At 37.4% G+C, this 71,484-nt stretch overlaps 10 protein-coding genes and 1 pseudogene across 10 annotated transcripts; 3 read left to right on the forward strand and 8 right to left on the reverse strand.

Moving 5' to 3' along the window:
* The first annotated feature begins 522 nt into the window (after window positions 1–522).
* Window positions 523–1,069, forward strand: LOC135077515 (uncharacterized; annotated as a pseudogene).
* Window positions 1,070–3,453: 2,384 nt separating this feature from the next.
* On the reverse strand, window positions 3,454–4,005 carry LOC135077514 (uncharacterized). Its single transcript, XM_063972069.1, has one exon. The coding sequence runs from the start codon at window positions 3,951–3,953 to the stop codon at window positions 3,513–3,515; it is 441 nt and encodes a 146-aa protein (XP_063828139.1). The 5' UTR covers window positions 3,954–4,005; the 3' UTR covers window positions 3,454–3,512.
* A 5,632-nt stretch (window positions 4,006–9,637) lies between these two features.
* Window positions 9,638–10,312, forward strand: LOC135077293 (uncharacterized). The gene has a single exon (XM_063971828.1). The coding sequence runs from the start codon at window positions 9,638–9,640 to the stop codon at window positions 10,310–10,312; it is 675 nt and encodes a 224-aa protein (XP_063827898.1).
* A 3,946-nt stretch (window positions 10,313–14,258) lies between these two features.
* Window positions 14,259–15,093, reverse strand: LOC135077510 (cuticle protein 16.5-like). Its single transcript, XM_063972065.1, has one exon. It carries the CDS (start codon window positions 15,032–15,034, stop codon window positions 14,342–14,344), a length of 693 nt encoding a protein of 230 aa, XP_063828135.1. The 5' UTR covers window positions 15,035–15,093; the 3' UTR covers window positions 14,259–14,341.
* A 3,278-nt stretch (window positions 15,094–18,371) lies between these two features.
* On the reverse strand, window positions 18,372–19,383 carry LOC135077152 (cuticle protein 16.5-like). Its single transcript, XM_063971705.1, has one exon. It carries the CDS (start codon window positions 19,325–19,327, stop codon window positions 18,470–18,472), a length of 858 nt encoding a protein of 285 aa, XP_063827775.1. The 5' UTR covers window positions 19,328–19,383; the 3' UTR covers window positions 18,372–18,469.
* Window positions 19,384–25,640: 6,257 nt separating this feature from the next.
* LOC135077154 (uncharacterized) lies at window positions 25,641–26,776 on the reverse strand. Its single transcript, XM_063971707.1, has one exon. The coding sequence runs from the start codon at window positions 26,716–26,718 to the stop codon at window positions 25,741–25,743; it is 978 nt and encodes a 325-aa protein (XP_063827777.1). The 5' UTR covers window positions 26,719–26,776; the 3' UTR covers window positions 25,641–25,740.
* Window positions 26,777–31,728: 4,952 nt separating this feature from the next.
* On the reverse strand, window positions 31,729–38,385 carry LOC135077155 (neuropeptide-like 3). The gene is made up of 3 exons (XM_063971708.1): window positions 38,317–38,385; window positions 32,775–32,972; window positions 31,729–32,041 (listed from the first exon to the last, which is right to left on the reverse strand). Exons 1-3 carry the CDS (start codon window positions 38,326–38,328, stop codon window positions 31,952–31,954), a joined length of 300 nt encoding a protein of 99 aa, XP_063827778.1. The 5' UTR covers window positions 38,329–38,385; the 3' UTR covers window positions 31,729–31,951.
* Window positions 38,386–44,078: 5,693 nt separating this feature from the next.
* LOC135077518 (vitelline membrane protein Vm26Ab-like) lies at window positions 44,079–44,657 on the reverse strand. The gene is made up of 2 exons (XM_063972071.1): window positions 44,547–44,657; window positions 44,079–44,457 (listed from the first exon to the last, which is right to left on the reverse strand). The coding sequence occupies exons 1-2, from the start codon at window positions 44,562–44,564 to the stop codon at window positions 44,149–44,151; spliced, it is 327 nt and encodes a 108-aa protein (XP_063828141.1). The 5' UTR covers window positions 44,565–44,657; the 3' UTR covers window positions 44,079–44,148.
* Window positions 44,658–45,730: 1,073 nt separating this feature from the next.
* LOC135077517 (cuticle protein 38-like) lies at window positions 45,731–46,683 on the forward strand. The gene is made up of 2 exons (XM_063972070.1): window positions 45,731–45,828; window positions 46,115–46,683. The coding sequence occupies exons 1-2, from the start codon at window positions 45,811–45,813 to the stop codon at window positions 46,577–46,579; spliced, it is 483 nt and encodes a 160-aa protein (XP_063828140.1). The 5' UTR covers window positions 45,731–45,810; the 3' UTR covers window positions 46,580–46,683.
* An 852-nt stretch (window positions 46,684–47,535) lies between these two features.
* Window positions 47,536–50,978, reverse strand: LOC135077295 (skin secretory protein xP2-like). Its single transcript, XM_063971829.1, has 3 exons — window positions 50,878–50,978; window positions 50,367–50,783; window positions 47,536–48,300 (listed from the first exon to the last, which is right to left on the reverse strand). Exons 1-3 carry the CDS (start codon window positions 50,887–50,889, stop codon window positions 47,647–47,649), a joined length of 1,083 nt encoding a protein of 360 aa, XP_063827899.1. The 5' UTR covers window positions 50,890–50,978; the 3' UTR covers window positions 47,536–47,646.
* Window positions 50,979–54,762: 3,784 nt separating this feature from the next.
* Window positions 54,763–59,330, reverse strand: LOC135077296 (uncharacterized). Its single transcript, XM_063971830.1, has 3 exons — window positions 59,270–59,330; window positions 58,649–58,906; window positions 54,763–55,787 (listed from the first exon to the last, which is right to left on the reverse strand). The coding sequence occupies exons 1-3, from the start codon at window positions 59,279–59,281 to the stop codon at window positions 54,876–54,878; spliced, it is 1,182 nt and encodes a 393-aa protein (XP_063827900.1). The 5' UTR covers window positions 59,282–59,330; the 3' UTR covers window positions 54,763–54,875.
* Between the last annotated feature and the right edge of the window lie 12,154 nt (window positions 59,331–71,484).

A 71,484-nucleotide genomic window follows, 5' to 3' on the forward strand; every position in this document is an offset into this window, starting at 1 on the left:
TCAAAGAAAGTACATAAATAAATCTACTTATCCAGAGATAACATCTAGAAAAAATGTAGGTAATATAACGTCTAGAGAAAAAGATCTACGCATTATTTCATTTTTGAAACTTACTGCAATTGTGATCTGCGAGATGCCGCGCTACCTTGCATCGCTTGACGATAACTAATTGTTTAGGATTGCAAGGAAGGAAAAAAGCTTAACAAAACAGGTTTTTGCAGACTTCATAACAAAGTTCATCCTCTTAGAAATTATTGTGCTCGGTGCTTTGCATACGGTTTGGGGTCCGGGATTTGTTTGACCAATTGACCAAAAGTTAATTAAGGCCATTTTCTATTAGAAACTACTTAGCTACTTTAAAACTGGCACGGGTGCACTTAACGGAGTGGTTCACGCATAAAAAAGCGGTCGAGTAAATAAGAGACAATAACATCTCGGGCAAAAGTAGTCCTTTCAGGGCCAATTATTTCTTCCGGCGACGCCCAATGCAACTAAATGATGCTAGTATATAAACCGATTGCAACATCGCAATAGCATCAGTTCTTCTGAGTACAGAAAGCAACACAGACCACTTACAAAATGATGAAGCTGGTGGTGTTGTCCTGCCTGATGGCCGCCGCGTCTGCTGGCATTATCTCTGCTTACTCCCCCTACGCTGCCTACGGCGCCATCGCCTACAGTGCGCCCGTCATCGCGCCCAGCAACTACCGCGGACCCCTCTCCCTGGCCCCCGGACAGCCCGCCAACATCCTGGCCGCTGACGGCAGGCCCCTGGACACCTTGGACGTCACCTCACTGCCAAGGCCTTGGACGGTGGAGTCCACCTTCTGAAGAAGCGCTCCGCTCCTCTGATCGCCGCCGTCGCTCCCGTGGCCCGCGTCGCTCACAGCTCCCTGGTCGCTCCCGGAGCCATTGCCTACTCTGCCCCCATCGCCACCGCCTACGGCGCCCCCATCGCCACCGCCTACGGCGCTCCCCTCGCCTACGGTGCCCCCCTCATCCACTACTAAGCTGTACTAAAGAGACCTGATGTAAATATGAAATGCAATTAAACTAAGGTTTACAAAAATGTTGTCTTCTTCATTTACCTAAACTATACAATGAATTCATACTATAAATATGCAAGCTAAAGTCGAATTAGCTTAGTTCATCGTACTCGTACTTTAGAATTAGATTCACATCAGGAACAATTGAGCTTAGCGAACTATCCACTCTCTATTTATAGCAAAACTGACAACACCGTGGTGCTAGGCAACAGGTTTTATAATTTAATCTGCGTTATAAAATTAAATAAGCTTCAATAGTCCATGGTGTCAGGTGTCACCTACACCTACCTGTTAACTGATATTACTATAAGTTCTCCGTAGTTAAACCTAGAACAAACCTACAGTTACAAATATTCTTATTCTTAAAAAATATTCTTATTCTTTTCCACAACTCTATAATCTTAGAGGAATTTGAACTTTCAATACAATTTCATCATTTTTTTTATTGCTTTGATTTTCATACAACATTAATTTATTTTTCAATGGTCAAATGGTCATTATTATTATGGTGAATTATTAGAATAAATAAAAAAAAATGTACCCAAGTATTAAAACCAACCTGACGTCATGCTGTCACCGAAATCCATATTAAAGGATTTTATGAAAAAAAGTGCAAGTTAAAAAAAATTCTTCAGCTCAGTCCAAACAAGTGTTCAGAGCTGATTTAGCTATTAAAAAAAAACTTTCTTAAGATTTAGGGTACACTGAGTACGGTTGTAACAACTCGAATGTTATCGAAACTATGCACGATAGATGAGGGATACAAGGGGAAGGGCAAGCGGGTGACAGAAGTACATGCAGCCTGTATGATAAAAGAATCGTCAACAAAGGACTGTCATTCCCAGACTCGTCAATATCTTGCGTACTAAGTTGGGCTGTAATGTCATCATCATCAGTTTGACTGACAAAGAAAGCAAGTGGGATACCCGGCAGTTATCTATTGTGGAATTCTCATACACTCATTATACTCTCATATTGTATACAGGGTGTTAGGTAAATGGGTATATTATGAGCCGACACTAGCCCATGTTAACATATGCATAAAAATGGTATGATGAAGTCAGAAAATTGATATCATCATTTTAATTATTTTAATTTTCATACAAATCTGATTTTATATACATATATTATTTTGTATGAACATTTAAAAAATTAAAATGATGATATCAAATTTCTGACTTCACCATACCATTTATATGCGTAAGTTAACATGGGCTAGTGTCGGCTCATATACCCATTTACCTAACACGCTGTATAGAGATGAGAGAGTTTTTATCTTAAAACATAAAAGGTTCCTAATTCCGTTCCGTTCTTCCTTTCTTTTACAAATATCTAGAAACCCTCAATTTCGTCCCTGACACACTTTTGACCATCAAAATTCATAGGGTACTTCTTGAAGTCCTAGAAAGCTGAATTAAGCTAGTATTAGTACAAAAACAGCAAAAAATTTTGGAACTTGGAGCTTTTTTACTCCCTACCGGAATAGGAAATGGAAAGTATGAGATTTCTGCGATTCTAGAGGTCTAAAAGGATAGCTTGTTATAAATTAAACATATTTACATTAAGAAATAGAAGTTGGTATGAGTTTTCTACAAAAAGAAGTGAAACACATTTTCATGTAAAGTGTTGCTACTACGAATCGTATGATCCGTACTGTGAAAAACTTATCATGTAGAGCCAAGGTTCGAACTCTACTACGAGTAGGTTGTTTTTAATACAATGAATATCAGTCTTGTTCTAATAATTCACAATTAATAAAATAAATAATTGATGTAGAATGGAAATCGAAGCGGTTTTCTCAATGAAAAATTAATTAAATTGTATCGAAAGTTGAAATCCTTCTAAGATAATAGAGTTGTAGCTTATATTAGATTCATTAAATGCGTTCACTGAATATCTAATTGTCGCGTTAGAAATAAACCTGGAAGTAGTTTCCTTTGAGAGTTTGAATATTTTAGTTAGATATGTACCAATTTAGTATAATTAAGAATTGAGTAGGTAATTAAACTTCGTCTAGGTACACTATTTAGTACCTAGAGCAATATCACTCGTAACACAAGCATATTTAGCTTACCACGAGGGGTTAGTGGGATTATTACTAATTATTGCTAATTTTATTTTGTTAAAAAAATCAGTTATAACACCTGCAGGTGAAACTAAAGGCCATTTAAAAAGTTAATTTAAGTTGAATTGTTAACACAAAACTGCGTTATTTGATAAACATAAGGTTCAAAGTAGCCTGGATGCCACAGTTTGCGTAGGACAACTGGTGTTGTCATATGGTAAGTTCGCAAAGCTTAGCTCAATTAGTTCCTGGTGTGAATCTAATTCTAAAGTTACTTTAGCTTGCGTAGTTTAAGTATAGTATGGCTACACTGCATAGTTTAGGTAAATGAAGAAGACAACATTTTTGTAAACCTTAGTTTAATTGCATTTCATATTTACATCAGGTCTCTTTAGTACAGCTTAGTAGTGGATGAGGGGGGCGCCGTAGGCGAGGGGAGCGCCGTAGGCGGTGGCGATGGGGGCAGAGTAGGCGATGGCTCCGGGAGCAACCAGGGAGCTGTGGGTCAGCGCGACGCGGGCCACGGGGGCCACGGGAGCGACGGCGGCGATCAGAGGAGCGGAGCGCTTCTTCAGAAGGTGGACTCCACCGTCCAAGGCCTTGGCAGTGAGGTGAGCAGCGCGGTCCAGGTTGACGTCCAAGGTGTCCAGGGGCCTGCCGTCAGCGGCCAGGATGTTGGCGGGCTGACCGGGGGCCAGGGAGAGGGGTCCTCGGTAGTTGCTGGGGGCGATGATGGGCGCACTGTAGGCGATAGCGCCGTATGCAGCGTAGGGAGAGTAAGCAGAGATAACGCCGGCAGACGCGGCGGCCAACAGGCAGGACAACACCACCAGCTTCATCATTTTGTAAGTGGTCTGTGTTGCTTTCTGTACTCAGAAGAACTGATGCCATTGCGATGTTGCAATCGGTTTATATACTAGCATCATTTAGTTGCATTGGGCGTCGCCGGAAGAAATCGCTGGCCCTGAAAGGACTACTTTTGCCCGAGATGTTAACGATCGTTTATTTACTCGACCGCTCTTTTTCTTTGTGCGTGAAGTTTTAATTAAGTGCGTTCCTATTTTAGAGTGTAACATACGATATGTGCGAGGTGTCAGTGCCAGCCTGCAATTTCATGGTTCGTTGCGAATCGCGATATGCCACCGAGTGACATCTCGATGCTCTCTCTGTTTATAGACTGAGATATTTAAAGCGATAATAAGAGCACTGAGAATTATCAAACCTCAAATTAGTTAACAACTAAGTACCTACTTTATATTGGTTTTAAGTATTATTTTACACAAACAAGCCTCTAGGATCAATATACAATTTATTTTTTTAAATCCCGAGCCAAAAAAGTGGTGTTAATTTTTATGTTGAACAGATAGTAGGTGCAGATGCAGATTTCTATTGAAACAAATATACATTTCTTGGAAAAATTATAAATCTCTGAAGAATTTGAAATAATTTAACTGAAGGTTGGTTTATTCTTACTAGCATTATGCAACGATTACATCAGCTAAACTTCCAGGTAAGCAGCTTATCATAAGTATGAGTGCCTACATAATCCATTCACTTTGTCGTAAGGACCTACTTGACATTAAAAAAGGACAAAGACATGATCTAATTGTTGTTTTATCTACTTCGTTGGAAAGGCTTTTAAGAGGTCATTTACTCGTATTGTACTACGAGCCAATCTGTAAATCATCTGACAAAATTAATCATAGGTGTAAAATTGACTAGCTTCAGATTCTGGGTCCGTCACAGTAGTCTTTATATTATTTCACTATCAAAGCCTACCTATGATCTTCATCAAGTTCTAACCTATCTGTATACTAATTCTTATATTCTACGAGTATTTCTACGTGACGTTACAAATGGACATGGATAATAACATTAATAACTATATTTGGTATCGAACTGTGTTACATTTGGCACGCGACGATGACTTGCACTTATTAAAATCATAATAGCTGTACCTACATTGTATCTGTCACTGTTTATGTTTGTATATCTATTAATTAATACAATAGATTAAATTGAAGGTAAGATTGTCAATTGACATTGATGCATTAATGTTTTCTGCGACAAAGTTGCAAGTTGACATTCTTCCCACATTGTATTCGAAGATACAGTTAGGAACGAAAATACTTTTGTTTAAAGTTATTTAGTTAGTCTTGTGATTAAAAAAATACACTGCCTTAGGTGGGAACTGAACCCACCACTTACCGGGCAATTACTAGGTACAAAGTACTGGTACTGACGACAGCCTCTGTCTATAACCGATTGCATTTTTTCAAGTTTTGGTTAATTTAATTTTGATTTTAACTTGATACATAAATTAACTACACTTAGTATAAGTCAAACCGATAAGGATCAACTAATAAAATGTTGCCTGCCATTTTGTAGTTAAATCATGCTTATTATTTCTCTGTATATAATTTCCAATAATCGATCTGGTATAATTATAATTAAAGCTGCTAATGACTGGGCTACTGGCCGATTGCGACCGGATAAGTGTAATTGCAAACTCCTAGTCCCCGATTTTATTTATTTATTTATTTATTGAAAAAGATACACCAACGACATATAACTTTACATATAACAATAATACAGTGTTGAGTAGGTACAATATTAAAATATATGCCTTTACAGGTGGATACATCATTTCCTATTATCGAACGTTGACTCGAGTTTAAAGTAGGACATTAATTAAAGACAAAATTAAGAAAAGAAACAATAAATATTAGGTACATAACATTAATTCCACACACTTCCTCTTGAAGCGGCGCTCCGATTCATCAAAGATATCGATGTCAGCAGTATTAATATTATTGTAAGTGCGTATACACCGGTACAGCGGAGCACAACTACCCAGGTTGGTTCTAGAATGGGGCATGTTGAATATGCTAGACATATGATGTCTAGGGATGTGGTATGGGACAATAAGACCAATCTGTTGTAGTAAACTTGGACAGATTAAATTACCGTGAATCAGCTTGTGTAAAGTCATAACATCTAAGAGTTTACGTCGGTTCTCAAGAGAAGACATTTTAAAATATTTTAGTCTGGTGTCATAGTCAGCTCCACGGGGACAATCTCGACATTTATATACAAGATAGCGAGTAAAGCTCTTTTGTATGCGCTCAATTCTTTGAGAGTGAGTACTGTAAATGGGATTCCATACATTTGAAGCGTATTCCAAGTTACTGCGGACAAGAGCGTTGAAGATTATTATGAGGGTGTTAATGTTTTTAAAGTTTTTGGTGGTCCGCTTGACATAGCCCAATATTTTCCAAGACCTTGTTATTATATTGTCTAAATGCTCAACAAAGGTCAGTTTGCTGTCTAATGAAACACCAAGGTCTCGAACAGTATTTGATTCTTTTAGGGTCTGTCTGACAATTGAATAATGAGATGGTAAGACATTCTTCTTTTTCGTAAATTTTATATGTGTGCACTTTTGCGGATTGAGAATCGACTCGACAGCATATTTGACTTAATTCAACAGCAAAATCGCACTTATTAAGTACTGATGTGTCGTTGTCTTGTACGGCTTAAAGCTTTTTTAAAGCTTTTACAATAACTCTCCTAAAAGTACTTATTCGCATTATCTATTAAGAAAAACATAGCTTTAATTAAAACATAAGTAACAAACATTAATCCTTGTTATTAAGTGATTAGGTGTGAAATGTAAATGACATCAAGTACTATCGCATACTTGATTAGCTATTGGTATAAGTTGAAACAAGGATTGTAGATAGAATGCAATATCGACACTCAATAAGTTACTTAATACTTTTTGATGACGCCAATTTGTTGTTTCTAGTTTTCCACTTAACCTGGATATGATGAAGGTTGAATGTCTTTCGAAGGACGAGGCTTGGGAAAAGGAAAGGTTTTTGTGGTAGGTACCTACTTAAAGGTCGCTCCCAAATAAGATAAATCCATTGTAGGATGCTAGTTACAATCATAATCTGCAATATAAAGTATACATAAAAATAACAATTAAGGAGTATTGTGTTGCTAAGCACAAAGGTCGAGAAAAAAGCTGGACTAATCCAGCTTTTTTTTCGGGAAAATAGAATGTTTCTTTTTTCTATAGGATGTATGTGTGAGGGATGGATTTATACGAGTATGTCGATTTGTTCTATCTCAAGACGATGTTTATCGAATCATTAGTTAGGAATAAAACCAGCAGGGTTTCATTCTGAGATGTATGAGCAGCACAAATGTGTATAGAAGATAATCCCAATACCCGGGAAAAAGTATTTTTGGACATAGAAAACCTTGAATACCAGTAATTCTTCAAGGAGAGAGTGAATAGGCACTTACAGGGCAGGTATGTACCATCCTAGACTGCATCCCACTTAACATCAGGTGCGATTGTGGTCAAATACCTGCCTTGTCATGCATAAAAAAAAATTCTTCTATAGATGGAAGATACGTAATGCTAAAGTATGGTTAAATTCATTCATCTAATATTAATATAGTACTGTCACTTCATATTAGATTCCAGCTATTTGGCAGAGGCTTAAGACTATTAATCAATGCTTTAGTTTCACAGCTTGTTATCTGCCCGCGCGCAGCGTGACGTATCGAAGGGCGCCCACTGTTCTTTGCATCTTGATTCGAAGGCATTCACAAATTGATCAGATGTCATACGGCTAGCCGTGCGTAAATAACAGTGCGAATTTAAAAGAAAGCTGCCAATGGCATACCAGTTTAAGATTACCATTTAAATTATATCGGTGTCATTAAACTTTCCATTGTCTTTCAAGCCCAATTTACGACACGACGCTGAAAATTCCTATAAAGCTCGGTCACATGTAGATTCAAGAATGCAATCAGTTAAACAATATTTGGACTAATCCACAGGCTCATATTCTGTTCTTGATTGTAAAGATAAATGAATGAAATTCGAGGAAAAGCTCTATCTTCTTACTAAGCTGAGGTTGTGACTGTAGCTGTTAAATCAACATACTAAACATACCCACACTCTCGATTAATTTGAACCTTTACTCAAAAAATAAACTCTTTATTTACCTAAACATGATTTTAAACATGATTAGGATATGTTTACCCTAACGATGAAAACCCGTTACCCGCTGGCTTTTAATCCGGTACGCGATAAAGCGACCCACGAGCAAGGCGGTCCTCTAGTTTTGATCGTAAGTTTACTTTTAAATACGGAACCCATTAATTGAAAATACGAATGGCCAGTTCAATAAAAGTAAACAGTAAGAACCAATGAAATTTATTGGCCCATTCACATTTATTTATGAGTTGTTAAGAGAATGTGTTAAAATGGTTTCAAGATATGGCCAAATTAATCTCTTTACACGTCTTGTCCCATTACTGAGCCTCTTTATAGAAGTAAATTATTCATTTATGTTTTTAAACCATAATTGCAGACATGGAATAATAAAATAGTCATGAAGGAGTTTTAAACATAATGTCGATTGGACGAAAAGTATGTGCTTAAAGGTAAAAATAAATGATAGGTATGCAATTGAATATTTTCTGAGGTAAGAATTTAATGAGACAAGTACCTATATACCTAATGTAATTAAATAGAAAACGAAAAAATTCCCCAGTTTTACAACAAACACTATAATAACTAACCAAATAATATTAAATTATGGTTCATTCACACTTATTTCAATTGAAGTCTTCTAAATATTGTAGGTAATTTGAAATTTCACAATGATTTACTATATTAGTTAAGTAACAATCGAATGTTTTTCTTTTGATAATTTTCATAAAGCCGTCCAGTAAAAAATAAAGGTAATAAACTAAGCTGTGTTGGCAACTGATATTTGTCCTTGTACAGCAATGATCCTTGTGGGTTCGTAAATTTTCCTAAGCTTTTCTTTTGTACACTCGCAAAATTTTCCCAATTTTAGGACAACAAATAAGTATTATTATGTTGTCGGTTAGCAACAAAATTAAACATTTTGTAAATGGTAATGAGATTTAAATACATTATTCAGGTGCGATCTGATGTACGTCATTGACACAATTGGGACGACCAGAATCTGGGTAACGTTTTGGGTAACAACCGTTTTGCCTGACAACAACGCTGTCTCATTATCATACAACACATGATAGAATAACTTTCGGTAACATTTTAAATAAGGAAAGTAAATATAGTTTAAAGTTTTGCATATAAGATATCTCGTAGGTTGAAGTAAGTAAAAGAAAAAAGTTTGATAAGTTGAGAGCGAGCGCTCGTGCCTCAGTTTAAAATCAACGTTGATACTAATATACACAAAGTCGGCTTTTGCTTACCAATGAGTGTGCATTGCCCTATAAAGGGGCGTTTGTTTTCTTTTTCTTAGTAATCCTGTGAAAAAGTCACGATGGTGATGAACTGACTAGTTCAAGCTTCTGGTCGGCCTCGGTGTTTGTAAATACCAGCTTCCTGGACGAGCGCATTGCACCGGTTCTTGAAACGAGATCGCCCTTAGCTTTAGTGATTACTTTCTATAAATACGATACTTTGCATTGTCAGGCATCAGTCGTTCATCGAACAACACAGACCACAATGTTCAAGCTGGTGGTGTTGAGTGCTATCTTCGCAGCGGCCGCGGCCGAGCCCGGGTTGATCGCGAAAGCGTTCGGTGTGCCTCTAGCTTACTCCTCGGTGTACACGCCAGGCGTCACCAGCATCTCGCAGCAGGCCAGCAGTGTCGTGCACCCCTCACCACCCCTAGTCTACTCGGCTCCGGTCGCCTACTCCCACTTCATCAAGAAACGGTCAGCGCCTCTCGCCTATGTCGCCCCGACGACCTACCTCGCTAACACGCACCTCGCCGCCGCACCCCTGGCGACCACCTACAGCGCTCCTGCCCTGCTCCACAGCGCGCCAATTGTACCAGCAGCACAACTGAGCTACGCCACGCACTTCATTAAGAAGAGGTCTGCTCCCTTCGTGCCAACTACCTACATCGCGCCGACCACATACGCTGCTGCCACGCCTCTTCTGACGTCGACCTACGCCGCCACACCCTTAGTGCACTCCGATCCTCTGATCTCTCAGCCCATCACCTACTCTCACTTCATCAAGAAGCGTTCGGCGCCTCTGCTCAACGCCTTCGTCGCCCCTTCCTCCTACTCGACCCAGTCCAGGGTTGACGTCCGCACCAGCCCTCTGATCTCCACCACCTACACTTCCCCGATTGCCTACTCAAGCCCCATTGCTTACACCCACGTGTACTGAAGCGTTTGATTTGGAGGTGTTTGACGTCTGAACACGCATTTTACAGTGAATTCAAAATTTGTCACATGCTCACATAGTGTCTATTGTACATACAACTAAGTTTGATCTTAAAAAACAATGTCAATAAACAGATTTTGAAGATATAATTGCATTATTTACTTACATTACTTTTAACCAAAGCATTACTCTCATGAATCCTACTTACCTACCTAAAGCTAATCAATTCTTATATTAATTTTATATATCCACATTTTAGTTTTACATTACCATGTTCATTTATCTGCAACATAAACATTTTTGAACTAGCTACTCTAATTTTCTGATTGACTTAAAAGTTGACTGGGAGAGAATACTACAAGGCATGTACTCTGTCCAATGTGCAGTTTTAAATAAATAAACATCTGTCGACTCTTAAATAATCAGGTACTACTTAAATCCTAAATACAATATGGAATATAAGTTAGATACCAGATCTAACACCGCTAAGTAACCTTGAATTAGACCCTTCATTTCCATTGACAGACATTTGGAAGAGCGATGTTGACGTGATTACGGCCTGTAGCGATGGATTCGAAGGAATAAATGTTTCACGTCGAATCAGGTTACAGGAGCCAACACATAACCCACTTACCCACTAGGATGAAATGAATCCAATTTTATTACGTCATCATTAAACTATTGATGTGGGGAACGAATCAAAAACAAAACAGTATTAAAAATATAAACTTTATTATTTGTAAAATGTTCTCTAATATAACTTACAAACTATGAGAATCTGATGGGCAGGCTGAATGTTTTATAAACATACTTATTTGTTTTTAATTTTTAACACACACACAATATCATGTCTTCAATAAATATATTCGTATTTAACTAGCAACTAATACAATTATGATTCGTTTTCGATGACGATAATTCTATCTTGAGGCTCGGTTGTCACACTTTCACTATACACTTCAACATTTTGAGAGTCATTATTGTCCGAAATTATGTTATCACTTACTTTTTCTATACTTACTTCCTCTGTGTTTATTTCTGGATCACCTTGGGGTAAATTGTCGACGTTTTCCTCCTCTTGTTTCTTGTAGGTGTCGTCCACTATGTCAATTGATATTGGGTGTTGTAAAGCTCTCGCTAGAGGCAGGTTGTGGTAAAAGCTGAACGCTATAGGTGTGAACACTGTATCCGATGCAAGTACCGGCGTAAATAAGGTTTCGCTTGCAACTCCTTTGGGCTGGCTTGAAAACACTGGGCTGTATATCAGCGGGGTTGATACAACTGCTGGGGAGTGCTTGATGTCAATTCTGGATTGATGTGAAACTGCACTGGGTGCCGCGTATATGAGCGGTGCGACATGACCGTGTACTTTCGAGATGACACTGACGACAAAAAGTGTTCTAAGCATTTTGCTGGATAATGCAGCGGGGTCGGCAGACGGTGTAGTTTTATAGCCGAGTAACGGTAGTGGATGCGGTCGCACTGCAGACGCGCGGTTCAAGTTCTCGGCCGGGTTGCGTAATCGCCGGGGCACTGGCCGGATTGAGATTGCATTATGAATACGTCACTCATCAATATTAATGATTGATGCGCACTGCCGGTTTGTTTTTGAGAGTATGCGATATAGTTATTTATCTTATTATGCAAGATACTTGAGGCATCATCTTTTCTTTAGTTATTGTTTGATACAAAAAAAGTTATATTAGAACTTCATTAGAGTGGTAGACAATAATTGTATTTCATTCATTATTTTACTTGGTCAATAAATCTTCATTTGCTGGTTAAGCACTGCCTGTTTTTAGCGGGTAAACAACAAATAAAAAATATCAAATATTGTAATAATGTTTTGTATTGAAAGTTGTCGGCTTGATTTTTAATTTATTACATTCGGAAAGATAACAAGTCCTTTTAAAAAATCAATATATTTTTTGTTACCAATTTAAATAACTACATAACTGGTTTGCCAGACATTTATTACCTCCTAATATAATTTTCCCAGACTACTTTTGATTGAAGTTAGTTTAATGAATCTATTTATTGCTTAGATATAAAATATTGGCATGGTTTCAAACAAGCTAATTGTCTAGTCGTTAAAAAGTATAATATAACAACGATCTTAGATGATAAGCAGAACCAGTTAGACTTTCAGGGCGGACTTGCCGAAATTACTGTGTTTGGACTTTGGTTATTTTCCTGACAGTGCATAAATGCGAAAATTTGGATGTCTGGATGTTTGTTCACGCAAAAACTACTGAACGGATTTTGATTAAACTGTACAGTATTATTATTTATAACCCAGAATAACATTATAGGCTAAAATTTATGACGATCTGTGACAAACTAAATTTCACGCGGGTGAAGCCGCGGGCAAAAGCTAGTTCTCAGTAACTCTTTAGCATTTCTTTGTAAATTCGTATAGGTACTACCTACTTGATTATCACTTATCAGTATTTTGACAATGATGTATTTTGGTAGATCTTATCGACTCATTTCGAAACAAAGAGAAAGTTGTTGAAATTATTATTACTCACCATTTTCCAATAAATAAATTAGTAAACATTTATGAATTCACATAAATAAATTCGATTGAACTTATTTAAGCCTATTTGAATAAATAACCTATTTTTATGGACGACAAAAACTAAATTTACTTTTTGTCAGCAAGCGTGTTCAATAGCGTAACGAATTCAATAATAGAACTAAATCCTGTCACTCTGATTCATACATAGTATAAGAAGGTGTCTCCCGAGGTGTCAGGCATCAGTCAACTGTGTCACCAGCAAAATGTTCAGATTCGTGCTGTTTCTGTGCTGCGCCGCCCTGTGCCAGAGTCACGCAATATTACCGCTGGTCGCGCCTGTTGCCCATTCGATCCACGTTCCGCTAGTGGCACCGTATGCACACGGTTACGGGCACGGCCTCTGGGGTCACGGCTTCTTGGCGAAACCACTAGGGCATCACATTCTGAAGCGGTCGCCACACATCGTTGAGCCCCTCGCTCACGGTCATTTGGGACATGTAGGTCATGTTGCGCCAGTGGCATATGTGGCCCCGGTGGCTCACGCAGCTCCGGTCGCAGTATCTCACCACTCTCGCCTGGATGTCCACACTGCACCAGTTCCTGTGATCAAGCAAGTCATCGCCCCAGTAGTTGCTGCTCCTCTGCTGCATAAACCAGCTCTTGGCGCCCATGGGCTTGGCCTTGGAGCCTACGCTGGGGGGCTTGGCCACTACGCCGGGGGACTTGGCCACTATGCAGGTGGATTCGGCCACTACGCCGGTGGATTTGGACACTACGGTGGTCTTGGCCACCATGCCGGTGGATTTGGACATGGATACCATGGACATTACTAGTCAAAACAGAACTTATTGTTTAAATAATTGGCGTGTGTCAGATTTGTTTGTGAACTATTTAGAACTTTCTGTACCTAATGAAAATTGTATGTAATAAATTGTTTTAATCGTATGATAATATTTTACTTACATGCTAAATTACAAAGTACGTTTAGGCTTTACTAAAAATTCACTCAGTAGTAATTATTATTATTTCCAATGAAACGTTGCAGCATAATAGGTACTTAAGTTTTTTTTCTGAATTGTAATTTATCCCTGTTGAATTGAATTAATCCCTGTTGCATGGTTCGATTTAAGAAGTGTGAACAAAACAGACGGAGTAGGAAGATTGGAATTCTTCCTGAAATGCGTTTGTAGCATTACTTCCTGCAATACCAATATCTTAGAAATATTTTTGCCTCCTCAAAAGGATAGAAGGTATTGTTTGTTTATTTTATTGTTTGCAATGAAAATACTGTATTATTTTGTAAATAACATAAAACAAACTCTATATATTCTAATATTCATTCTAATTAGATAACTAACTAGCAGACAACTGTTGAACAAATTAGGACTTAGTAGAAGGTACATTCGAAAAGAAAAGAAAGGCAGTAAATATTTATAAATCGTTTATTTTGGCAGTGAATTTAAGTATCTAAAACTGATCAGACATCGTTTGTTTCGTTATCGATTCGTTGATTACCAGGGGTGCACGCTCAGGGCTTTGGGGACCACGGCGGAGTAAGCCACGGGGGAGGCCACCACCGGGGCGGAGTAGGCAGACACCACGGGGGATGAGTAGGGGGACACCACGGGGGATGAGTAGGGGGACACCACTGGGGTTGAGTACGCGGACACAACAGGGGATGAGTACGCGGACACAACGGGGGCAGCGGAGTAGCCGGAGACAACAGGGGCGGAGTAGGACACAGGGGCGGCGACCACGCCGTGGGCTACGGGGACGGCGCTGTAGGACAGAGCACCGACGGAACGCTTGCGGAGGTGGTGGGAGGCCAGAGCCTTAGCCTGGTAGTGGGCGGCGCGGGCGGCGACCACCTCAGGGGTGTCGAGGGGCACACCGTTGACGGCGTCGAGGACGACAGCGGGTGAGTGAGGGGCCTGGGCGAGGGCCACGGCGGGGGCCACTACGGAGGAGCTGTAGACGGCAGGGGCGCTGTAGACGGCGGGAGCGCTGTAGACGGCGGGGGCGCTGTACACGGCGGGCACAACTGGGGATCCGTGGACCACGCTCGAGCTGTACTGGGATACGGAGCTCGTGGCGGGAACAGCCGCGCTGTAGGCCACAGGGGCGCTGTACGCCAAAGGCGCCACCAAACCGGGCTTGGCCGCCGCCAAAGCCACCACGGAGAACAACACCACCAGCTTGTACATTGTGGTCTGTGTTGAGTTGTCTGATCGATGAACGAAGATCGACTGATGCTTGGACAGCGCTTAGGGATCCTTTTATACTGACGCTTATCTAATAAGAATAATTGGCTGCCGAAAAAAATGCCACATAGTCACCTTCAAACTACCAGTATGTACGCCTTGATATTCAAAGTAGCATTATTACGGCGAGTTGCTCAAGCATTTTTTTACACGGAAGCTTCCGCAATTATTTGTTATCGGTATTTATATGAAATCCAAGGTGTGCGATTAATAGTCTATGAAACTCACGAAAGTCTTAAAAATAATGGCGTCTATTATTATGGCAGTTTGTAATTATGCGATAGCTTTTTTTAGACATGGAAATAATAAAATATTAGGCACTTAAGCAATTTTAATACTCGTAGGTAGGGTAGACCGGGTACAATAGTACCACGGGTCAATAGTACCATCGGCGATATTTCTTCATACAAGCGACGTTAGATTGTGTGCATAGCGTCAGAATATGCGCTTTTTGTGTTTCCATCCGCTCACCAGTCGGCGGCGCTTGCGCTGAAAAACGAAGGTGTACAGGAAGGATTTTTGTTTTTTGCCCAGCCGCAGTAAGTTTTTATGTCAAATATATGAGCCCATAAGTTGCCTAATATGCTATTTATTACCAAAGTATTGTTGTCAATAGTTTATCCAGGGTCTAAACTTTGTATCGACAGCGAATTATTGGCATTCACTGTGAAAATGACTGAATTTTAGGTGAAGTTCTCTTGACTACCTACTTGGAACAAATGTACCAGTCTCCATGGGGTCAATTGTAGCGGTACAATCAACCCCGTGGTACAATTAACCCCCGGAACCTTATTTTATACTTAATATTTTAAATTGGTTTTAAAGTACCTATACTTATAATAAAATAAGTTATCATAAAACATTCACGTGGTTATTTTACATTTTTACAATTATATTTTTATAATTATAGGCATACCTACCTACTGAAAAAATAGTTAATGTGTTTTATTAAATAAGTAGGTATATGTCGATAAAAAGGTGATATAAGTACCTAAATGCCTACTTAAAATATTTTAATATATGTTTCTAAAACCCTTCTGAATTTTAGTACATTTTAGCTTAATTCAGTTAGTAACTAAGTATTTGAACGTTTGGTTTTAGATGCCTCGACGTAGAGTCAAAAGTACTGATCACGGATCAACGGATCTATTCCTTTATGAACAGGCTTAGGATTTTTTTTTAAAAGGGCGAAGCATTAGTAGGTATAAATAAATCAGGGTCAATTGTACCAGGGGTCAATTGTACCCTCATACAAAAATAGATTTTTAAGTTTTGATTATTCTATCATTGTTATTATGCTTATTGTTGTTTCAGGAGCAATATCCGAGCCAAATAAATGACATATTATGTAGAAACAGTTAGCTTTTTCGTTTTTATGGAAGAAAAGTTATTGTTTTGTTTTTAAACTTTAGTGTTGATTTTTCATACTTGTTCCTAAATATTTTCGATCTCAATTAATAAAGAATGATGATTGTGGGAGATTAAGAGTACAGAATACCAATAAAGGTGATGATTAGATAAACATAACGACTTTTATAGCCTCATATATTATTGGTACAATTGACCCGTTGTAGGGGTCAATTGTAACATGAGACATCGTACAGTTCAAACTCGTTTTTCATTAAGTATTCGAAAGAATAGTTCAACTCTGCATGCTTAAATTTGTAGCTTAGGAGTCTAGTTTTTACAGCATACTAACAGAATAAGTTATATTTCATTAGATTTCTCAATATTGAACAATTTCCAAAAAATGGTACTATTGTCCCCGGTCTACCCTACTTTTAACGCCATGTACTTAGTGTAGAACTTACAAAATAATAACTTAATAAGTACAAACTTTACCCTCGTTATTTTCAACTTTTCCTAATCAGTATTCCAAAAGTTTCTTCAAATTAGGTCGTTTTATGGTCTGCATACTACTTAGTTTCACAACAAAAGCGTCCAGTGAGCTTGTTGTCATGCTACTTGCACTTCAGAGATGAAGATGAGATCTGTGATTCTCTACAGTCAATGATTTTGTATAGCAACATTATCTGACAAGTACCTACCTATACTCGCTTTACCCACTGAAAACTTTAGTAATAATTGCATAATAAAGTAATTACAATAAAATTAGGCTTGGGAGGGATAGATCTACTTTTGCCGTCAAAAAAAAGCTTAAAGAGATTGAGTACAAAAAAAAGCCGTTTAATTAAAAAACTTGTACTAACATCTTCAAGTAACAATTACTTGTACTCAATCGCATCTAGTAACTTACAAACTTCGCCATAACTTTTCTACGTTATGTAAGTACATACATTAAGCGTTCAATATAAAAAGTAAATAATGAAAGGACTTAATGTACCTACTCAAATAGTTACGCAAATCAGGTATTATGATAAAATTATAAATAATATCCTATTAAATATGGATTTACTTAAATAACCTCGGAGAGTAAATTAACATTTGCTACCAACAGGATTCAAATCCGCAACTGCTACTGTAGGTAGGTGCGGTATGTGAATCACCTAACTAGAATGTTTACGATGTAGTATCATTACGTATTATGGGATAATACGCTATACCATACCTTAAACTTTTTTTGATGATTTGACTATTTACAACTAATCTTCTAGTTAAACTTAGTTTCTGACAGGAAATACATTTTCTCCGTTCAGTAGTTATTGCGTGAAAGAGTAATAAACTTCCATCCAGACATCCAGACATCCTGACATACAGACATCCAAACTTTCGCATTTATAATATTAGTAGGATCAGCTTTTCCTGTTGACACTCATTGACATCTGTTTGGAAAGTGCATCGTAAGATAAATGACGTGTTTGGTCACATGAAAAATTATGCCCTCTCTCGTTCCTACTACAGCATTTTCTATGTAGGCAGCTTCAGCTAGTCGCTCAGCAAAAAATCTCATCCAGTTTAGGTCACGTTTGTGCAACGAAATTAATCGAAAGGTAAAAGTTGTAAAAGTTTGTGACTAAGGACTCCACTTACAGTGCAAAGAATTTCTAATTAGGTGGACTAGGTGGACCGACGATCTGGTAAAGGTCGCGGGAAGAGCCTGGATGCGGGCAGCGCAGGACCGTGCATTGTGGAAAACCTTGGAGGAGGCCTTTGTCCAGCAGTGGACGTCATTTGGCTGAAACGAACGAACGAATAGGAATGTGTTCATTGACTTTTTGTATGCGTCTGCGTCATGAATTACCTATAGAATAGAATAGATATTAGGTACTTGTTGAGAAATCATAATCTAAGGTATCTAAGTAATGAATGAAAAATAATCTTTTTTTAATAAATTTTATTTATTATTTACACGACTGTTTCTCAGTCATTTGTCAGTTCTGAACCGAGGAGCTGAGCTCCTCGCTTCCGTAGTGGCGCTCACCATGGGTGCACGCTGTAAGCCTTCAGGATGGGGGATGAGTAGGTTTGGACAAGGGGAGCCGAGTGCACGACGGGGGCAGCCGAGTAGGTGGTGATCGCGGGAGACGACACGTAGGTGGTCAAAGCTGGAGCAGCGATGAGAGGAGCTGACCGCTTGTGGATGAGGTGAGCACCAGCCAGAGCCTTAGCCTGAAAGTGAGCAGCACGGGCGGCGATGACCTCAGGTGTGTCGAGGGGCACAGAAGGAGCGGCGATCGCAACAGGTGCGGCGATGGCAGCAGGAGCAGGGTAGACGGCTGGAGCAGCGATGGCAGCAGCCGCGATGGGTGCAGACGCGTAAGTGCTCACTACAGCTGGGGAGGATTTGATATCAATGCGGGACTGGTGCGACACAGCGGCAGGAGCGGCGATGGCTGCGGGCGCGGCGTAGGCAACTGTGGCGGCGATGGCGGACTTGATGACAGTAGGTGCGGCCAAAGCCAATCCAGGAGCAGCAATGGCGGCGGTGGCGATCGGAGCAGACGCGTAGGTCGTGATCGCGGGAGATGCCACGTAGCTGGTCAAAGCTGGGGCCGCGATGAGAGGAGCCGACCGCTTGTGGATGAGGTGGGCACCAACCAGGGCGGGAGCGGCGATAGCGGCAGGAGCCGCGTAGAACGCCGGAGTCGCGATGGCAGCGGTGGCGATGGGCGCCGACGCGTAGGTGCTCACTACAGCTGGAGATGATTGGATGTCAATGCGTGACTGGTGCGATACAGCTGCAGGAGCAACGATGGCTGATGGAGCCAACAGAAGGCCAGTCGGCGAGGCTGCGGCCAACGCCACCACGGAAAGCAACACCACCAGCGAGTTCATCGTGGTCTGTGTTAGTTCAGATGCAAACAACGAGCGAATGAGACTGTGCTTTCTTCAAGTTAACGTATGTACTATTTATACCACTCGCGATCCAGTCTGAGAAAAGTCAAGTTCAACGGGTGTCCTTAGTCATCGCGCTGTAAATCTGTTAACATAAAGTGCATGTTGCAATATCACTCTGAAATTTCACTATAAAGTTATCCTTACACACACATCGGTCTGACGTAGGGTCTTGATAATGAAATAAAACTTAATTAACATCATGAATGCGAAAGTTTCTCGTTAAGTTCTACTGATCTTTATGTTTTTATGCCTAAAATGTTCAACCAATGAGTTTTGTTACGAAGATAAAATAGAAGATTTCATGCGTAGATTGAGATAGATAACTTTCAACTATAGGATACATATAAAATATTTCAAAATATTATTATGTACCTAGCTTCGAAATTGGTTACCAAGCAAGTGACTGTTGGGAATAACTATAGAATTAGGAAGTTTGTAACATATTTATTGTTAACTCGATTTGATGTTGTGTGCACTTGTCATTGGAGCTGCAACAAGTCCTAAAATTAAATACTTTGTTCTCTGACTGTTATTTTATGGTACTTATCTCTTGCATCAAATAAATAAATAAATAAAAATATTAAAGAAAAAATCGCTACCTAAAGGTTTGCCTATTTTTTGCCTTAAAACAAAAATGGAGATGATAATTTATTTAAAACTTCTATGCACACAAAACACAGTACACACGACGAATTAAATAAGGCTGGGTTGCACCATCTTACTTTAACTATAACAAATCTGTCAAACTCCATAAAAACACCGGTTATGGTAATAATTACTATTAAAATTAGATGGTACAACTCAGCCTAAAATACCTAACTTATCTCAGATAAAGGAAATAAAAATATACATCACGAACACATGGAGCACGATTATGACTTCTTGAGATTGACCGAAGCAGAGGCTTCGGTCTATCTATCTGTGTATATGTTACGGTTAATGTGATGAATTAATAACATTTAACAGTGATTATTTAATAATTGAAACAAATATCATAAAAGAGAACAACATCTTGTGTACGTGCTCTTGTACAGCCAAAAGTTTTGAACGTTTTGATATCATATATTAATATAATTTGGCATAATGAGTTTGGAATGTTTCTTGCATAATATTACTTTTCCATGATGCCCATAACATAATGTTTTGAATTAAAGTGAAAAATAGGTTAAGGTGCGGCGGGGGTTGCCCTTGGGCCACCCCTAAGCCGCCTATTTAGTTTTATACACACATAAATGACCTCATATTAATCACATTTACCAAATCATGAGGTAATTATTCATAATAACCGGCGATTATTCATAATTTTCACATTTATCACATTGACCGTAACATATATCTATCTATAAAATTACTTTTGTCAGAGGATGCATGATGTAAGCCTATTTCATTTTTACATGGCGTTATGTTTACTAATTACATATTTTCTTCGTATAGTAACTAAGCAAGGTAATGCTTTAACGAATTAATATTATTATGTAGCTAACGTCCAAAAGACTGAACGTCATCCCATCGAATTATTTCTTATTTTGTTATGAAAACAGAGATGTTTGTTCACCAAAAGGAAATCAAGAGTCTTTATTCAGAACAACAAACTAAATTTGTACAGGTAGGTAATTTACAAACTTAAAAACTATACTATATACAAAAATAAATACAATATTTACAAAAAAGGAAAATAAAAGTTAAATTAAAAAAGTATCCCTATCCCCAGATCTGTCGGTGAGGTTAGCGGTGCCCAAAAGGCTGGCAGCGTTTCCGCGTTGGATCGCTAGGCTTAAACGCTGGCCAAGGTAGAACCCGGCCTTCTGGTCACCGGTAACCTCGATGATGCGGGAGGAAAGCTCAGTGAAAAGCTTTTTGGCCTCAGGGCCCCAAGGTCCCAGCGTTTCCACGCCGAAAGGTACAAAACGGTAGCAGCTGTCTAAAGCGGAATATTTGCTTTTTTTCAAAGATTCCGCTGAAGCAGCCGCAGCGCCTGCAGCCCTCGACGTGGAAGGCACATGGGAGGGGGCAAGAGTGTCACAGCAAGTCGCATCCCAGACCAATGCCCGACCCTTAGACCAAGGAATTAATGTCATACCGTCGGGCCTTTTACCATCATCTCGACAGATACCTAAGGGTTCAAGTACTGCCGGGATACGAATTGATGTAAAGGCCCGACGTATGATGTCATTAAGACTTGCATGGCGAGGAATGCGACCTGCACTTTTGACGCAGGAGAGGCCATGATGACCAAAACTATCCACTGAGATCCCGCAAAGACAGAGGTGGGGATGGGTGTAACTAATTCCAAGACGCAAAGAAATTAGCACGGAAAGTGAAGTGTTGTCTAGGACAGTCCCGATGTTGGCTGAAGGAACAACCAAATAAATAAAATAAAACAATAATAATTTAATCGAGCGTTTAGTAGGTTGCAGCAGGGGTTTATTAAGCAATACAACTATTCAGTAAGTAATATAGGGTGTTTTTTTTAGAGGTATAGAACTTTAAAATGAAATAAAATATGTAAAAATATGTTTGATTCACATGGAATTGGTTTTGTTTAAAAGATGTTCTTATGCCATTTATGCTTCTAAATGATTTCGGGCCAAAGGGCGCCACGGTTGGCTCAAATGTAGCGTAATCGAGATGTCCAATTTTCAATTTCTTTTTCGAGCAACTGGGGCCATACATCGGCAATAACGCGACGAATGTTGGCATTGAATTCCGTAGGTTATCTGCGCAGTAGTGGACTTCACATATCCCCAGAGAAAATAATCCATATGTGTGAGATCACCCGATTGTGGAGGCAAATTCAAAGATCCATCGAGTGAAAATATGCGCTCATCGAATGTTTCCCGCAATAAATTGAATGTGTCGCGTGCTGGTTGGATTGTAACACCATCTTGTTGAAACCATAACTCTGACACATTAATATCATTCATCTGAGCAATGAAAAGTTACGAAAATTACGTCGACCGTAATATGGACGTTTGTATGGAAAACTGAACCATAATTTTTAAAATACATTTTTGCACAATTTGCAAACGTTGTTCTGAAGTAATTCTATTTAATTATGAAATGGCAAAACATACTATCCACAAATGTACCACCAACTATCAAATTAAATATCACTAGAAACAGTGTAACCAATTTAAAGTTCTATACCTCTAAAAAAACACCCGTTATATCTGTGGGGCGTGTAAAAACACTTTTGAAATCTTATTTTGCAGAAAATAAATTACCTCTATTAATTTCAGTATTCCTTTTTTAACTCGTTTCGTTGATTTGCATGATATGTGCTGTTGAAATCAGACTACACTAAAAAAATGTTTAGTTACTGCCTACACAAAAATAGTTACTTGCGAACTAACTTCCAGTTCGAAAGTTACTTTTTTCGTGTAAACAGTAACCAAACAATTTTTTTTCAGTATACATATTTTTGTGGTACCTAAAGTAGCGCTTTACTACTTCATAAGATGTGACAGACTTAAGCTTGATGTGCTGCCGTCTATTATTAGTTTCACTAAAAAGAGCTCTAGTACAAATAAAACGGAGAGCTAGTTGTCATTTCTTTTGCATTTTATAATATTATAGAGATGAAATGTAATCAGTCATTATGTATGTATATTCAAAATACCAACTCTACCTACATCGTATAGGTGAATTTAACATCAAAAAGCTATAAGTACTTACACAAAATATGGATAGTATTATGATTCCTGGAGGAATAGTAATCACACCTACATCACTGGTACAAGGTAGGTGTATGGCCTAATAAAATTGTAGAGGTTGCAAAGATACGACCAAACTCCTTGGCCGCTCGTCTGGCCGGCGAGAAACTTCCTCTTAATTTTTTATTCTTTTACGATTGTCACTTTTTTCTTTTCCCCTTGTCTTCCTAAGAGTAGGCTCACACCGTTGATTTTTCGTCGGCCGATAGTTTAGTCGGGCAGTTGATCAGTATGGGCATGTATAGGAGTGCGCACACTACGCCGATTCGATTTGGCCGATTCTTCATACAAATTAAAATCGGGCACAACTATCGGCCAACTAAAAATCAACGGTGTGCGCCTACTCTAACACGAATATTTATTTATTTTTTATTTATTTAAAACTTATATGCACATAGAACGGTGTACATAAGGCGGACTTAATGCCTTTCGGCATTTTCTGCCAGTCAACCTTAGGGCCAAACTGAGAATAAAGTAGGCGGTATAGAATTATTACGAATTTAGAAAAAAAAATTACATAAATAACATATGAATACATACATAGACACATACATAATAATAGGATGGATGACAAAGGGAGAAAAAAAAGAGAAGGAAAAAAAAAGGGAAAAAAAAGGAGGTTGAACAGAAATCATGAAGATGAAACACCAGCGAGAAAATGTTTGCGCACATGAAATTTAAAGGTGGACTTGCTGGGAGCCTGCCTGACGTTTTCAGGGAAACCGTTCCAAAGACGAATGGAATGTAGAAGAAAAGAGTTGGAAAGAAAACCAGTACGATGAGAAGGAGTGGAAAGAAGAAGCGTATTAGAGGAACGTAGTTGACGAGAGTGAGTCGAACTGAGGAGCGTATATTGGGATTTTAGGTAAGAAGGAGAATTTGGATTGTTTAAGATTGAAAAAAGTGTTAAAAGGATTCTGACTTTTCGTCGAAAAGGTATAGGTAACCATTGAAGCTTAGACCGGAATGAGGAAATGTGGTCATATTTGCGCAAGCAGAATATAAACCGGATACAGTTGTTGAGGAGCCGGTCTAGCTTATTGACATGAATTTGGTTTAGGTCAGGATAACATACATCAGCATAATCTATGACCGGAAGAATAAGGGTATGGACAAGGGAGATCTTGGTCTTAATTGGAAGGAAGTATTTCAGTCTGCAAAGGGAACGCAATGTGGCGATGACCCTCCGACTTATCTCAGATACGTGACTTGTCCAGCTGAGGCTAGAATCTAGATAAAGACCGAGATTTTTGACGGACGAGCAGTATGGGATATCAACCCCATCAAAATTGACAGAGGTGACATCATCCACATTTAAGCGGCGAAGTTGATGCTGGCTACCCACAATTATTGCCTGGCATTTGTTGGGATTTACAGCAACCCCGTAACGACTCGACCATTTTCTGATATGTTCCAGATCGTCATTTATGTACTGTACTGCTTGATCAATTTCATCATGGTGACAATGTCGGTACAATTGAAGGTCGTCGGCGTAAAGATGGTGAGATGAGCCAATATTGTCCGTTGTGTAAGTGTCCGTGACTCCGGAAAGCTCACTTATTTGCTTGCGTAGTAGCAATAAGATACCGTGGACGACTTCTTTGAAGGCCTTGAGTTCTTCGTGCAGCTGAACAAGCGATGATGGCTCCGCTGAAGTCTTGAGCTGCGACTCGAACTGGCTCATGCGCTGATGTAGCGATGCCTCGAGAGACGATTGGAGCTGTTGCACGTCAGATAGTGTAGCCATGACGACGATGTGATGACAGTGTGATGGAGAGCCGGTACAGGAGTGCAGTGTTGCGATGGTGTCACACCATAAAAGTTGTGACAAACGATAGTGGGTCTAAATTACCGTATTTTAGACACAGTGGCGTTATAAAAAGGTAATAATAGTGATTATTACTAATTTTAAGCGAATTTTAACTAGGAGCGTCGTGTGTACTTTTTTAACGCCTACCGCCGAAAAAAGGTATAGGAATATGTAATTTGTTTTTTTTTTCATTTAGCCTTTCAATCAATATAATCTCTCGTAGTGTCGGTGACGTATTTCGTTCAGTAGCAGATTTAATTCAGCCAATGAAAAAATCAACTTGTTTGAGGTATTATTTTAGTCATACCATGTGTTTACCAATTTACTGAAGAAAATTACTTTGTGGCATAAATCTTTTTCATAATATGAAAATTCTTAAGTGTAATGTCATACACATCGAACCCGCCGACGCGGCGACGCGGCGTGGCGACTTGAGTCATCGACTTTTGACAAGTTTTTGAAAGTGAACTAAGTAAAAAGGATTCTTTTGACTTAAAGCCGCCGGGTTTGGTATGAGTTCTAACAGTCGGTTAAAAGATTCATAGTTTCTACTTTTCATAAATTACATTTAGAATCTATTTGATGTTATTCCAAAACCAATAATATTTCACTCTTAACTTCTTTGTACAGTTAGGTACTATCAATATCCTTGTAACTCATAAGTTCGAGTTAAAGTTAATATTTTATTTGTAGGTATGTTCATAGGAATGATAAAGTAAAAAAGGTATTTTAAACATTTTTTATTTATTTAATATTTACAAGCCTGTTTCTCAGTCATTTGTCAGTTCTGAACCGAGGAGTTGTACTCCTCGCTTCCGTGGTGGCGCTCACCATGGGTGCACGCTGTAAGCCTTCAGAATGGGGGAAGAGTAGGTTTGGACGAGGGGAGCCGAGTGCACGACGGGGGCAGCCGAGTAGGTGGCGATCGCGGGAGACGACACGTAGGTGGTCAAAGCTGGAGCAGCGATGAAAGGAGCTGACCGCTTATGGATGAGGTGGGCACCAGCCAAAGCTTTAGCCTGGAAGTGAGCAGCACGGGCAGCGATGACCTCAGGTGTGTCGAGGGGGACAGCAGGAGCGGCGATCGCAGCAGGAGCGGCGTAGACAGCTGGAGTAGCGATGGCGGCAGTGGCGATGGGAGCAGACGCGTAAGTGCTCACTACAGCTGGGGAGGACTTGATGTCAATGCGGGACTGGTGCGACACAGCGGCTGGAGCGGCGATGGCTGCGGGCGCGGCGTAGGCTACTGGGGCGGCGATGGCAGCAGCGGCTATGGGAGCAGACGCGTAAGTGCTCACAACAGCTGGGGAGGATTTGATGTCAATGCGAGACTGGTGCGACACAGCGGCAGGAGCGGCGATGGCGGCGGGCGCGGCGTAGGCAACGGGGGCGGCGATGGCCGATTTGATGACAGTAGGTGCGGCCAAAGCCAAACCAGGAGCAGCGATGGCAGCGGTGGCGATCGGAGCAGACGCGTAGGTCGTGATCGCGGGAGATGCCACGTAGCTGGTCACAGCTGGGGCCGCGATAAGAGGAGCCGACCGCTTGTGGATGAGGTGGGCACCAACCAGGGCGGGAGCGGCGATAGCGGCAGGAGCCGCGTAGAACGCCGGAGTCGCGATGGCAGCGGTGGCGATGGGCGCCGACGCGTAGGTGCTCACTACAGCTGGAGATGATTGGATGTCAATGCGTGACTGGTGCGATACAGCTGCAGGAGCAACGATGGCTGATGGAGCCAACAGAAGGCCACTCGGCGAGGCTGCGGCCAACGCCACCACGGAAAGCAACACCACCAGCGAGTTCATCGTGGTCTGTGTTAGTTCAGATGCAAACGACGAGCGAATGAGACTGTGCTTTCTTTAAGTTAACGTATGTATTTATACCGCTCACAAAGTAGTCTGAGAAAAGTCAAGTTCAACGGGTGTCCTTTGACATCGCGCTGTAAATCTGTTAACGTAAGGTGCATGTTGCAATATCACTCTACAATTTCACTACAGATCCTTACACACACGGGGTCTACGCATGTCCTTTTTTTTATATGACATTTAAAATAGTACAAATGTTTGAAATACACGATTAGCTACTTTAACAGAAGTATTTGAAATTTTCCTAAAACCTACCTTTGAAAATAAATCTATTACAGGCTTTTTATTTCGTGCCTAAGTAATAATTACTGGGGCAGTTAAGCCTCCGAGTCGTTGACCCTTCTTAGGTACACTTGCCGAGAATAGATGTGTGCCCGGAGTTATAATATAATTATGATTAATGAGCCCAACTAGGCCCTAAGTCGGGAACGGTCCAAATTGAGTGTCTTTCTTCACATCCAATTTATATTGTTTAATCAGATTAACAAAGAGCAGGTAACTAGTCGTTTATTGAACCTGATTTTAATTGTTTCCTTTATTAAAACAAAACACCTGGGTTCATCATTTCTAATCATTGATAACAATTATTTCACGAACTTAATTTTGGCGAGAGGTGCTAGTATTTATCTGTATCTGTACCTACCTGTGTCATTCACCCATCTCTTAAAAATAAATATGTTTTTTTATCCACAATTTTTTTTTATCAAACTTGGTTCAGTACTTTAGGTGTGATATTTATATTGATGGTATTACTTTTAGATTATATTCAGTTACATTACAGGCAATATTAATTAATCTTTATAGTATTTTTTATCATAAAGTAAAATCGAAATCGATAAATTGTCCGATAAGTCACTTTGTAAAAAAATTGAGTTGCCTAGTAACTTGACGGAAACCGGCTCAAAAAGTACATAAAATAATGTCCGTGTATAAAAAGACATAAAATATGTAAGTAATTCAAGTCGCAGAGCCAGTCATTACATAAAAAAGGTGCCTTTATTTTTTGCTATAGTGCTCGATTAAACGAAATGTTAAGGTTTGAATGGCCTTGGATTCGCTTTCATACAAGTCCACGACGGACAGCTGGGTGTAAATTTACCTTAACATTGTAGAGATGATACAACCACTTTCGTTTGTTTTAATCTCAACTTATATCACACACTAGTTGTGATATAAGTTCAATTTCAAGAACAAAACAAGGCTTTTGATTACAGAAATTGGCTACAGAAATAAGAGCATCTATGTACGTACCTACTATGTAAAATTTATGACAGAGTTGAATCGATATCGTAACAATCTAATCTAAGCATGCATAATATAGGGTAAGTGCGTTAGTTTTCGTCCAATTATCGGAGTTGCCAACTTTGTGATGCGAAATGAATATCTTAAAATACCCTTACTCATATGTATCATATGTCATTTTAGTCCTTACGAGGGCTGCACTAAAAGTATCGGGAATGGAATATTTCCACTGTTCCTGTCATATTAAAATCTATTTAATTGCAAACTCCAGGGTTTTAAAAATCGTATACCATTTATTTATTTAACAAAAGATTCTCGGTCGTATCACAAGGTCTTGTCAAACTTGTTTAGTCGTTGAGAAAATGGAATTGACTCGAGAAAATTCAAGAGCGATGATTTATTATGACTTTTGAAGTGGATTAACATAAAAACAGTGTGTTGACCGGATGATTTCTGCATTTGGTAATGAAGCCCCATCCAAAACCACAATTTATCGCTGGTTTCCTGAATTTCAACGTGGACGTGTCAAGCTCAGTGATGATCCCCGTCAAGGTCGTCCAAAAACTGCAGTCACCTAAGAAAACGTTGATGCTGTGCGTAAGCTGATTGAAGAAGATCGACATGTGATGTACCGCGAAATTCAGGCAACTTTAGACATTGGCATGAGTCAAATACAAATAATCTTGCATGAACAATTAGGTGTAAAAAAGTTGTTTTCCCGATGGATACCGCATTCGCTCTGTGAAGAGCAAAAAGCGGCTCGCGTTACTTGGTGCGTCAGAACTCTCGGGAGATTACATGCAGGATCCTCAAATGCTGTATACAACATCGTATCAGGTGACGAATCCTGGATATACGCGAACGAACCCGAAACAAAAAACCAGTCACGAGTTTGGGTGTTCGAAAATGAGTTAAAGCCAACAAAAATTGTTCGTTCACGGAGTGTTGCAAAAAAAATGGTGGCCACGTTTGTCTCCAAAACCGGCCATGTTGCGACTATTCCTCTTGGGGGACAAAGAACGGTTAATGCAGAATGGTATGCTAGCATTTGTTTTCCACAAGTCGTTTCTGAACTCCGTAAAGAGAACTGCAACCGCCGCATCATCCTCCATCACGACAATGCGAGTTCTCACACCGCGCACTGAACAAAAGAGTTTTTAGAGCAAGAAAACATAGAATTATTAGTCCATCCGCCGTACAGCCCCGACCTAAGCCCTAATGATTTCTATACTTTCCCTAAAATAAAGAATAAATTGCGTGGTCAGAGATTTTCATCACCTGAAGCTGTGGACGCCTACAAAACGGACATTTTGGAGACCCAAACTTCCGAATGCAATGGTTGCTTCAATGATTGGTTTCGTGTATGGAAAAATGTGTAAAAATCGCGGAGAATACTTTAAAAAGCAATAAATACATTTTTAAATAGTAATGTTGTTTCACTTCCTTGATTCCCGAAATTTTCAGTGCCGCCCTCGTATATAGTCTACTTTATGTTAATATTATATGACAATAAGTAAATAACACAGGTTTTTTTATAAAAAATATTTTATGCAAAAGAGGCGATTTCACTAGTTTTCGTCCAAAAAAATCAGTTTTCGTCCTAGTGTACGCTAGTTTTCGACCACTGTGTAGAAAAAAGGGTGCAGTTGAATTATTAACTTAAAACCAATTCTACAATACAGTAGGTAACTATGGATTGTAGTACATCATTTGAAAGGTAATTTTGTTAGCTTTCAAATGATATCAAAAACATTTAAATAAGTTTCTTACCTAAATTTAGGAAAATATTGCAATAGGTCGAAGGATAAATGGACAAAAACTAATCTACAGGAATAGCTAATTTTGGTTTTCGTCCACCCCAGTGCTTGCTCATGACGTCATGGACGAAAACAAAACAACGTTTAAAGCTGTTTTATGTTTTCGTCCACATCTTTTTAACGGTTTTTATGGGTTTATCACTGTTAAAAAGTGGACGTAAACTAAAATGTTTAATGTAATAGCAATAAAGATCATATTGGAAGAAAAAACATTGTATTTTGTAGGTCCATTGAAGTAAAATGATTATTAAAAATATTAACTAGGTGTCAGGGTTTCCGTCCACGTGGACGAAAACCAAAATCTTGCAAAATTTTTATGCTAGTATTAGTCCACTTAATTAATCTAAGATTTCTATACAAAAACTTTAATAAACCCTTAAAATAGTGTTTACTATGCTAATAATTAGACATACGTGCCAAAAACATTACGTAAAGTAGCTAAAACAGTAATTAAACATATCATGAAAGTTCCCTACCAGCACGTTTTTTTTTCTAACTTGACGACGTTTTCCATTCACCTGTGTGCAGCAGCAACTTCCGTAGATTTTTTTGGAGTTATTACTTGTCAAATTACATTTTCATGCAGGCAGAACTGTTACTTAGATATTATAGATTGTAACAAGTCCAAACTTGCACGGAAAGTTAGGTTTGTATTCTAATTTTCCGTATTTGTTTGTGGTAAGTCGGTCAAATGGGCGAAAACAGGAGCTGGACGGAAAACCGGCGCAATTACCCTAAGACCTTGAATATAATACAGGGTATCCCAAAAAGTAGTGTCAAGCCGAAGCCCAGAGGTAGAGCATCACTAGGGATATCCAAATCACCCCCATGTACGTTCCGCGATTTTTGATAGTTTTCGAGTTATGATTATTTTAAAATCTGTGCTTAGGCACTTTTTTGGTCACTGTGGCGCGAATAGTCAACTTACATGCCTGATTTTTTTATTATTATTAGATGAATACTAAGCCTAGCTGATACAGAAGCATTTACATCCATAACACGAATGTAAACCAAAATCCTGTATGTTGTAAAAAAAAATCATAACTCGAAAACTATCAAAAGTCACGGTGATTTGGGTAGCCCTGGTGATGCTCTACCTCTGGGCATCAGCTTGACACTACTTTTTGGGACACGCTGTGTATTAACTACAGTTTCATATGCAAACTTGTGACAATGTAATAATTTAGAACCAAAAAGTAAAATAATACTAGGACTGTTTCCAACCTTAAGTTTCTACCTGTGATCATTACGTTACTTACCTTTCTTTATTCAAACTTTTAAAGCTAATTGTTATACTCTTACGGTTGTATCAGCTCTAGCAATATATGTATCAGAGCACTGAGGTGCTACATAAAGTGGCATGCGGAATCCAGCGGCCCTTAAATGGAGCTGGTCGTATCTACCAACTGTTGTCTCGTACTGGTATTTTAATTCTGGTTGGAGAGCTTAATATAATTATTTATCAGCGACCCTATAGACTTTAAGACAACCCGTTTTCTGTGGGAATATCCGACACCGTAAACAATGCCCATCGATATTTTACGGCTTATATTTTTAGATTGAGACTTGTTTATCTACAATGGGTACGGATATAAATTATGATAATTAGGTCCCGCTAACGCTATGGGCAGTAGGCGTCAATAATTCAATTTGATTTGTATTTGAGCAGCCGCAATGGTAAATATTTTTCACAGCAAATAATAAATACTGAATCTCACTGTTGATCTGGCGGTTGCTAAGCCTGATGGCTTGAGTGCCATGGTTTGATTTAGATAGAGTCGATTTCAGTAGATAGAAAACTGTTAGAGCGTGATGAACATGATTTTACCTGGGCCCATGGGCCAATGATTGTCTACTAAAAAACATTAAGAGAAGGTGCAGAATTAAAACAGTTTATAAAACAATACTATTACATTTATTATCCAAACGCAAGGGCATAACATTCCAACTCGTTACAGTTAGACTTTTGCTCTACTATCATTCCGAATTTCTTATTGCTATATAAATAAATATTTGTTTATTGACTGTTGCACTCGGGTTGGGCCCAGATGGTGTAGGCCTGGGTGGTGGAGGCCTGGGCTGGCCGGGTGGGGCTAGCGGGCCTAGGAGGCAGCTCACCAGGCGTGGCCGTAGGGCGCTGCGATCACGGGAGCGTGGGCAGCCACGGCATATTGGGGCGCCACAGCCACAGCGGGGGAGGCGATCTGGAACAAAAGAGAGAGAAAATAATTTATTTGGTTCAAACACAGTTTATCACAGCGAATGCACCCACTCATCGTGTGTGCGCTATAGAACATGACGCTGGTATTCTGAAGAAACAATTTGTTTTGAGATTATTTAATATTAATGAGTAAAAGACATAAAGTAATTAGTTTAGTATAGTTTAAGTTTATTAGTTTAAGTTTGTAAATTACCTGTACTTTAATTTGTTGTTCTGAATAAAAAATCTATCTGTTAATAATTTATTAACTGTCCATAGATCAGTGTGTTTTAGTATAATTAATTAGTTAGCATTAGTTTGTTAAATGCAAATTATAAATAAGGCCATTTTAGTAGTAGGTTTTAACACTTTTACAGTATATTTTAAACCTACTTTAGCTTCGAGACAACAGGGTGATCCGTCAGATGTCCTGACATCAAAGAATCCTCATAGAAATCCATATTCCATGGAAAAACAGGTCTTCAATTTTCACGAATTCGAAACGTTTCCAGGAAACTTTTCCTCTCTTCACAACAAACAACGGCTGCAGGGGCACGTGTTTCCAAGATGTTTGGAAGGTACATAAAAATAATTTTCAAAGATAATAGCACAATGCTTTTGAAGTTATGATTGATTTTAACCAGATATTGATAAAGTTCTTTCGGGAGTGTTATTTTCCAAAACAGTCAAAATAACTTTTCCTTTTGCGAAACAGGTTCAAAATAAGGTTTACAAACCCTGACAGAGTTAGCGTAGGAGGTGGCCACTGGCACCGCAGCCTTGACGATTGGGGCGCTCACTAGGGGGGCGCCGACGATGCCGTGGCCCCATGGGGAGACGGGGGCGGCCAGGCCTCCGTAGATGCCGGGGGCAGCCAGGCCTCCGTAGATTCCGGGGGCGGCGGCGGCGACGGCCAGGAGAGCGGCGAATACGACCTGGAACCACATACTCTACCGTAAATGGACGTCCACAATAGGTACATAATATAGTAATTTAGTAAACGATACATCTTTTGCCTTTACTTGAGTGACAGTGTTCCTATTTGATCGATTCAGGTAACCACTAAAGTATCATATCATATTATTCTATCTTGAAGCCAGATTTTATGAGCAGCTATATAGCTAGCAAGTTTCGTGTTTTCTAAGGTATCATTAGTCAATCAGAATTAATTTGTTAACTCGGAACAACTGCACAAAGTGATTTTTCACTTTGTGCCCCACCAGAGAATCAAACCTTAGAGGACCAGCCTTTAGAGGGTCTTTAACTCCCTAACTAGCACGAAGTCGTCAGTCATATTAATAATTTATAGAAGTTATTTCACATGGTTGTTTAGTTTGCCCTTGCTCATCTGTGAGTCAATTTCTCGTTTAATTAAATTAACCAGTTTTACCACCATGTATTACACAACGAATTAAATGTTAATCTTTAAATAATCGCTCTGATATATGGACAGCAGGAAATTGAATATACTGAAAGCTTTTTTAGATGCAGCTTTCATATTATCCGTGTATCTAACATCCTTCTACTAACAGGAAAATAATTAAGCATAACCAAGTATAGATTCATCTAAAGTGGTAGGTAATTGAATTAGTGATATTATCTTTTTGTGTTAAAGTCTATGCCTAAATCTATGGTCTGAATGAAAAACAGTTTACTTAAGGTCGATTCCCCCAAGAAAGCAACAAATATCTTTTCAAAGGGCATCATGTTTCTTTTAAATGTCAATTGGTTTGTTTAAAAGTTTATCATCTGAACAAAATAATGAACACACGAGTAAAAGTTACAAACATCGAATTAAAGCTCCAAAAAGGTATTTATAAGCTTAACATTCTTTTTATGTGAAGAAAATTGAAGATTGTTTAACTCAACAACTTCGTTGTTCAAAGGGTTCAAGTTAAAACAATTTAACTTATTACGTACTTACGTCAACGTCATATTAACTTAAAATAGATGAAAAGAAAATAAATATGGAATATGTGTAGAAAGGAATTTCTATTTCAAGTTACTATTAATTTGATAAATTTTAGAAACATTCATAGTTTACAGGTGCGTTAAAGTTTGATATTAATTAAATTATTATAATGTTGAACGCATACATGTAGTCTAAAATACACAATCGTAATGTAAGTACATTTGTAAACTTATTTCTAAAATATCTAAACTTATAAAATTACACCATACAAAAAATATTTTAGAGAAAAGGGCTGTGCTATTAGCATATTATATTCTGAATCCTATTATATTTTTTCAACGGCAAACGGGTAAACCTATATTTAGCGCGTATCTTTTGAAGATCAAAGCAAATTAATGGATTTATATCTGTATCAGTCAAATAAATTGCGGCTTATAATTTATTTAGATTCGGGGTATGAGTCGTTTCCTAAGTAATCACATCAAACTTACAATGATACTCAGTAACAACAAATGTTTTAGGGAATCAGGGCTTTGTGGTGGGTGGTTACAAAAAAATATATAAGACTATGTAAGTAACTATACCTAGACTGGTATCTAGTCGGGCTATAATCAATTCCTTTCTAACTGGACCGGTCCGAACAATCGCAAGGCACCACCAGTACTTGACATAGATACTTATTGCACCCGATGTCCTTTGGTTTCTGACGAGTTATTCTTATAGACCTAAATATTTCTACTGATATGTGGGTAATCGCTATGAACCCATTCGGGTTCGTAATCTATGTCCATTTCAAGAATTACTGCGCCAGTTATTTTATGTTCGATGTAAGAAAATTCTTAACAACATTTGTGTTGGTTTTACTAGCATGCTGCGTAGGCTTCGCTCAAAAGCATACACATAGAATTTATATCTGGAAAACTATTAATAGTTAACATAAACCTTTTTCATTCATTAGCCAATCTATAAGACAAAAGTATATTCAAAGTCAAGAATATAGTTTCTAACAGATTTAGCGGGCCAATTTCATTTAATACCTGTCACCAATGCATATTACAGCTGCCTTTGATTAATGCGCAAAAATGTACTCACCAAACTTCAATTTAAGAATACTTGTAATAAAATTATATTTTTTACTGAGTAACTAGCTATAAAATGCGCTCAGCATTTATTAGACCAGTTATCCTTAGTAACACGGGCAAGGATTGTTTCCAATACACGTGGAAATGGACACCTTTGTCTATGAAATTATCATTGACTATTCCTAATTTCCTATGTCCCTTCCCACAGTTACCGTAACTTAATTCAATCCACAGTTCATCCGAATACACGAGTTAAATAATTAAATAGTGGGGTCGTGGAACTCATTTCAAGGAAACGTTGTTAATTAAAGAATTTCGTACTTTTCGTAATGATTACTTAATTTGGGTCAAATGCTAATTTTTTTATAAGTACATAGGTACCTGCCTTTTTTAATCGCGAATAACAACCAATGAAACCTTTCATGCAAATGATATCACCTCATTTCGCCATAGAGACCTACAAAACATTTATTATGCGATGAAAGAAAATAGAACGTTCCGTTATTCACAAAATCTATAAAGGGATTTGTGAAGTCGGTGAATAATTGCCGCCTTTTGGGAAACGATAAACAAGTTGTTTGTTTGAATTTTATGGGTGATAAAATAAAGGACGTCAAATGCATCGATAGAGATCAAAGGTGACATATTTCAGTGGCTTGTGCTAGCTTTTTCGCGATGAAAACATGTTTTTGTCTAAACATATTTTTCAAACCCTTTGATGGAATAATTATAAGGAATAACGTTCAGAAAGGGCCTCTTTATGTTAATTCAAACCGACATGTGTCGTGATAGCTTAGCAATCTACACAATATTATTTGCTTTATAATTTTGTTTCTGAATGTACTTATTTGTTATCAGTTTTAGGGTGTTTGCGTATTGATGTGAGATTGCTACAGGAAGTACTTACGAGTACTTAGAGCAAATGAATTTTCGGAACTTATTATAAGTATTTCTAGTAACTGTCCCATTGTAAAAATACAAGGGCATTTTTTAAGTACGAATTTAACCTTACAGTCATTATGGCATTTATTTCTCATGGGATTAAAAATATAAGCCCGATGAACATAATTGAAAATTCAGAGTGCAATCGCTTGTTACATGGGTCAATTAACATATCCTTCGCTGAACGCGTGGGTACTAAAATGCACTACTTGCGTCAAATTTGCATCTTTACTGCAGTTTCTGAAAAGTTTATTGGACGTTTCTTAACTGCTTGTAATATGAATCTGTAGACGGTTGAAATAATAAATATTTACCGAGACTTAAAAAAGGTCCGAATATTTAAAGGGAAAAAAGTATTAAGACATAAAAAGTTTTTCTGGAAGTTTCGAATTCTCGCTAAACGATGACAAACAAAGAGGCCTTTTGCTCAATTTGCTAATGTTTGTGATAACAAAGGAGGTAATTAAGTTGAAGATTTTCCAGTAACTAAAAATCTTGCAAATACCTCAGAACCAATGATGTTTTCATAGAAATCGAATTGCTTAATTTAAAGAGTCAACCCTTTTCACTTTAAGGATTATAAGTAAACGTCGCGCCGCGTGTCGTCACATTGTTTTGATGAAAGCTTTAGGCAGAGTAATTGTAAAGGAATTCTCGAAACTTTATTTATACTAATTCTATAGCTTTCAGCTTGAACATTAGTTAGGTACCAATAACAGATTTAACTACTCTTTACCTCAGTATCGTTTCATAAATGTTCCATGAAATTATAGCGGAAGTTTTAATCTAAATACTGAAATTGAAAAAATAACTTGAAAATAATATTTACTACATACAATACGATCCCTAATGTTTATATCTTGGTCATATTACTAATTTGTATTGTTATAAAATAAATGAAAGAAATTGTATTGATTGGTCTTGTTGTAAAGGCACGTGCACACCCCAAGATTCACAATGTTTAGGCTAGAGGTCAAAAAGATACACAAACACAGACACTCGAGAAACATTTGCAATAAAGTTGCTGGGTAAATTTGCGAGCCGGGTAAAAAAACACTGGACCGGTGGAATTGGACCGAAAAACGTAACTTATGTCGACCGGATGGCAAATAGTGCGGCCTTGGGAGGTCGTTACCGCCCGAGAATGTCAGGGAATGATAAAAAGTGATTGAGCGATAAAAAAGATGGCCGTCGATTTTTACTACTTTGTCGGTTAAGTTATAAAATTCAAGTTGAAAATATAAAAATGTTTGTTATTCGGTAATCAGTTTTTGTATACTGATTAAAATTTATCCAGTTTATTCTAATAGATGGGTGATGATTATGATGAATACCTTTCTATATTTAGTAAATAAAGGAAATATCAATTATACAAAAAAAATTAAAACGTCATGGTTAAAATTCTTAAAAATTATACTAGAGCAGACTTAATGAACCTATATGTATAAATAAACCCAACTAAGTAGGTATTTTATTAGTAATCATAAACGTAAACATTTTATAATTTTTGTTGTTCTAAAGCTTTTCCCTACTTACTCTGACATCGATTTTTCAATAATTTTGTACAATAAAGCTTTCAAACATGGGGGTTTCCTGTCATCCAAGCATACTTATTTGCTGTTGAACTTTTCATTGTAATCATTAATGTAAACAGAACATTGTAAATCCAGGACTTTAAAAAAAAAGTTATGGTTATTATGAGACTTCCCTCTGTCAAGCCTGCGGGCTTTAAGATCCTTTGCTAGAAAGCTTTACAAATAGTAAGACGGAATTAATATTGGTAGTTCAGGGATAAAACGATTACGTATTACACGTATACACATAATTATTTCATTATTAATTTGCTCTAATAGTCCAAAGGATTTCAAAGTTGATACACTTTAGCTTCTTATCTCTGATTCGAGGAAACCAAATTCATTAATTTACTAAGAATGTTCAATCAATCTCGTAAATTATTTTCTCTGAAGCTTTCTCTAATTGAGTTTATGTGCCTAAGTTCATTCTAAAACATTAATTTTATTGTTATTTCCGTTAAGCTCAATTTCTACTGAACGATAAAAATTACAATAATGAAAATGATACTGAAAAGTCTGTATTCAATTTAGACCAATTTGGCACTTGTGAAAAAAATAATAATAAAAAAGGTACCCATAAGGAACTCTTTAAATGTCTCCTTATCTTTTGTTCGGTAGTGAAGCGCTTCGAGACAAACATATTATGGCAAGCCTAAGGAAAGTGACGAGAAGAAACTCCGGAATAAACTCAGATCCTATTAAGATTTTCTATTGTCTATGTTAGTTATTAATTTTCTAGGCTGGATAAAAAACTTTTTAAAGATCTTACCAGCTTGTACATTTTGAAGGGTGGGTGGTGGGGATGTCTTAAAGTGACGAAGGAGGGTGTGTGAGCGAATGTGCTTAGGGACCGATCGTATGGCCTTTTATACACATATTGGCTAATTCAAATCCGTCTAACCCTACCTGCGGCCCAGGCCTAGGTCATATGTATCAGCCTTCATAAGTACGGATAGCAACAAAGTAAGCAGTGGGAACCCTTTTTCATGAGCGCACTGCAGTTATTTTTGGGGAAATTCGATTAAATATTTTTTCCCTATTATGTTACCTAACAGTGACCTTACGTGTGTTTTACCATAATTTAAATGTATTAATCAAATCAACAACAACCAGAAATTTTCGGAAACATTAATGTATTATGTGTCGCCGCGATGCGCAAACAGAAGACGTACCTACTTAAAGCGAATACGAAGAAATCGTATCAGATCATACAGAAAATTGAAGAAAAAATGACCTTCATTCCAGTTTTTGGAATTTTCTTTCATGTATTTTCAATTGGTTTTGAAGAATTTACTCTTACGTGGTAGGTAATTTAATTTATTTCCCAATAAGTCTGTAAAGACATGTGTACGTTCAAATGGATAAATAAACATACAAATAAATGTTTTATTTCACGTATAAAGTAACATCTAACAATAAAAATCACAACCAGTGTCAGACTATAGTCTATAGTACCTACACCGACTACAGATTTGCTACTCAATTGCTACAATTTTTATCTTATACGTACAAACATAAGATTATAAACAAATGCCCGCGGCTTCACCCGCGTGAAATTTAGTTTGTCACAGATCGTCATAAATTATAGTGGGTTATAAACATTAATACTGTAAAGTTTCGTCAAAATCCGTTCAGTAGATTTTGCGTGAAAGAGTAACAAACATCCAGATATCCAGACATCCAAACTTTCGCATTTATAATATTAGTAGGAAATATTAGTAGGATAGGATAGCGAAAAATATATATTTTTGAAAATTTGCGACAAACGCGGGTAAATCGTATGTGCACATAGCAAACCATTATACATAAAATGTATGTAGGTACTCTTGTGTCATCGTGTATTATCTAGAGTCAGATATAACTAGTTGATGAATGGTTTTGTACATATATGTACCATTTATTATGAGGTGATGTAGGAACAGTGTTAATTGCAATCATGACAATAGTTAGGTACACATGCGAGTAATCTGCACGCTATGTGGTGAAATTCTAGTGCATACCATTATTATTTTATTCTAAATACACGTTGTAAAAAAGGTCGTAAAATATTACATACTTATTAAGCCAACCGTACACTGTACACTTGGTTGTTAAGTTAGATGTATTTTTAAATCTACTCATATTATACGTGCAATACTGTAAACGGCAATTAAATCATTTGATACTTTAATTTTAGAATACACTCTTCATAAGACTTGTTTAGATAATGGTCTTTTCAAGTTTTTTTTTGTAGTAAAGCGTGAGCTTTTAGAACTTATCAAGTTTTTTTAGTTAATGGAGTGTAGGTAGCTCTATTTTTTGGGTATTTTACTTGCGTAGAAACCTCTGAATTAGATTAAAATAAAATATTGCAATTGGTAAATTGTAAAATATGTAATTGGTCAAAGTAGGTACTATTATTTATAACTTTATTGTGTCATCATTACATTATTGTCCTCTATTATTAGGTACTTTAGAAATGGAATGGATGAATCAATGCAAGCGCTTTCAGGTGAAAAGTCTCAATTGAAATTCTAACAAATGAAACGATCAAGACTTGTAAGTCCAAGTTTACAGGCTTGCTTACTGTTCGCTAAAATTTATCACTCTATACTCGTACATGAAAATTGCCCTGTGAGGCTTACATGTGACCGTAATTAGGGCAGGGCGTTTTCAATGACACTATTCCACGACCATATCTACTTATCAGTTGGTCAGCTGACTTCTAACTTAACAAATCACACTGATACAGGCGTTCGTTAGGTGCGGGCGCTGTATTGGATAATTTAGATACCTACCTTATTAATTCTTTTTTAAGTGTTCGGTGGTATGTAATTCTTTGATTCTACTTAGGTATATTTTTTTTTTCATAGCTGTTTTGTAATAAATGTAATATGAAATCTTCGAGAGAATTCTTAAAAAAATATTTTAATTTTCAAATTTGATCTAAACTCGCGTGGTGTAAAATTTAGATCCACTTGGGGACTTTTTACTTGTTCAATTTATAAATATTAATATTTTGAATTTTTAAACTTTTTAGAGAACCGTTATCTACAACCGTTTGAATGTAAATAGTGTGTCCCCATTTCTCCATTCGTTTTCATACATGAACAACTTAACCCTAGTGCTTACACCCGTTCCGATTACATGACATTAGGTTGGGGTGCCCTAAAACCTAACGCCGAATACTCAAGATTTTTGGGGCGGTGTCAGATAAAAGCTGTCGTTAATCAATGTCGCGTAAGACCGACTATTGGACTCACACATAATACTTGGGGAATTTCGGAAATGTAGTAGTTTTTTCTTTTGAGGCAAATAACTAAACGATTTTAAGTAAGCGTATGTGCATTTTTTTATTTAGGTATCAGACTCCAAAGTAATTGAGGGTAGGTAACTTTGTTATCTTTAAGTTTGAGTATTAAGTTATAATAAGCATTTTTTCTTGTTTTAATGCCAAATAGTTCTTTCTGATTGTTTGAAGTATTATGTTACACTTGACAACCTTGGTTTAGTGGTAACAATCGGCAGCTGTAGATCGAAGCTTTCTTAACCCAGTTGTTACGGATATCCCTTTTTTCTTACGATTCCTGTGATTTTGCATATATCGGCTATTTAATGCATCAATGCAACAGGAAAAAAACAAAAAAAAATATTGGTCTTACGGAAACGCTGGAAAATGGTGTTTGATATACGGAACGCTAGTAATATGTAGGTACGGCCACTTGTATGAACTTAGAGATAATACCAACTCTTTGCGACTTGCGTAAGTTATTAAAGTATTTGCATAAAATATGGAATATTCATTAATAAAAAAATATTCAGAGTAAAATTTATTATTTTTCAAATTTAATTCCAGTAGTGTGAACTGTATATTATGCCCAAAACATTTTCTGAGATAAAGGGTAATATTATATTTCTTGCAAAAACATTGCATTTGTATCCAAAGCGTGAGTTTCATAAAAACTGTGTGTTGTGACTGAATTTGAGATATTAAAATACTTCTCCTCTGTTTATGTGGTGGAGAAAATCTCTTGGTTTTGACAGTTGGCGCAATTTTCAATGCATTTGAAGCAACTGTAGGTAACCATACTAAATCATCTCATTTACAAACAATAATTTCTTCATATCTTCAAACATGACTGACCCTGTCTAGGGCATAATTGGCTATCTAAGCTAACGGGATGCAGTCTTCTTCATCATCACTGGATGAAGAATTCTCTAGTGATTTCTACGTGGGCTCTCATTTGTAATCGAGGCAAATCTATTGACACTTTATTTTTATCACCAGAGTTTTCTTTGGTTAAATCACCATTACAATTTTCCGGATTTTCCAGCAGGAAAATTGTGATTGAGTTAGGGATACAGTCATCTTCATTTTTCTCCAGTTCTTCAATGATTTCATTTAAAGGAAAGGGCCTCGAAGGCAGGCGCTAAAACAACAAAATACCGCAGTTCATATTACTAGCGTTCCTTATACGGATCACTAAGTTTAACGTTGAATTAGTATCAGTTACTATAAAAATGTTTATAATTATGTTATCGATTTACAAAAAGTGGGCTACAAACTTTCATATTTCGGCAAGAAATACTTTAGAATAAATACTTATTATGTTTGTATTCACCTTGAAAAAGTCATCGTAAAATTTACGAAAACAACAAAACGCTTACGATTGAAATGTGACACCCAATGGAGAACAGAACACTTCTGATGGACAAAGGGACCCCACGGCAATCGTTTAACATAAACAATGTTATCAGAAACCACCCTCATTGTTTATAATAATTTAATTTTTATGTTGATCCGTATATCAAACGCTAGTAACAAGTGGGTTAATCTTAGGACATAAGTACATAAATCCGTTAATTAGTCACCTAGGTGTAAAAGTTTGGTTAATATTGTGTTTTCTTTGTTGTAGGGCTAGATTATAAGGTGGTATGGTGGAACAATTTATTTAAAACCTAACAATTCTAACTCTATAGCGTGTACTCGTACAACTACATACATCAAACTTTACTTACCACACCATGCCCTATGATATTCTATTGTTACTTTACAATGTATTAAATACGGATGTTCATAAACAGGTTTCGCAAACGTAAAATCATGGCTAATTTATTCATATCACCAATTAAAATGTCTTCAAGTATTCGCTAAATTGTTATTTCCGTTTCTACATTGAATTTGGCGGACTTAAAGTTAATAGTTTTAATGACGTCACGTATTAATTGCCAACACTGTAAGTTTTGAAAAACAAATATTAAAATATTGTATGATAATAATAAGGTTTAAATTACTTAATACGTACATATTTTGGGACAGTTAAATATTCGGTCAAATAGGAACTAAAGTAATTTTTTTTTCAGCAAATATTTATTGTAAAAAATATGAATGTATAATTTATTATTTGTCCTTGAATTTGTTATATTTAGTCATATCCTTCATAAAGACTTGGTTAACTTATTTACTTAATTTATTTGCATAGTAGGATACCATTAAGTACATAGATAAGAAGCACTAATAAGTTGTACATCACAGTATTAATTAATGTTTTACAGTAAGTTCTTAGAAGCTGAATTAACTTTCAAATTAGCGGCCGAGAGTACTTAACTCAATGTCTAGTTTACATGAAGCTTTGGCTGTACAAATGATTCATTTATTGACTAGTTTATAATTTAAAAGGATGGTCTCAGCGCGAGGTCAGTGGATGAGTTATCGTGATGAAGTACCTAGAACTGTAACTCTATGTAGAGTCTCTTATGTTTTTTGCAGATCCTATCCTACTAATATTATAAATGCAAAAGTTTGGATGTCTGGATGTATGGATGCCTGGATGTCTGGATGTTTGTTACTCTTTCACGCAAAAACTGCTGAACGGATTTTGATGAAACTTTACAGTAATATTGTTTATAATCCAGAATAACATATAGGCTATAACTTATATATCACGCGGGTGAAGCCGCGGGCAAAAGCTAGTAAATAATAATTGTTGATTGATTACAAGCCCATATTTTACGTACTAATACACTTTTCAAGGCTTCTCCCCAAAAATAGGTAATACTCATAAAAAGTGTTGGTTTTACATTTTCGTTCCAAATATTTCGTAGAATGTTTGCACGTAGGTACAATATGCATTTTGCTTGATCTGTTGTCCTAGATAACGTGCATAGGCGGGTAATAAACTCAAACTATACATGTAACTCTTAAAGTGATACATGTATAGTTTGAGTGACTGACATAATTTAGATTGCTAATAAAATATTATGGCGTGACTTTGTAAGGTACCTAAAAGTGGTGATTTACAATTTACCTACCTCCTTACTTATGTAGGGATATTATGTTAGCCAAATGTAGTCTAACATTTTAACTAGATGTTGACAAGATGATCGATTATTTTGACAGTTCTAAGAATAAGAATATGATGCACAAAAATAAACCATCAGTTTATGAACACTGATATGATCATTAAGTCTGGTCTGATGAAGTTCTCCCTTGCAGGCTTGGAGTCGGTGCCAAATTGGTTTACCAATTATGAATGCAAGAAAACACAAGAATAGTTTAGAATCTCATATAATAACAATACATTTGAGCAAGTCACTAAGGCAATGATGTCACCAAATTCGTTTATAGGTAGTAGGGGGAGGCGAGGTATCTAGCGGAGTAGTAGGGGGCAGCGGCGGCCACAACTGGAGCTGCAGGGGCTGCAACGTAGGGGGCAGCTGGGGCCGCGACGAGGGGGGCAGCTGGGGCCGCGACGAGGGGGGCCGCGGGGGCCGCAACGTAGGGGGTCGCGACTGCGTGGTTGACGGCGTGGGCGGAGTATGAGCTGGCGTAGGGCGCGACATACGCCGCAGGGGCGGCGGCGACGACGGCGGCAGGAGCGGCCAAGGGGATTGCGCCAGCGTTGGCGGCTACGGCTAGAGCCAGGACGATCTGCGAAGAAGAAATGATTGTATTATTCAAGCTCAAAATTTAACAAAACTTCAATTTACTAAATCTTTCTTAAAAATCGTGAGACTTACAACGAATTTGGCGATCATTTTGCTTGGGTTTTTGTGTGACTGCTCACAAACTAAACTGTACTAGTGAATCCGATGGACTGTGCCGTCTTCAGGCCATCATCATGTTTTATACTGAACCGATTCCATTGAGCAATATCACGACGCATGCGTAGCTAAGCAATGCGCAGGACATCGCTGGCACCACGATTTTTGACCCAGACTGCGTAGACAGGCCGTGCATTCTAATTTCGACTTTGTGTAGAACAATTTCACTGGCCGTTATGTAAGTGCCGAAAGGGAAAACTATTGGGGCGACTCATCATTCATAAGCCTCAAATTATAATGGTCGTAACGTGCAGGAATATGGTCGATGATAAGGTGGTCATACTTTGACAATAAAATAAACATAGAATTTAATAAAACGCAAGGTCTTACATAGAAAAGTGTTGTATCTTTTAGAATTAAATTTTTTGGAGTAGGTAAACTTAAACGTTGCGATTTCATAATCTTTACTTCTGTAAAATATACTCGTATTCAAGCATGCGTGTTGATATTGCTCTATAAATCGTTGAGATCTTTCTATGAAATAGTGTTGCGTTTCTGGTTCAGTCTTGTGACATAAAGTTGATAAACTAGTAAAAAGATTTAATCACTGCAAAGCCTACTTTGACACGAAAAATTGGAGCAATATAGACGCCTTTTTGTATGTGGCTCAGGTATTACAGTAGGTATGTTGTAGGAGTATGATTAAAATACCATCATATTGATACAAAAATACTCTTCTATAAATGGAGTAGCAATCATGCTAGTAGTTCATACCTTTAATTAGAGACTATTAAGTTTGAGTTGCACCACCAAACTTTGACCGTAACCATAACGATAACCGGTGTTTTTTGTATGGAGTTTGACAGATTTTTGACGTTTATTAAAAAAGCAAGATGGTTCAATTCATCCTGAAAGTTACTCGTGTTAACTTGTACCGGATTTGTCGAACGGCTTACATTTGTCTTTGAGGTTTCGATTGAGTTGCGTGAAACGCATCGAAGTTGCATCGCACATTACCTTACAAAGAAAAATTTCACAACGGATCAACGTTTCCCAATGTGCTCCATTTCTCCGCGCGTGCCTCTGCGAATCCCAAGTGACTGCCGCAATACGTCAAATGTTCAATTTGCACCACGTTATCTGAATCACAATAAACGACATATAAAAGGATCGCAATGTTTGGATAAACACACAACAAGTCTTTACCTCGACAAAGAAGGTCCTCAGCATAACAAGCAAAATGTTTTCTTTCAAATCTGTAAGTTTCCAGCAATTACCTATTAATAAAATAACTATACTCCAAGGGTCAATTTGGAAACGGGATAAAAATACCTTTGATAATTATAGCTGACTTCTAAACAACTCCTTTGTACCTACACTTGAAAACTATTTTTATCTCCAGACGGCATCTATTTCTGTGTAATGGATGTTAGTTAAGTGCCTATAGGTATTTCTAGCTTTTTACAGTCAAATTAACTTACCTTTACTGTAATGTACTTTGAACTTTTTCTACGAAAACCATTGATGTGTATTTTTTTCAACAGATCGTACTGATCGCTGCGGCTTTCGCCATGGGTGTTGAATCCAGCGCTGTCCCAGCAGTAGCGGCCCCTCTTGTTGCGCCAGCAGCTGTTGGCTACGCGCACTCCATACCACCGAACGTTCCTCCATTCGCGTCTCAAGTCAGCGTGGTCAACAGGGCTATCTACCCTTACGCTTCTGCCCCGTACATCGCAGGGCCAGTGCCAGCGCCTTTAGCCGTCCCAGCTGCATATGCCGCCCACGCTGCATACGCCGCCCCTGCTGCATACGCCGCCCCTGCTGCATACGCCGCCCCCGCTGCATACGCCGCCCCTGCTGCATACGCTGCCCCTGCTGCATTAGCCGCTCCTGCTGCATACGCCGCCCCTGCTGCGTTCGCCGGCCCTGCACCCTACGCCGCACCTTTCCCTTACTCTGCTCCTCTCCTCCGCTCGCCTTACTTGGGCGCCTCAGCGTTCGTACGATAGATTAAAGAAAACAGACTGACCTTTCTTTAGAAAAATTCTAGTTTTATAATATGACTGTTGTTTTGTTATGATTTTTATATGATGAATAAATAATTGCAATTAAATATGTTTTTGTTTATATTTTTTTAAAATAATAATACGATGTAAGAAGGACCCTTCAAGGGTTTTAATAATGCTTGAAAGCATACAGCTGATTGCTTTCAACGGAATCCAACATTTTAATATTCTAAGATTTCTGAGTTATCTTCCTACGCTTTTGTATTATTTTTATGCAAACGCAACTGGGCTATTTTGCTACTTCAACTTTGCAGAAGTGTTTTAAAATAGAATTCACAAAACTGCACGGAATATAATAAATAATGATTTAAGGATGGTTTTGGCGATATTAAATTACATCAATCGAGCATACAAAATCAAATATCGCACGTATTCACAGACATTACTATGAGGTCTCACTGTGCGCGTGGACGCACAGGATGACACACGAACCAATCACAGAGCTCTATTCAACGCTGTGCGTTCAATTTGCTGCTTCATTTAAGCAAGTATCGTTTGTGAATACGGGCGTATTATCCTCTTAAAATGTTGACTTCAAAACGCAGTACGATGAATCGTCAATTTATTAAACATTAGGAACACAAATCATTTAAATTTTAATGATTTTTATATCACAAAATAAGATTTTTAATAATTATGGAATTTGGACAAGGAACTTTAATTAATTACTTTTAAATACTCAGAGTGGATCTAACGTGTGATTATTTTGCTTCAATTGCTTGAATTAATGAATATCACGTATCTCATCTAATTGTGGCGAATGTAGGTCCCTCAATGTGTGAAGCAAAATTTTATTCAATTACTGTGATTCAGTCTCTTTGTAAAAGTAGGTCACGTTTAACATATTTAATAACGTCTATTAAGTATCTTAATGGAAGTATTTAAATCATAAGCACGCATTATAAAATTGATTTTATTTATTTAAAAATTATTATAAAATATTCCTAGCTATGACTAAAACAATAACAATAACAACAAATTTCTACACTGAGTACGTTACAAGACTAGATTCACTTCCATGCAACCTGTTTGAAGAATGGTGCTGGTATCGCAGGCGCTGGCGCCACAAATCTATGGTAAGGGTTAAAAGGGATTGCTTTGGCGATCGCGACGGGGGCTGGGGCGAATAATGGAGGGGGGGCGGGCGCGACAGCTCTCACAACAGGAGCGAATGGCACAGAGGGCAGCACTGGAACTGCACGAGCTGCTAGTGGCGGCAGAGGTGGGATCACTTGAGCAAACTTGGGTAGTACAGGAGCTGGAGCGAAGACAGGACCCGGGGCAAAGGCGGGAGCTGGGGCAAAAGCGGGAGCTGGAGCAAAGACAGGAGCAGGGGCAAAGGCAGGCGCTGAGGCGAAAGCCGGAGCAGGAACTGGAGCTGGTGCAAATACTGGAGCGGGCGCTGGGGCAAACACTGGGGCAGGAGCCGGTGCGAAGGCTGGAGCAGCCAATGGCACGGGGAAAGCTGGAGCAGCAGCAAAAGCTGGGGCTACTGGTGCTGGAGCCGGTAAAATTGGTGCTGGAGCCACGGCGTGTATAGATCTTACACCTCCAGGAAAGTTGTAGAACGGTGCATACCGCACTATAGGGAAGGATTTCACTGCTGGAACAAGGTGGCCAATCCCGCTAGCATTGCTAGCTATGATTGCGGCAGCGAAGATGACCTGTAATTTAATAAAGCATTATTAGTTTCTGCTGAATTATTGATTAGCTATCTTTCTTTTTGATTGAACGGGATACTCACTAGTCTTAGTAACGACATTATGTATGTATTTAGTGAAGCGACTTGATTAGTCGACTATCAATGTAGGAATGTATTGATGAATGTGTCACATGTCGTTATATAGTACAACTGTTGCAAGCATTACGACCGTTTAGTCACCATAGGTTTCACTTTCCATAGGCAGGACGCTTGCATACTCAAATAGGTGCACGGACACCATCGATTACCGTATATGACTCTAACTGACCATCAGTAGTTGTGTTATATAACCAAAGGTCGTTTATAGGGTCCGTTTTGTAATCACTTTATCACTTATAATATCATTATAAGAGTCATAAATAGACAGTATTGGTTTTAGTTTCATAGATATACAAGGTGACTGGTTAAGCGAACAATTTATTATCTCTTTGTAAAAATTGCCAATTTATTTACAGAGTAATTTAAGTACAAGCTGTTTTCACTGTATTTTTTTGATCCCATAGTTTGTTAAGTTAGGTAGTGCTTAGTTGTTAATGAAATGTTAAGCATATAGGTACACATAACTTCCAACAGTAGTTCTCAGGTTCGACCGAATTTTTTATCACTGAATAATTTTTTTGCAAAGGAACATCTATTCTTATTTATGTAGGTTTGCGTGTTGCTTTTTCTATAAATATAGATACAAAATGAATATGTTTCTTAATTAATAGTAAACCTAGTTATCTCCACTCTAAATTTAAACTACGCTAGTCACGATCCGCGTGGTATGAACTCCGTTATAAATTCAAATTACGTCAAAATCAAAGAGGAGCATAAATACTCTCAGACGTAACACTTGACACAAATCAGACCACGGCCGAAGGACGCCCCCAATATTATGCAGGGCAAGCAGAATAACCATGTTTGAATCGAATCCTAATTGGCTCAAACGGCTCGAGTGCTTTGTATTCAGACGACGATCCGAGGAGAAATAGATAGCGTTCGGATACGCGCCAGTAAAGTGTAGTATAATTTTTGAAGTGATACGAACTGAGTTATGAAAAGCGGAGTTTTAATTTGACTTCTACTAATCAAAGTAGTAAACGATCCCCATTTGGTGCAAATTACTTAAATTTTTATGACTCTCATTTGAGATACAAGAGAGATCACCATGTCATTGTGTCTTTAATTAAATTTTAAGTGGAAACTGATATACTTACTGATCATTATTTATGCGCGTTAGGTGTATTACTAAATAACTAGAAAATCATTTAAACTTTTAAAAGACAGATTTAGATTTCGTATCCGAACGTATTTAACTAACTTCTACTGTTGACCTAAAATATGACACCCTTTATTTTCAAAATAGCCTAAATTCATCGTCTGTGATCCGAAAGTGGGCTAAGATCTATTTACGCTTCTCTTAGATACTCGACTCTACAAATTAATTATTAAATTGTTTTGTAACAATACTTATTGAATTAATGTTGTATCTCAGTCTCAGTCTGTGTGTATAACGTCTAGCAGAATTTTATTTTCATCTTCCATTTGTATAATGAGTTTATTCTGTGTTTGTATCTTAAAATTTTGTAGGAGCTAACATAATGTTATTATTATTAAATTGTATTTGCCATTAATAGCTTGTTTACTAAAATATGTTTCATAGAACCAAGCGTCTGACGTATTGTAACGTCCAGAAATAAATCATTTAATTCAATTGTTTCTTTTGTCCTACTAAGGCTTCTTGCGTAACAAGGTCTGGAGGCATTGTTGAGGACTTATTTACTTTAGCCAAGGCCCAGTGGGAAACTTCCTTGAAACTCCATAACTCCCAAAACCACAGGCCGGCCGCCTACACATGTAAACAATGGCATACGTAATTCCTTTAAAACTATCAGAAACTTCCAGGAAATTCGTCTAGAAAAATCTTGGAAGACACGATTTTTAGCCCCTTAAATCTATAGGAAAAAAGTAATGATAAAATCAAGTTTATGTGCAAGATACAAATTTATTAATACATTGGTTCTATATCAGTCTTGATTTGGCTCATTTAAGGGCGACAATGGGGGCAGGAGCGGCGTAATAGGGAGCGAAGGGCTCAGCATACCGAGCGTAGGCGAAAGCAGGAGCTGCAGCGTACGCAGCAGGGGCATATGCAGCTGGGGCAACGAATCTCGCTGCTGGGGCCACAAGTGGAGCAGCTGCTGCTACGACTGGGGCAGGAGCAACGATTTTAGCAGCAGGAGTTACTAGGGGCGCAGCTACAGGTGCAGCTACTAATGGAGCAGCAGCGTAAACCCCGTTGTAGTTTCTGGAGATGTATTGTGAGCTTGAGGCGGTGACGAATGGAGCAGGGGCAGCTACTAGTGGCGCAGGGGCAGCCACTAGTGGAACTGGGGCTACGACGGCAGCTGGGGCAATGCTGGGCTTGGCAGCAGCCAGGGCGAAGGTGGCGAGGAAGAAAGTCTGTAAAGATAGTTATTATTAGTATGTTTAAGAAATATTTTTACAACCTCTATAATATTTGATAAGTCATAATTTATATTGTAAGAGCACTTACAATCTTGTACATTTTGCTAGATTGGGTTGTCTCTGTCGAAGAGAGGATGCGAGTGTGATGTTAACTGTTTGACGACATTACCTTTTATACAAACAAAAGACTGCAAGATTCACCTTGTATGCCGTTTCGCCATAGTATTGCAGAGGCTAGTAAAACTCAGGGCACGCAACGGGGACGCATGTCATTACAGCATGGTTTAAGGTAATGTGGCATCGGGGCAGTTAGCCGGTTTTGAAAATAATCAGCCGGTAACATCGTAGTTTTGATGGACGCTTAGATCCGTTTGTATGGAATCTCAATTGAAGTCGCCGGCACGTTATTGTTAGACATATTAATAAGATTTCACTGCATACCATGAATAATTTCATTGTTTTTGTTATAATAAAAAAAAAGGTTTCATATCGTCAACACTTCATTCCAATTTTTATTTCCGCACCGTATTTTTATAGCCTTTATTCAAAGCGAAAATTTATCTATTCGTGAAAAACAAACGAACTGTGGCGATGGAGATTTCAATATGGCTACATTCATACATTTTCATGGTTTTTCTTTCATTTGATTTATCAAGTTTGTTACAGAGATTTTATCCTTATACTTAACTCTAACGATCGATGCAATAAAAATACAGGATCTTATGATAAATGAACTCTGTGGAATAGAACTACGTTTTTCAAGACTAAAATGGAAGCATTAACATAATTAAATTAACTTGGGATTTAAGAAAATACAATTGATTGAATGAGTTTGGTGTATAAGGTTAGGCTGAAGAAGGCTATTTGACAACGAAAATATTCTTGGAAAAGGATGATTCCATTTTTTTAAAATTAAGTATTATTTAATCCAAATTATAAAAAATTTAGTTATTAAAATCACAACGTGGAAATGACTAGATACTTATGGCCGATTTTAATATTTAGACGATTTAATGAAGCCTTATGGCTCCCTTAATCAATTTCTAAATAATTGTAGGTTCGATTCTCTGTAGGTAATTAAGATCATGTAAAAAAATACAATTGCATTTGTTTAATAGAAACAGTTTATTTCACATTAATTTAGTGTATTCGCGTTAAGAAAATAGTGATTTTCTATGTTAAGAAACGCCGTTTGACTAAGTTTTTTGATTCGTAGTTAAAATAACCAATAGTCAAATTTGACAGATGTCAAATGACAAGTAGTTAAATATCAGAGAAAAATGTTTTTCGAACGATGGTTAACTTGACTTTTCGTACATTTTTTAACTATTAGTTAGTTTACATTTTGTTAATATTAATTAAACATTAGTAGCAAAATTTAACAATTAGTTATTTTAACTATGAATCAAAAAACTGGGCCTAATTAGGTCATAGTAATTTTAGAAAGCCGTGTTCACGTTGACCATTTAATTTTGAAGTAATTAAGTTCTGTACCTCTAGTAGGAAAAACTTTCGAGTTCGTTTCGTTGCGTATTCAAAGTGTCATCGAAAAATTTTGTATGAAAAATTAAACAGCGCCCCCTATATTATAGCCGCCCTAGGGGGCGCTGTTTAATTTTTCATACAAAATTTTTCGATGACACTGAATACGCAACGAAACGAACTCGAAAGTTTTTCGTACTAGAGGTACTGATAGTTTGATTTTTACGACAGTTTTACTATTTTCTTAACGCGAATTAAATGAGTTCTAAGGCTGAGTTGCACCACCTAACTTTAACCGTAACTATAACGATAACCGGTGCTTGTAATATGGAGTTAGACATATTTTTGACGTTTGTTAAAGTTAAAGTAAGATGGTGCAACCCAGCCTAGAGTTTCCCAGGGAAACCAAAAAAATTGTATGAGCTGTACAGAAAAATTCCAGTGCAATCATGCAATTATCCAATTAATACATTTAGCAGGAGATGGGTCATCATGACAATGATGTCCATATTATAAAGGCCTGAAACCGGAAACATGGGGAAAGTGCGGAAGGAAGTTTTCTACATGCACGATACCAACTATGTTTTTTTGTATAGTAGACACAATTTTGCTTCAAAATAGCACTGATTACAACTAAATCAGATGCTGCAGTAAAACTTGATGTGCTGTCATCATTACGAGTGTCAGTATTACGAGTGTATTGTGTTGTGTGTGCTTTTACATTTCCCTGAATAAGCGATGTGCGAGGATCCGGTATGTCATATGTATACCTACTTTAAGTACAGATACAGCACATCACACTACACATTTTTGTTGAAATAGTCCAGTCATTATAGTAAGTTCACCTCGGAATTCGAGATACCCAGCTGTAAGTCTGTAAATACGTGTATATTGACACCCTAAAAGTTGTCTCAAAACCTACATATGGTAGGGTGTAAGCAACTATTAAATTTCAAGGTCAACGGTCACAAAAATCGTTTTATTGCGCTTTTTTTAGAAATATCTCATTTCCTATGGGTTTTTTGCTATTTGTATTTATTATCAATATTGTAGAATACTACATTCTCTACAAATTTTGTTTAAAAAATTTTTTTTATACGGTGAACCGTTTTCGAGATAGAGGGCGGAGAGCGCGCGGTCACTGCATCACTTAAGGTCAACTTAAGCGGTTTAGATTTTTCATACAAAAGGATTTTCCCGCTAATTCCCGTGGGAATTTCGGGAATTCCTTGTTGTTTACTTTTACTAAGGTACCTACATGCCAAATTTCAAGCGTCTAACTTCCGTTAAGCGTTTAGATTTTTCATACAAAAGGATTTTCCCGCTAATTCCTGTTCCCGTGGGAATTCCTAAGTATACTATAACCTGCCCAGGAGTATGAAGAATAATTGTACCAAGTTTCGTTAAAATCCGTCGAGTAGTTTTTGTTGGAACATACAGACGGACAGACAGACAGACAAAAATTTTACTGATTGCATTTTTGGCATCAGTATCGATCAATAATCACCCCCTGATAGTTATTTTGAAAATATATTTCATGTACAGAATTGACCTCTACAGATTTATTACAAGTACTAGCGGCCGCCCTCTATCTCGAAAACGGTTCACCGTATAAAAAAATTTTTTAAACAAAATTTGTAGAGAATGTAGTATTCTACAATATTGATAATACTCGTAAATACAAATAGCAAAAAACCCATAGGAAATGAGATATTTCCAAAAAAAGCGATTTTTGTGACCTTTGACCTTAAAATTTAATAGTTGCTTACACCCTACCATATGTAGGTTTTAAGACAACTTTTAGGGTGTCAATATACAAGTATTTACAGATTTACAGCTGGGTATCTCGAATTCCGAGATTCTTACCTAATTTAAGCTTAAATGACTGGACTAAAAAGTCATCCTTATTAGAAGGACATAAAGAACCCACAGTGTATGTATGTAGCTTGACGTGCCGTCGTCTATTGCTTGCCTAGATGGGGCAGAGGGCGTCCACAACAGTCCTCCATCGCATTCGGTCTTGAGCTTTGCGTTTGATCTCGCTCGAAGTCTTGCCGATCTTCTACGCCTCGTCTGCCACAGTGCGCCGCCAAGTTTGCTTGGGGCGACCACGTTTGCGTTTTCCTTGGGGGTTCCAATCCAGAGCCTGCTTGGGGATGTGATCGGGATCCCTTCGGAGAGTGTGGCCATTTGGCCAATCCAGTTCCATCGTCTATACCTACTTTATAAATGTTTGCTGAGTGGTAGTTGGTTTATCTTCGTTACCAGATAGATAAGTAGACTTCATAAAAATTGCTGGAGTAGCTATATAAAGGGTATTTTCTATTAATTTATTTATGTTTTATCCTGTTAAGTGTTGTATATTACCTTAGAAATTAATGTTTTATATTCTGTTATTAAAGTATTAACATAATATAAAACATTAAACTATTATTATTATGTTTATTGCCTAAACATTTCTTATAGGAGAGTTTTATAGAAAATCATAATGTAAAAAACTATAAATATTTTTATTTAAAATTGGTTAACCTCATTTATATTTACAATGTGCAGATATATTAACAAGTGTGTTATTTTTATATCTATTATACAATTAACTGTTTTTCATACACGTGGCGGTTTGGTGGCAGACCTAACGAATGGACTGAAGGTGGTCGGTTCAATTTCCCTTGACATAGGTCTTCTTACATTAGGGGCACTTCCTATTCTGTCTGACAGTGGCACTCTATGAACTAATCTCACTGGCCTTCGAACAATCCTTATCGGATGCGAATGAGAATGCACAGGTCTGATAATCAGCTTGGATTTCAATGGCACATACGTGTGATAGTGTTTCACAGTCTTGACCGCTTGAAGTTTCAAAGGTGGTGGCGCTATGTAAGTCAAGGGCACAGGCACAATTTCCACAGACGTCTTCACCTTTTGTGGCTTCATTTGTGGCGGCAATTGGGGTGGGGGCCCGTAAAACTGCTTGAAGTTGATGTTCTGGTTGGAGGGAAGTGCTTGGGAGAAGCTGTTGTCAGAACTCGCTGGCAGAGGCGTCGTCGCTTCGGGTTGTCGTGTAGTAGCTTTCGTTTCAACTTTCGTAGTCGGTTGTGTAGTTGATTCTTTCCGGGACTCATCAGGAACGTTGATCGGTGGCGATGGAGGGATGAAGCCGATGGTAGGTGGTGGTCCGAAGGGATATGGAGGCAGAAGTATGGTGGCTACTGGTGCGGCTGCGTGGGCAGTTGCTACGGCAATGGCTATGTTAGGTTGAACTGATTCGCCTGGCGATGGAGATGGTGCTATTGGTACTGCATTTGGCGTTGGCTGGACAAACACTGGAGGTGCAGGGGCGACTGGTATAACAGGCGACGCGATAAGTCGATTGAACGTCCTCTCAAAGTATTGCGAGCTGGCAGATGTCACAACTGGAGGTGGTATTTGCTGAGCAGCTGGGAACACTGGGAACACTGCTTGGCCATGCTCGACGGAGCTTTGCACAGCGCCACACAGGGCAAACAGCGCTATTACCTGAAACAAATTAGAATGGTTATTTACATGTGTTTACTTTCTTATTGATGCTTAAAATATGTTTATTGATAGTACCGATCTAATCATGGCAGAGTCCCGTCGCATGACACCCATGAAATTATAATGCGGACGCTAGAAATTGTAGCCCTCTCTTTTATATAGGTGTAACAAATTTTGCATTGTGGTGAGGCAACGTTGCGGGTGTACCGGAATACCTAATGTTTCAATGGGTAAGGACAGGGACCTTGATGGGTACGAAAATCGTATTGAAACGTCGAAGGAATAATAATACACATGATGGGCCATTGGGAAAGCACCCAAAGGCGGTGTTTTTCGAATAATCTAATTAAAAGTATTTAACATGTACTGCTCGTTGTTATAGGTTCTTAATGTACCTTAGTATCATTAATTTTAACGCAGCCTCATTCGTAACAAGTTTCAACGCAAACAGGTTTTTAACAGGTAATTTGAGGTTTCACGCAATAAAACTTTATTGTCTTGGGCTTGCCCGTAACAAAGGAAATTTAGGCTCAAACTGTTTACCTTTTTTTAGGTCAATCCCCAATTTGGTATAATGTTTAAACGGTGACAATATCTCTAAGGGTGTACCCGCCCTAGTTCGGTGAAAATGCCAAATTCAGAGGTTTCCCATCTGGGAAAGTAATTATAAAAACGATAGACAATTTACTCTTAATTCTTTAAAACTGAAAATCATCTGAAATACAAATAGTTATAGCACATCACAATTCGCACGGTCTTACCTATACTAGAAAACAATCTCTTCCAAATACCCCGGGGAGACGAAAGCTGTAGAAAATTTATCATTTCTTTTGGTGAAATGTTACATGGCTGAAGAGGTACGTTAATTCTGTTTTTCTTGAATTTTCGGGTTGTGAGTTGTATAATAAATAATCTTTAAACAGATACGTCTTTTATATTACAAGAAATAAATACTTATAAGCAAATACAAACGCCTACAAAATATCCATGTGTGAAATCTTATGCCCGCATCTGTGTGAAATAATTCTGTACAAGGCGTTCATTCTATAATATACACAAATCGTAATGACTTGTCCTAACAATAAAATAATGCAGGGATTATCTCACTGAAAACTAATTTCTATGTAGTATTTTTGAAACATTACTCGTTCATCTAATATAGTTTTTTAAAGTTAGTATTTGGTGAAACTAAAAGCAAACATATTACCTACTCGTATGCTGAAAACACTGAATTTTAGTTTTTAACCAATCAAGCTTTAATTTTATCATTAATATTTTAAGTTATTCATATGTAACTTTACATAATCCTTGTAAAATACTGGCTAAGGCGTACTAGTGCTTTTGGTGTATAAAGATTAATAAAGAACAACTGCAAGCAATCTTACTATACTAACTTTGTGAATGATTTCCTAAGAGGCGCTACTCTACTGTTAATATGTAATTGGAATTTAAATGCAAAACCAACAAAGGTAAGTCTTGCCACTGCATGGCATGTTTATTGTTTATATGAATTCGTTAATAACATTAAACGTATTAATTACTAAGTAGTTTATGTAAAGTAGCAGGATAAACTGTCTGAAATTGTACAGCAATCGTTAAAATTATCATCAACATATTATTTCTTGGAATTATTTTGTAAAAAAATATTACAAGCGCTAGAAAGTCTTCATCGTCATCATTATTTCAATCATAGGACGCAGGTACCAAAGGAAATCAGTGGGGGAGGCGTATGTTCAGAAAGGGTTGCTAAACACATTAATGGGCTTATTATTTGAGCTCACTTTTTAAAAAGTCCTGTTAGTTATTAAAATTTCTTAGCGAATAGCGAAGAGCAGTCGCCCGGCCAGCGGAAGGTCGTGGGTTCGTGTCCCGCTTTAGGAGGCAGTTCGATTTTTTCAAGTTGTTTAATAAAATTTAGTCCTGTTCACCCCTCGTACTAAGCTTAATATGCTTGTGTCACGAGTAAGCTCACCACAATAGTCGAGCGACGGCGGGGACTGAACCCGCGTTCCCCGGATCACGAGTCAGCCAGCCCCCTTAACCGTTCGGCTTTCGTGGTAAATACTGTCATAATATTAACTATTCAGTCAGCAGTAATTAAATGAAGCCGATCAAGTGTCTAATTTCTTAAATTTGGCCCGCTTAAGTGTGTAGTAACTCATATTGCTTTGCCTTATTTATTAAAGACGGACATTCTGGAACTTGCAGGTCAACATATTCGTCTTGGCTCATCTATAAATGTACGCCTCCGATTACAAATATTTATCATAATATTTTATTATTTAATTCAAGTTCATCATCATACAATAAATCATCTTGTTTTCGACTTACTTACAAGGAAGCTTTTACGTAATTACCTACTTGTTTTGGTCAATTTTAACTTATTTACGAGTAATACAACTTGTTTTAAGTTAATACGTAGCTTTTAATTAAATCCATGTAAGATCATTTTAATTCGAATCTGATAATATTGTGTTCTGTAATATTGTGAGCAATAAAGTTTTTAAATAAATAAATAATTAATTAGGTGTCTTTCTTTGATAATTCGGTATAGTTTCTAAAATAAAAGTAAAGTTTAATGCGAAACGAAATATTTAATCATAATTTCACAAATTCAAACATCATCAGTCAATCGCAGGGGCCGCGACGTACGGCGCGCCACGTACTTATGGCGAATTGGCGACGACGTGACGTACGGGGACCCTACAACGGGGGTGGCTAGCGTGACATACTAACAAGGGTACTATAATACTCTTTAGGAGTTTCATTATTAAATAACAACAAAATGTAATGCGAAACGTATTAATTTTATTTAATCATAATATCACAAGTCCAAACAGCATCAGTCAGTCATATTAAACGGCAACGATGGAGGCGGCAGGGGCGGCAACGTAGGGCGCAGCGTACGGCGACGCTACGTACGGGGACGCTACAACAGGGGCGGCGGACGCGACGTATGCTGCTGGAGCCGCTACGTACGCTGCGAAGCCGTTGTTAATCCGGTGGTAGTACTGCGAGCTGGAGGCAGTTACTATGGGGGCGGGGGCTGCTACCAGGGGGGCGCTCACCACAAGGGGTTTGGCGGCCGACACGGCGATGAGAGCGGCGAGCAGGGCGATCTGAAATATTAATTAGATCACGATTTACACTTAGGTAAAGAATTATTTATATCGCATTTATGTTTTAGGAAGCAAGTAAATTAGGTAAAGTTAACACTGGCACAAAAATGGGTGTTACAAAACGTTTTATGTAAAAGCTTATTTGATTTCCTCAAAATACGGGCTTGAAGTTATTCATCAATGAAGACTTTAAAATATGCGACCAATTTTAACTAAATCAGAGTTTACTAAGTAAAGAAGTCTCTACGTTTTCCAGGTAAACAGTTATTTCTCTACTAACAAATGAAATTGTTTTCCGGAAAAGCTTCCAGAAAATGTGCCTTTAACTTTATTCTTATTTTTCGTAGAATTGTGCACACTTACGATTTTGAACATATTGGTGTGTTTTGTTTTGTCTCGCTATCACAGGACTTGTACTGACCACTGATGCAACGAGCCATTATATAGTTAGGACGGGGTGTGTGGCGCAAGACTCCGAAGCAGGCAACGTCTCTGACATTGACGGGGCGTGATGAGAATAAGCATCGCCTTTAGGGATTAATCACTGCATTATTTCAATTCCAAGGAAATCGAAGGCTGACCAATTTGTTCAGTCCGGTCACACTGTCTCTGTACCATATTTCGAGCGCTTTGGCAACGGAAAGGCAACGCAACTTGGATCGGTTCGCTTCGTCTAACATAAGTTTTATGTCATGTAAATTTTATTTTTAAGAAAATAACAGGAAAATTCAGCATCCATGGTAAGCTTTTAATAATTTTTGTAGGATTGAGGGAAGGCGAATTACTAAAAGATTGAGGCTTCCATTTAATAAAAAGCGGATGGAGACAGTTTTAATTAATTAAGATTTATGGTTACTCGTTTATGATTTAATAATATAATTACAAAAGCTAAAGACTAATCGAACGACATCCTGTAGGTATGTATAAATAGCCGTGAAGTTGTTTAGAAGAGAAACCTATACGTAATTTGGAAATGTGCCTCTTATTTGTTAGTAACATAAACAATTAACGTGGGTATTTTCCATACAAACTATTCATATACTTTTCGTCCAAACTTAATGTGTATTTCAGTCTCAAATAGTAAGTGAACAATGGAAAGGTAACCAATTTAGAATAATTTACGTATTACGGATGTAATACTTCAAGAACAAAGCTTTCTGGATGAATGTAGAGTCCGGTAAGGTTACTCGGCTTCCCACATGTAACAAATATTTGTTCCATACCACATTTAGTTTTGTCACACTTAAGGCGCATACCCTGGTGCCGCCTGTAGGCCTAGGATACGCACCGCGATAAGCGTTTATCACGCCATTTCATCGATTTTACGTGATAAGCTCATACAATTGTCGTCTAAAATCATCGATAACATTTTATCATGGCGCGCATCCTAGCCCGGCTGATCAACATAATTTTTGACAAAAAACTACACACAGAAATCACGGGGTCGGTTCAATTTCGTACGTGTGTAATAGACAATAATCTTGCAAAATATTTTTACTTTGTGATTGACTGTGACTTTAAGATCCTTATTCAGAAACTATGCTCAGCGACATGGAATAGATATTTAATCAAGCACAGCCTTGATTTGTGCTAAGTACTATGACTATGAATCTAGTCTTGAGTACCTATCATTTCATAATCGTCGTAATTTCACTGCAGGAACCTGACCCTGTCTAATTTACCAAAGGTAAATTAAATAGATAGAGAATTTGGCCTATACTCCCCACTCTGAACTTTCATAACATGGGCTTAAAATGTCAGTACGTTTATTTCTATAAACAATGCTGGTTTAGGATTTGTTTTCACATGTTCTAATATGCATCATAGTTGCGACGGAACGGGTACGTACGCACGACTTCAGGCCACTGGCTGAAACCGAATATAGCCTCTTTTGTCACGTGAAACGTGCTTTCTTTTTCCTCGAGATCTGACGTGGGCAGTCGTAACCCCAGGTAAAGGGTATTCGTAATTAATTGCGTATTTAAGCTTTGACGTTGTTTTTTAAGGACGTAGAACATTTATCAACCCGAAAAGGGATCGTAACCGTTTCAACTCTAGGCGGTCAGTATACTTTGTATGAAACTCCATACTGCAACGCACACAACGTAAACGCCTCGCCTCGCGATTGACAGCGCGCGAAAGGCGATACGGTGTTGATCCCTTTCCGAGTTGATAAGTCTGCTATGAGCTTTTTAATTATTATTTTTTATCTTTGTCTTTGACCTTAATAACTTAATCAAAATGAAACTGTTATACTGAGACACGTTCGTCTGTATTTACATTAAATATTATTTACTATTCTAAATAAATAGTCTAATAGTGAATTGATATCGATATTAGTAGAGACCAACCTTTTTATTTACATAATTTAGTCTTGCAATGAAAGAATTGCTATTTTAAAAATTTGGTAATTGATTATATTATTCGATATACATTACCAAATTGAGTTAAATGAAAAGATTTACGAAATGTTTGTGTAACCGATACTGTACCTCTAGTACGAAAAACTTTCGAGTTCGTTTCGTTGCGTATTCAAAGTGTCATCGAAAAATTTTGTATGAAAAATTAAACAGCGCCCCCTATATTATAGCCGCCCTAGGGGGCGCCAATACCACCCTTCTACAATGCACACTCTGTATTCAATTGTTTCCATAATCCGTCAACAAACACATACAGAAAGCCTAGGCACCAGTAAAGTTACTACGATAATATTTCAGGATACATTGTACCTACCTACAAGACTGTAAAAACGCTCTTGAGAGCAAAGTTGCTAAAAACAAATTAATTTAGTGTTTTTTACTATACTGCGTCATTGATCATCCAAATTGATCTTTCATTTGTTTGGAATAACGTGAGCGATACAGCAAAAACAAAAGCTGACCTTTCTTCAGCTTTTATTTAACTAGGAAAAAATACAAAGATATAGTGCCGCACAATTTATGCGAATAGAATTATTTTCTAAGTAGCCTTAAATGTTGTCTGTAAAACTTTTTATCAACACAGTTTTATTATTATTATAATACCTAAGTACCGCAAAGATACAGTACCTACAACGGAAAATCTTTTTGGGGACGCCATAGGAGTCCCATGGAGTCAACAGTGACCCCATGTGGCGTCCAATACATTAAGCCGTTCAGCACTGTTAAATAAGACAACAACAAGATAATGACATGAAAATGTTTGTAAATATTATTTTGTAGTTATTAATTACCAAAGAATAATAATAAGTATAGTATTACTAATGCAGTCTCTCTCACCAAACTCGCACCTTTTGAGATGTTGTCAAAAGCCATAAAAAGTACAAGTCGTCGACATGATTATTTTGGATTAAAACCGCCGACACCATGCAGCGGGCTTAGTTTGTTGAGTCCTTACAGGTACAAAAAATGTCCAGAAACATCATAGTATGTAATATTATTACAGTCACTTCCAGTAAGCACTGCGCAATGTCCTACGAACAACACGCTCAGGGGACGCGCCTGCACGGGACATATCTATTGTCCCCCGCTGCTGTATTCGGCACAATCCACTTATGCAACACTCATGTTTGTAAGATGTTACTGGACAGTCAACATCACGCCCACGCTTGAAACACTTCGTATTGTTTGCTAGACTAGACTGAATTTGAAACGTAATATAAGAAGTAATATCTAGCTTTCCGCCCGCGGCTTCGCCCGCGTGGAATTTTGTCTGTCACAGAAAAACTTTATCGCGCGCGTCCCTGTTTAAAAAACCGGGATAAAAACTATCCTATGTCCATTCCCGGTACTCAAACTATCTCTATGCCAAATTTCATCAAAATCGGTTCAGTGGTTTAGGCGTGAAAGAGAGACAGACAGACAGATAGAGTTACTTTCGCATTTATACGAGTATGTCTCGTAATATTAGTATAGATAAGCGACGGCAGGGGACGGCATACTGTAGGTAGTGTCTTACGTAGTTTAGATAGAAGTAATTTTGCATCAATTTCTGAATGATGCCTATGACTGAAAAGTATCTATATTTATTTTCATTTCACTTCACTTTACGATACTGTAATGACTGCTGTTCATTGAATATCTTTATGATTTGTGCATAATTTTGGTGACACATGTTTACCTAAATACAGTCAGTACCTGCTTAATATCAAACGAGTAAGTTGTACCACAACGCCTTCCCAAGCCGTTTGACCAGTGTGGGGAGTGTAGGCCAAATCCTCTATTTGCCTCTGGTAAATTTAAGAGTCATGCTTCTGCAGTGGAGACTAAATGACCTGATGATGATGATGATGATGATGATGATGATGATGATGATGATGATGATGATGATGATGAAGTTGTTACAACTTAGTGCGCCGTTGTATCGGCTTTAAAGCACATACAGAGTTCTGACATGGTTCAATCAGACTGACGGCCGGTTTAAGTAGTAATCATTTACCGACCCGGGAACAACTACACAAAACGTTTTACCACTGCGTCTTATGTGGGAATCGAACTCACGAAAGGTTAGAACTTACAATCGAATGTTCATAATATTTAGTTCAGTTACGTTTTCCTAGTGAACGGAGGCCATTTAAATAAGTTCTCATTTAATAAAAGTAATTAATAAAAGGTTCAGATCCGAATTGCCTCGTTTACCACTTTTCAACAGAAAAGTATAAGACTTCACACTTTATTCCGTTGAAAAGTAAATATACTTTATAAACCCGTTTTCCTGTATTTCTTTATGTAAACGGCACGTTTACCGTGCTCGTGTCATCCCAAGAATACCGACAAATTCAATTTAATCAAGATAGGATAGTTCCCGATGGCGGACTCATCTCACAATGCCCGTCTCAAATTCCTCGAAGAGCTTTTACTTTGTATACGATATGCAGACGTTCCACGTGTGTCCCGTATCGATGAGAGGCAATGCAGTGCAGTATATGGAATGTTTTCACATGTTACTTAATGGAAATTAAGATAATAAACAATTTAGTATCATATAAGTACCAACCGCTACTTGTGACTGGACAAAAATGTTACGTATGCGATAACGTTAAAGCTTTCATACAGAAAGTTAATAAAACTAAGGTTTAGTTGCACCACCTAACTTTGACCGTAACTTTAACAATAACCGGTGATTTTTGTATGGAATTTGACAGATTTTTGATGTTTGTCAAAGTTAAAGTAAGATGGTGCAACCCAGCTACCCAGCCTAAGTATTTTTCTCTATGTAAAGTTCACTTACAAAACTACATAATGTAGGTGAACTTGGCGGTTGATACCATGCGTCTACTGACAAACTCTTAACTCAAACTAGGTACTTGCAGACAACGGTACATCAAGCTTAACACTGGCATCTTAATGTAGTATTGTAGTACCTATATAGTTGTAGTTGTACTATTTTGCAAATAAAATGTAGTCTGCTATGCCGCCCACTGCCCATACCTTTAAGTCATAAAATACTGATATCAAGATTTTTATTAGTGATGCAACGGAACTGGCATAACGGAAGCAGAAACGGAAACAGATGTCAAAAGTAAATCTTAACGGAAGCGAAAACGGAAACGGAAGCGGAAACGGAAGCGTTAACACTATGAAAAAAAAGCACAATTGTACATTTAAAACTTTTTTTTATTAAATTTCTATTTTAGTAGTAATAATAATAAAAAATTAAAAAAATATATTTATTTGCAAGAACATGGTTACAGATTGGTGTTAATTTAGTTAATTCCAGCATATTCTGTCGCATGCGACGTGCAAAAGTTTTTGTTCTTAAAGTTATGTTAATTATTATTGCTAAGTCAGTCAAAATTAAACAGCGGCAAGTTATATTTAATAAAGAGTAACTTGGCCGCTTTTTTACCTTTCAGCCTATTTCGATGTTCTTCATATATTAAACCAGCTCCGCTAAATAATTGCTCGCTGGCTACACTGCTGGGGGGAGCTGATAAGTATTGGCGAACTATTGGCAAAATATGGGGGTATTTGTGCGCATTTCCATTCCACCACATAATGGGATCCTCATGAAGAGGTAGTCTTTTTTCTTTCTTGTACTCCCGAAGGTGTGACTGTATCTTTAAAAGTAAATTGTCACCATCGTCAGCTGTAGAAGAGTCCTCCTCTGCGCGTCTGCTGCACAGCTCCTCATCGCTTTCTCCCCGCTTCCGTTCAGAGTTCTGTTATAAAGTTTGCGGAACCAGAAGCAGAAACGGAAGTGAAAAAACATGCGGAACTTCTGCAGTTGCGGAAGCAGAAGCAGAGTTCTGTTGCAACACTAATTTTTATCTGGTGATTTCCGCTTGCCACAACTTTTAAATTCTTTTCTACCGGGTCGAGGTAAAGTTCTTAACAAAAGTGTTTTTTTTAATAATGAACAAAGGCTTGTTGACGCACAGTGCTTCAGCTTGCCTTGGGTTGGCTCGTGTAAGTTTCAAAAACCCCATAAGTAGGTACAAGGTACATAAGGTAAACGACCCAATACTCGACACTTTTCGCACTTTGGCTGACTTTGCAACGCTGATACGTGAAAACTATTTGACTTAGAAAAAATCGAATTACATGGACAGATAGGTAATTTATTCCTCTTTTATGTAAATTTTTACTGATTATCGTAGGTATTAAGAATTAATTTAAAAAAATACTTAACTGATAAAAGACCCATTTGTACCAGTACTCGACACTTTAGACCCAATTATCGTCAAACGGACCCAGAACTCGACAGCTTTCGCGAATTTGAACTTTATCTCAAAGCAATAAAGACTATAATAGATTTGCCAATGTATGTCGAAATGGTTATATAAATAACAAATGCGCTGTTATACTTCAAATCAATATAATATATTTTCTGTTGTTTCTTCATGTGCGGTATACAACAAAAATTAGGTACTTAAACTTATAACATAAATGATCAACAATTTTAAATTATTCCTCTTATTTATCAGATATTCCAACGTCATATTTATTTCTCGCAAAAATTGAATTATATTTATTTATGAGTTTATTTATTTCTGATTTCTGATATTCATTTAAATAGTCCATTTTTACTTCAAAATCTTCTTCTTTAATATGTTCGTTGAAATTTATTGTATATTTGTCCTTATTATTATTTTAAGAGATATTAATAAACTTTAAATGTCGTTTTATAAAGGACTCTTTCTCAGAGATAAAATAAACACATGTGTTGCTCTGTAAAATAAAAGTTATTTAATATTAATACATTCCCCATTGAAATAAACTAAATTCCTTATTCATTGGCTATAACACAAACCTGTAAAATAAAAGAAACGACATTTAAAGTTTATTAATATCTCTTAAAATATCTTCATATTTTCCACAATGACTTTTCACTATGACATTTTTTGACAGACATTTAAAGTCATAGACAAATCATAGACCTTAAAGTAAAAAGTATTTACTTTACATATAGTGAAACAAAATCTTTGATAAAATGTTTAACAAATGATATTCATAGTTAAATAACTGTCATTCGATAATTAATCAATAACATTGGTACTTATTTGAAATAAACTAAATATTAGACTTAATTTTTAGCAGTAATTTACTTATAGCCTGACCAGGAACATAAAAACCCTCGCCATGTTGCGGAAAACTAATGGTACTAATTTCTTTTAATGGCAACAGTAACTGAAAACTTCATTGACATGTCACCTTGCATGTCAGTCTATTGCTGTCAAAGTGTAAACAAACTTTATTTTAAATGTGCGCAATTGGTTTTATGAATTAAATTGCTAAAATATTTTTATAGTCGTGAAAGAAAAGTGGTTCACAATGTGTTAAAGTATTTGTCGAAGAGAAATACTAAGGGTTCGGACAATATTTTAATTGAATAATGTTTCCGACAAAGGTTGTCAAATTGACTGACATGTTTATCGTATAGTACAGTCCACTATGAAAATTAGCTGTGGTTTGTTTCAACTACCTATTTTAAAAATTTTGTCACTTTCTAAGTGTTGAATTTCATGGGATTGGGAAAGAAGTACCGAGTTTGAAGCGTTTATGAGCAGACATTGCAGTTGAATATTCAAGTTCTGAATTTGATTATTGATGAATAATAAAATAAATTCTACTAGCTCGATTGATTTTTTCATTTAATTTATTTAAATCAGGTTACCTATAATAATATTTTTTCGTTAATTTATGAAAATATCAAATTAGCCCGTAATCCTGAATCCTGATACATAAAGTTAGCCTATTAATTTAACACAGGTACGACTGTACTCAGTGTTGCACTATCAAATGCAATTGACGCGCCTCTATGCCAGGGTTTTTATGTTCCTGGTCAGGCTATAGTTACTTTATTAATTTGTACTCAGTCATAATCAGTCTTTAAAATTATTCATATAAATGCAAAATGCAGCAATATTCTTTGTATTCTTAAGCCCCTATTGTAATAGGTCGATCAACAATATACATAGAAAATAAACATAAAGCTAAACAAAACTTTCTTGAGTTACAATAATGTAGACAAACCAAAATATTTATTCAATTAAATAAAAATGAAAATACTTTTTTTAAATTTTCATTTTCATGAAAATGACAAATGAAAATACTTTTATTAAATTTTCATTTTCATTTCATTTTTCATTTTCAATTATATAAAACAATATCCTTCTCTTCATAAAAATAATCAAAATCTTATACATAATGTACATAATACCTAATTAATATCTTTGGGACGACCAGTAAAATAACTCAAATCTACTAATTTGTAGATAAGTAACATAACAATTAAGAAAGATTTTTTAGGATATAACAACATAAACAATTCAAAATATTTTAATATAAATAATTTTATTTTGCTGTGTGACCTAATCCCCAATCTTTCGGTGTTTGTTTTGATATTTTTGAGGGTATATTTTTAAGCCTAAAAAGCACCATCGGTGGTGCCAGTTGACCCGCTCCGTTTGCTGTTATGAGAACTGTGGCACACCTTGTCTCCACTTGGGATGACACTGTACACATTTTTGGATCCACGTTTGGCTAAAACTCTTTCAGAAGTTGGGGATAAAAAAAATGCACTTTCGTCGCAGTTAAAAATTCTGCGTGGATCTCGAGAAGCTTCTTCTAGATGGGCAGTTACAAAATATTCCGCAACTTCCTTAAACCATGTGCGAATATCTTTTTCCGTGATTTGAGCACGAGTTTGAGTTAAATTTTGCGCAACTCGTTCGCCAACTTTTGGATGACGTTTTACAAATGCTTTATACCAGTTGCGACCTGGTTTATTATGAACGAAGGGGTTTTTTCGACCTAGTTCTTTTATGAGTATACAAACACTTGTGTTCAACAAGGCCTCTTTCGTGTATTTTTTCTCCGCCATGATTTTGTGTAAATAACACATGTTTATCTATACTAATATTATAAACTGAAGTATATTTTTGGTAGGTTCGATTGAAAAAATATTTGTATGCTGATAGCCAATTTATCAAAAAAGGCTATAAGCTTTAAATCACTACGCTTCGACGAATAGGAGCAGAGCGTCAATGAAAAATGTTGCGAAAACGAGAAAAAACATTGAAACTATTTTTACACATACGTACGAAGTCGCGGGCACAGCTAGTGCAAGATAAATTAAGATCAATTAAATATCAACATAAACATAAAACAAAACAATAGAACTAAAACACCTAGGTATGTTCTATTATTCGAGTTATATCAATTTCCACTTGACAATGGCACAAATAAACCCCATACTACCTTATACCGTGTACCACCCGTTTACTGTAATAATTATAGTATGAAAATCAACTACCGTTGGTTTACCGTCATATTGTCATAATCATATTGATTGACATTCTAAAATTATGGCCATAAGTAGTGTTAGTGTCAGTATCAAAAAGGTTCGATTGTCATTAAACAAAAGAAGAAGCAAGTCAAAAGATAAAAAATCAGTCATGCGAATCTGTAAAAATATAATTTTGCCAGGTAGTTGTTTAAAATAAAAATTACAGTAAACAAAACTTTACAGTACATCATAATATTGTTCTTCGTATATAACGACATTTCGGTGCACAGCAACAGCAAACAAGATTAAACAATGTTGTTGCAAAGTATCACTTATTACAACTACATAAGGTCCACATTGTTTATATTGGTGCACCATTTGTGCATGACCCAATACTCGACAGTCTCTAAAATCGACACCAGGGAGAACTCAATTTAAAAACAAGACTTTGTAAAGTTTGATCATCGGTATGATAATATGATACTGTTACGAAATGATTATTTATTGTATGTAGATTACTATTTAACTTTTTTTTCAGACATAAGTTCATTAATAATTTAAAAAATGGCCCAATGACATACTTAGGTGCAGCTCATCAAGCGTGTACCAGTAACCGTCAAAATAGTACCAATTTTGACGAGTACTGGGTCAAGCATGCACTTCAAGGAACCAATAAATGTCACACGGAAATTAAATTAAACTGACGAAAAAAATATAAGTTTTATAGGTTAAGTCGCTTAAAAATTTTCTTCGCAATATCACAAAATAATCACACTTACCTATTAATTGATAGATCCTTCAAGACATGGAATCTAAACTGGCGAGGCAGGCTTGAAATTCAGTGCCTGAATTAACGGAAAATGAGTATTTGCTGAGCACTACTGTTTCACTAATTTATTTTCGGACGCCATTGCAGTTTTTTAATAAGTGTTGCCATTTAAAATGTGTAAGAAAATACCATTAAAATTTTGCCATAAAAATCGTTTAGTTTGATGTTAGTAGAAATTTTTAATAAGCTTAAATCTAAAAAGTGTCGAGTACTGGGCCCCTGTCGGTATTACCTGCGCTTACCTTAGTTGTTACTTGATCGACGTAAGTATTTTGAGATCAAAAAGACCAAACTTTTTACCACGTTTCACCAACATTAGGCAAACTAATTTGTATTCTGCCTGCTGTGAATATAAACATTCAATGATAGTTTCGCCTTTGTTTATTAATTTATCGTTTGGCACATGAAGCTGGTACATTCTAAATACCAGCAGCGCAGCAGCAACAGCAATAGTCCAGTCAATGAATGCCTTAACGACGGTGTAGAGAGAAATCCGTGGAACACAATTTCTGATCTCGGGACTTTATTTAGCCTAGTTAGGTGGTGAACATAGCAAAAGTCCCCGCCCTTAGCCCTTGAGCCGGCGGGGAGAGGGGGGTTTAAAGGTACCACTTTTCGGTTTTTCACTTAATCCTCAGAAACTATGCGTCCTAGTGACATGACTACTATGAACCAAAAAAAGCTTATTCAATTTGCGACAGGTGAGACCGCCAAGTTTTTCTATATCTTGTATAGTTTTTGCGGCATCTGCTCTAGAAGGTCTGTAAAATTGGAAATTTTATTGTTGTCTTACATGTTCCTTTCAGGAGAAAATCTACTAAATTAACATTGAGCAAATACTATAAACATGCGGGAGCATGTTAAGCCTAGTTCCATGGAGGGGACTGCACCGTGCGTATATTTAGACGAACCAATTAGAGCCACTTTTGACTCCTCATCACTAAAAAACTACTGTGCATTAACACTTCAAATTTGGCTCATGTGTTGAGACTTGCAAAATATACATCAGTTTCAAATTTCATAAATATGCCTCAAATGGTTCTTTAGATATTGACGTCCAAAAATCTACATGTCTGACCTATAGACCAAATTCTAACCACTTCCAGATGACCTCGAAGGTTCAAATTTGGCATCCAGAAAGGTAGTTATGTAAATACAAAGGAACAAATAAAAAACCAGTAAATTTTAACATTTCACGTGTGATATATAGATTTTAGTGCTCTAAATATCGATTTTTGAACGTCAATACCTAAATAACCGTTTGAGGAATATTTATGAAATTTGAAGCTGATGTATATCTTGCAAGTCTCAATACATGAGCCAAATTTGAAGTGTTAATGCACAGTAGTTTTTGAGTGATGAGGAGTCAAAAGTGGCTCAAAGTGGTTCGTCTAAATATACGTACGGTGCAGTCCTCTCTCTGGAACTAGGCTTAACATGCTCCCGCATGTCTAGAATGATTGCTCAATGTTGATTTAGTCGATTTTCTCCTGATGGGAACATGTAAGACAAAAATAAAATTTCCAATATTACAGACCTTCTAGAGCAGATGCCGCGAAAACTATACAATTTATAGAAAAACTTGTCTATCTCACATGTAGCAAATTGAATATGCTTTTTTTGGTTCAAAGTAGTCATGTCACTAGGACGCATAGTTTCCGAGGATTAAGCGAAAAACCGAAAAGTGGCACCTTTAAACCCCCCTCTCCCCGTCGGCTCAAGGGCTAAGGGCGGGGACTTTTGCTATGTTCACCTCCTAACTAGTCTAAATAAAGTCCTGAAGTCAGAAATTGTGTTCTACAGTTTTCCATCTATAATGCTTTATTGACTGGACTACAACGGCAGTTTGAAATCGGCAATACTTACCTACTTGTCATGTTGTTAGAGATTTTTTAAAATTAATTAACACATTTATTGAATACTTAAATGAAATTTAATCTTAAAGAAATTAAATTACGAATACTTACTAAAAAAATGAATTTATTTAGCAGTATGACAGTTAAAAGGTAAAAATTAATAAATCTTCACGTCACGATACTCA

This window comes from Ostrinia nubilalis, chromosome 13 (genome assembly GCF_963855985.1).
Source record: "Ostrinia nubilalis chromosome 13, ilOstNubi1.1, whole genome shotgun sequence".
Taxonomy (NCBI): domain Eukaryota; kingdom Metazoa; phylum Arthropoda; class Insecta; order Lepidoptera; family Crambidae; genus Ostrinia; species Ostrinia nubilalis.

Excerpts from the sequence above, each read along its gene's own strand:
- LOC135077155 (XM_063971708.1), bottom strand. Across the intron at positions 32,042-32,774 it reads CCTACGCTAACTCTGTCAGG|ATCGCCTCCCCCGCTGTGGC; the intron begins GTTTGTAAACCT and ends CTTTTGTTCCAG.
- LOC135077296 (XM_063971830.1), bottom strand. Across the intron at positions 55,788-58,648 it reads CTGCCGCCTCCATCGTTGCC|GTAATAGCGCTGTTTGCCCT; the intron begins GTTTAATATGAC and ends AATTTGTTTCAG.
- LOC135077154 (XM_063971707.1), bottom strand. The coding sequence starts at position 26,718 with ATGAACTCGCTGGTGGTGTTGCTTTCCGTGGTGGCGTTGGCCGCAGCC.
- LOC135077295 (XM_063971829.1), bottom strand. Across the intron at positions 48,301-50,366 it reads CCCCCATTGTCGCCCTTAAA|GTCATCTTCGCTGCCGCAAT; the intron begins TGAGCCAAATCA and ends ATTAAATTACAG.
- LOC135077293 (XM_063971828.1), top strand. The coding sequence starts at position 9,638 with ATGTTCAAGCTGGTGGTGTTGAGTGCTATCTTCGCAGCGGCCGCGGCC.
- LOC135077152 (XM_063971705.1), bottom strand. The coding sequence starts at position 19,327 with ATGAACTCGCTGGTGGTGTTGCTTTCCGTGGTGGCGTTGGCCGCAGCC.
- LOC135077510 (XM_063972065.1), bottom strand. The coding sequence starts at position 15,034 with ATGTACAAGCTGGTGGTGTTGTTCTCCGTGGTGGCTTTGGCGGCGGCC.
- LOC135077514 (XM_063972069.1), bottom strand. The coding sequence starts at position 3,953 with ATGATGAAGCTGGTGGTGTTGTCCTGCCTGTTGGCCGCCGCGTCTGCC.